Below are 60948 nucleotides of genomic sequence, written 5' to 3'. Positions count from 1 at the left end.
TATAATATGTGATAAAAGTGTAGACAAAAGTGATGCATAAATAAAATATGTGAAGTATAAAAAAAAAAAAAAAAAAATCTTGTACGACTATATTTTGCAATATATGGAAAAAATAATTTACATAAAAAAATCCTAGTAAAAAAAGCATCAATGTACATGAACTTAAATTAATTTTGCTGAAATTATTTTTGCTGAAATTATTTTTACTGAACTGAAATTATCTTTGCTGAACTGAAAATAATTTTTCTAAACTGAAATTATTTTTGCTGAACTGAAATTATTTTTACTAAACTGAAATTATTTTTACTGAACTTATTTTTACTGAATTTATTTTTACTGAACTTAAATTATTTTTACTGATTAAAACTGATTTTTACTGAAATGAAATTATTTTTACTTATTATTATTTTTTTAAGGTGAAGCGAACAGGACCTTACCGATTTTTGCTGAACTAAAATTAATTTTACTGAAGTGAAATTAATTTTATTGAACAAAACTTATTTTTGCTGAACTGAAATTAATTTTACTGGACTGAAATTATTTTCACCGAATATTATTTTTTTTTTAAGTTGAACTGAACAGGGCCTAATAAATTATTATTTTTTTGTAAGATAAAATTTATTGTTAGAAAAATAATAACTTTTTTTTAGTATAAAGGGTAACTTTAAGTACTTTGAAGATAACTTTAACCCGTCTTACAATACTTTAACGTACACTCGATTTTTTGGAGAATTTGTGTAATTGAAATTCGGAGAGCATGTTAAAATTAAGATAGGGTGTCCTTCCTCCTAACTTATACTAAGGTCGTCTTATTGTCTTATTACAATTTTTGTGGTAACTTTAACCATTTTAAGGGTAACTTTTAATTTACTTGTAATAAATTTAATGTGATCTTCTAATGAATACATGTTATAAAAATTAATATGATTAAACTAATTATCTAATACATTATAATTATTTTTTAAGAGTAAAATTTATGTTAATAAAATGGTAACTTTCATAGTGTATATAGGTAACTTTATATACTTTTAGTACCCGTTTTAAAGTAACTTAATTAATGAAAGTCCGCCTTAATAAAGAATTTATGACTTTATTATCACTTTCACATAATTACATTAAATAAAAACTCTAGACTACTTTTTTTTTTTTTTTTAGTTTTACAAGATATTTAATTATTCTTATTTATCCTTCAAAAGAAAAAATATTCTTATTTTAAAACAAAGATATTAATAGAAAGTGGGTCTCACTCTGAGTAGCAAAATGAGATCTCAAAAATATCAACGGTGAGGATATAGCCAATAAGGTGGGCTAAAATTCAAGCATATTATAAATTTCTATAAATACTCTGAATAAAAATGGACCCCCAATTTGCCTCTAGGTCCAATTTAGGGTTTATCAAAGCTCAAGCCCACTAACTTCTCCTTCCTCTCAAACCCCTTCTTCCCTCCTCTGCAACTTCTCCTTAAACCCTAATATAACTCGGAACAACCCTTCGATTTCACTGTAAGTTTCCCCTAAATTTCTTTTTTTTTTCTTTTTTTTTTTTTTTTTTTTTTTTTTTTCATGTTTGATTCTTGTACAATCTTATTATTATTTTCGTTTTTGTTATTAAGTGTATGATAATCTTTCTGGGGTTTTATAAATTTTGGATTTTTTTTAAATGGGGATTGCTTTTTCTGGGTTTTTGTGTTAGTGTTATGATAATTTTGTTGGTTTATTGTATATTTTAGTTGTTAATTTTCAACTGGGTACTGAATTTTCTATCGGCGTGGTTTTTGCCTTATTTTCATTGTTGAATTTGTTGATAAGTTAAGGTCTGAAAGTTGGAAAGTTTAGTGATAATGCTAGTTGAATTGGGTTGTGTTTTATATAGGGTTTCATTGTTTCGATGACAAAGTTAATATCTATTACGAAGTACAATTTATATTAATGCCCTCAATTTTTATATTTTAGTGTAATTCAGTTAAGTGTATGTTGTTTCATTGTATTATATGGGACGTGTTTGTTTTAAGGTTTATTTTGTTCCACTTCAACTTTGTACGGGTTGGACTTATAATCTTTATTATCGCGTCGTGTCTAGATTGTGAACGGTAAATAGTCTTGAGATGTAATGCTTTATTGATAATGAAGCATGATTGAAATTTTCCTGCAATTTTTGTTTAGTTTTTCATATTATCCTGGATTATTTGATAAATGGCTTCTTTTTATTGACACTTTGACAGCAGTGATTACTTGGTGTCTTTTTTTTTTATTTATTTTTATTATTAATATTGATTTATACGGTTCGCCACATATTTGTCTGTAGAATTTCGTACTTTTGGCCTTATATAGACTGAAAATCCTATGGCACCTCTTATTTCTGTGGGACTTTAAAGTTGATTCAATCGAGTGTTTGATGGGACAAGTTGCTTGAATGTGTGCAGACTGCAGATGAATGGTATGATTGAAAATGGATCCTTGAATGTCAATGGTAATGGCATTATGAATGGTGATGGCCTCGCTGCAACAAATGATAATGATGTAGTGACTCCTGAAGTGCAGCCAAATAAACGCAGGAGAAAGAAGTCTATAGTTTGGGAATACTTCACTACTGAAAATGTTAGCCCTGGTTGTACCAGGGCTTGTTGTAAACAGTGCAACAAGTCATTTGCTTACATTACTGGAAAAAAGCAAGCAGGCACCAGCCACCTCAAGCGACACATATCCTTAGGTATCTGTCCTGCAAACCGTTCTAAACAGGAAAAGAATCAACTTACTACCTACACACCTCGTTCCCAAAATGGCACTATCACTGCTCCTCCGAGAAAGCGCTGCAGAGCATCCCCTGGTTCAGTAACCATTGCATTAGACCAAGAACGCTGCATTAATGAGATAGCTAGAATGATCATACTTCATGATTACCCAACCAACATGGTAGAACATCCTGGTTTCGTTGACTTTGCTAAGATTCTTCAACCTCACTTTTCTATGGTAAGTTTTGACTCTGTTTACAGTGAGATTGTGGCTATTTATACGAGAGAGAAGAAGTCACTTGCTGATACTCTTGCCGAAATCCCTGGGCGTGTCAGCTTGACTATGGATCTTTGGACATCAGACCAAACTTTGGGTTATGCTATTCTGACAGGGCACTTCATTGATGCTGATTGGAGATTAAACTCTCGGGTCCTTAAATTTGTCCGTGTGCCATTTCCAGATTCACAGGTTGCTTTTAATCATGCTGTTGTTTCATGTCTGTCTGAGTGGGGTTTGGGAAGCAAGTTGTTTGCACTTGCTGTTGATCAGTCTTTTGCTAATGAAGCTGTTGTCGGTAACCTTAGGGGCCTGCTTTCTATAAAGAATTCTCACATGTTAAATGGTCAATATTTACTTGCGAATTGCTATGCCCGTGTCATGAGTCGTATGGCACTAGCAGCTATAGGGGCAACGAGAGAAGCTGTTGCCAAGGTTCGCGACAGTGTGAGGTATGTAAAAGTTTCAGAATCTCGTGAAGATATGTTCAATAAGCTCAGACAACAACTTCAAATTCCCTACACAGAGAGTTTAGTCATTGATAATCAACGGATGTGGAATTCAACTTACCATATGCTCTCAATAGCATGTGAGTTGAAGGAAGTTTTTTCTTGTCTAGATGCTTCTGATCCTAATTACGAGCTAGCTCCTTCAATGGATGATTGGAAGTGTATAGAAGTTCTTTGTGTCTATATGAAACTTTTCTTTGATGCCGCTGACATACTTACAACCAAATCCTATCCTACTGCCAGTGCATTTTTCCATGAAGTTTGTAAAATTCAGATGGAGCTGGCTCATGGGGCATTGAGTGAGGATAACTATGTCAGCAACTTTGTCAGACCTTTGTATGAAAAGTTTGACAGATATTGGAGGGATTGTTGTGTGGTCTTAGCTATGGCTGTAGCTATGGACCCTAGATATAAGTTGAAGCTTGTGGAGTTCAGCTTTGCCAAGGTTTTCGGGGAAGAAGGTGAATTGTGGTTTAGGGCTGTCGATGATGGTTTACATGAGTTGTACTTTGAATATGTTGCACAGACCTTACCCTTGCCATCAATTTTTGTAGACCAAAGGTATGAAGGATTCATTAAAGCAGAGGCCCATCAAGATGAAGATTCATTGCCTCTGCCTGACGGGCTATCAGATTTTGATGTGTATATATCAGAGATTTCAAGCAATCATCAGACAAAATCAGAACTAGATCAATATCTAGACGAGCCACTATTGCCAAGAGGGTCTCAAGAGTTTGACGTTCTTGAATGGTGGAAGTTGCACCGAATTAAATATCCAACTCTCTCCAAGATGGCTGCTGATATATTGTCAATACCCTTTGCTACAATATCTGGGGATTCTGTTTTTGATACTCTAAGCAAGAAGTTGGATAGTCACAGAAGTTCTCTAAAGCCAGTTACATTAGAGGCCCTTGTTTGTGCAAACAACTGGTTGCAGTTTGGAACACAGCAGAGTTTATCCATATTAGATGTATCCACAATGTGTATAAAGATGGAAACCAAATAAGTCATTCAATGGCGTTCTATATTTAGGGCTGTTTGCAACTTCAGAGGTGTTTTAAGAGCTTTTGGTTGCAACTAGGTGTGGGGCTTCGCCGCTGATCACTAATTTTACCCCAATTTTGAAGATAGTAGGAGTAATATAATACTTTTTAGAGCAAGTAATTCTGTGTATCTTGCATAATTCTTTCGTTTAATTAGCATTAGTACTTTTATGGATAATTTGTTTAGTTTTATGATGTAAAGCTCAATTTTTTAGAAATCCAGAGAATAAGAATTTCAGGCAATCTAGTGTCCCGTTGAACCATATTGTTATTTTTCTTTTTTTTTTTACTGCATTTTAGTTTGTGACAAATATGCCTAACAAGTTGGCCCATAAGGCACAAATAAGCAAAAGGGATTTCTACAGAAGATTAATGCAAAGAGAGGGCAGAGAATAGAGAAGAGGAAATGGGAAAAGTTGAGGGAAATTAGAAAGGGGAAAGAGAAAGGAAAATTTAGGGGGGTACATTTAAGGTCACGTGATTACGTGGCTGGTCAATGCCTTAATTTCAAGTCAATATCCGTTTTCAGGTTGCAGGTGTTAGTTATAAGTCTTATAACATTTATTTTTAAAGATGATTAATTACAACATTTCTTATAAGGTGATTTTTCACGGAACATAACTTTACTAAAAAGTAGGTAATTACAACATTTTTTTACATGGTTGCTAGTCACAAAAAATTATTCTTAAAAAGTGGTTTCTAATAAAATTTCCTTTTCTCAATTAATTTCTTGTTGTGCAATTGTATTATACTCTGTAAACACTATCTCAAAATGGATCTATGTTTGCTTTGTCTTCTATGAAATTAGATAAGGATTGGCTAAACACTTCAAAGTTTAGAGAAAAAATACCTAGAATAAAATTAAATATTTAATACTCTGTATATGACAAGTAATTTAATTTCCCTTTTCATTTTAGACCTTTTTCTTTTTACCAGCTAGTCTCACCACTCCGCCCTTTAAATTAATTAATAGTTGAGACCTTTCGGAGAAGGTTCATAATCGGGTCTGGTAGCCTCAATTTTTTCCAAAAAAAGAAAAAAATTGTTGACAGTTATGGTACCATTACAATATTTATGGTATTATTTGTAACTTTGCAAACGTCCCAATCAGCAACTTAGCAGACGAATATGTATTGAAGAACATTATGGTAAAGTATCAAATATTCTGTGCAATGTTACTGTAGAATTTACAACCTTCAGAGTAGAATTTTTCATTCATATCTAATACATTTTTTTTAAAAAAAAAAATACCCCAAGTGGATTGCAAATGCAACCTTGTAACAATCATGAGTTCTTTTACCTTCTTGCACAATTTGCAGATTCCTGTTTTCCAGAAAACGATCATCAACTATAAGTATATTGGCTAATTAGGCTATTAATGCTTGCAACCTTGCTTTAGATTTCATTCCTCAGCATTATCATTTTGTCCAATAACTTATGTCACTCTATATTCTCCTTAAACCTTAAACTCTTCAGCTTCATCGATATATCATCTCCAGTACATTCAGTACTGTTAAGGGGGGATACCATATCCATCTAGCAGAGCAGTAAACAGCAGTTAATGCAAGTTTGCCAGTTTAAAAAAAGTAGAAAAGCTATTGAAACAAACAGATTTGACCGAGATATTATTATAATTACCAGAACTGCAAGAATTTGTCTAGATTGTAAGCATAATGCAACAGTATGCTTTGATGTATCACAACATACAGGAGTTTCAGATAGGATAAACCATCATGATATGGTATTATGGTTATTGTAGTCAAATTACCATGTTCTGAACACTTGCAACTACTTTCTCAAATCTAAATACTATATAGGAGTATGAAGATAGGTCATTATAGACATACATGATACATCTGATTTCAGTCCTTAAATTTAAGATATGGAAGTAGTAAAAAAAAAAAAGCTAGTTGGAAGATCAAACCATCGAAAAAGTTCAAAAACCTTCACCTCAAAGATTAAGCATTAAAGCTTATCTTGCATTAACATGAAAAACTCAGATACTCACAGGATTGAAGATGAGGATGATGAATTGATAAGTAGAAGACCAAGATCTACTCCTGCTGTCAAAAAAATTAATAATCACATGAGAATTACCCCAAAATCATTTCAATTTATTCTGTGTTAAAGTTGAAAGGACATCAATCATTTCTAATCTTCCTAAATAGACATAAATACTAGTATATTACCATGTAAATAAGCATGATGTCAGGCAAAGTCATACCCTGACACATTTCCTGCAGATCTTTAGCTTGCTTCCTGCTGAAATGTAGAAAAGACGCATTTGCTTGGAACAAAGATCCACTGGAGGAAGAAAGAATATATTTCTGCACACAAATTTCCAAGCAGCACCAACAATTATCAACAAATTATTCTTTAGCTACAACATATGCTACTCTTGTTTCTCCTCTACATTATGGACTCTATTCAATGACTCCTCAAAGGCTTGTGAAGCACTACTGTAATGATCTAAAGAGATAACCCCTTCCTCTACAACTCGTAATGCACTTCTATATAACTGATTAAACCGTTGAATCCGATCATTGATATCTATAGTGTTGTTAGCATGATCTATGACATACAAGCGTTTATACTCCTTTTTCCATCTTGACAATATATATTTTGCTGGTATCTCCTCTACCCCATTAAAATTAAGGACACATAATGCATGTCGACAGAGGTAACCATTAAAGTTAAAGCAGCTGCAGATACATCGAACTTCTGCTGATCCTCTATTGTAATAAACTTCATAATCTCGAATCTCTCTCCTGTTGCCCTCACCAAGAAGACGTTCTTTCACCAAGAATATTATGTACGGTCCGTCAACATGGAGCTGTGTTGTGCTAAAACAGGAATACATCTCCTCCACCTCAAGCTGGAATTTTTGAAATATTTCTTTTGTATAGACCTTAGAAAGTTGCTGTTCGAAAGAGCATCTTGTTTTCAACAGAGAGCTTGAGCTTCTCGACTCAATGTCAGAAAGAGTTTCTTCCTTGTGCTTCTTATGTAACGCTAACTCATACTTGTCAAAAAATTCTTTAAGGGGTGTTTGTTTATGTACATACTTCTCAAAAAATGGATGCAGAATATCAGCAGGCCGTGCTGTTGACATACCAGCAAAGAAGGTATCTTTCAAGTAGACTGGTGCCCATCGGACACGATCTTCATACAAAGATCGCAGCCACTCATGATTAGCAATTCCATGTTGCTGAACCATAAGTCCCCAAGCAGCCTCAAATTCACCCACCTTCAATGTTTCATAGACTGCTTTAGCAAATGCTTTCCTTATTGCATCATAGTTACACAATCCTCCCAATTTTTCAGGTACTTTTCTCATTATTAGTGAAATGCCATAACGATGAAGCGATCTAGGGAACACCTCACTAATTGCACTCTGCAAAGTCTGAGATCTATCTGTAATTATGGTTTGCGGGGAGTGACCAGACATACATTTGAGCCATGTTTTTAGTAACCAGGTGTATGACTCTGTTGTCTCTCCAGCAAGCAGACCACAACCCAGTAACACAGTTTGGCCATGATGATTTACTCCAACAAACACCACCAAGGGAATTTCATATTTGTTTGCTAAGTAACAGTTATCCAAGAATATGACATCACCAAAGTAACCACATGCAGCCCTAGACCTAGCATCTATCCAGAAGACATGTTTGATACACCCTTCATCATTGAAATCCATCAGGTAAAAGAAGTTTGGATTAGTCAATTGCATACGACAGAGGTAATTATAAATGGCCTGTGCATCGCCTTTCTTGAGGTGCAGCTGATTATGATGATCAGAGAAACTCTGGGTTTCTTTCGCACTGGTCTTCAGATATCCAGTATCACTACTATCTATGACAACTGCCTTGTATAGCTTAATTGTTTGTCCCTCTGCATTAGAATTAAAGAGAGACTTCCTCTTCGAATCAGCCTCAACTGTCTTTATAGTCTTGTACATTCTTGGTCCCAATAAATGGTTGTGTTCAAGTGTGACTTCGAGAATCCTCCATCTTCTTGAGTCCACTAGTCTCATTCTGATCATTGCTGGACACCCAGTACGGGTCTCCTTCCTCAAACGGTTCACGTCTTTGATTCTTTTGAAACCTTGGCTACTGCAACAAAGTACAGCACCATATTTCTCCTTACTATTCCGTTTAAACCAGGAATTTTTCACTCTGACACGAAAGCCCACTTCCTTGGCATAACAGTTATAATAGTTGTATGCATCATCATATGACTCAAATTCCATTCCAACAGCAGGAGCAACAAATTCTTTCCTTCCATCAGCTACTATGTTTTGGAAATCTAGTTCAACCCTGTTACCCTCACTCTCCAGAGTTATACTGACATCAACATCTTGTACTAAACCAATAGTACCTGAATCTTCTTCCATCTTGTGTAAGAAAGGGAGTCAAAAGGGTAAGAGATCAAGGCCCTGGAGATCACACATGATAAGAACATTAGAAAACCAACACGAGTGAAAATTGAATATGAACAGCATAAACATATAATCTGAAGCAGTAAGCACAAAATCTGTTTGGTCATAGAGAAAGGAACTTAAAAGCCCAGTATTCCTTTTTACTTCTTGTGATATTGGAATGAGATCAAACATGTCAAAAATGTTGATACAGCTCGAGAGTTCCCTACTGGCTTGATATTTATATTTACTTGCACTTGTATGCAATGTTAGCATAAATAGTTCAAGCTGATTTGAGTAAATGTGACAGCAACAACTAAATGCCCAAATGCTTAAAAGGAAAATAAATGTCAAGCTCAAAGCTTTTCCTAATTACCTTCAAGAAGCTTGACATCCACAGTGGCATTCTTACCTAGAAAAAACTTTCTATGAAAGCAATATATCTCTATCAGAATCCCTTGTATAAAGTTTGATTTATCCTAAAGACCAAATTTATTTATGGGTTTAGCTGGAACAATAAACGCTCCCTCCTCAAAAAAAACTTCGACTTAATCAAACCCCATTAGTTCACTCTTTAGTCCGCACACCCCACACCCCCAAAAAAAAGGGAAATAAAAGAAAACCCAAAGATTTATACCTTGGTTGCTGGTCACGGGTCACCTTAGGCAATAGCTACCCAAACAAAGCTATAATAAACAATTCAAGTACAATGGGATTCAAACCCTTATGGCTAGTTGCTAACATTTGGATCGGTCAAGCTTCATTCAAAACCACACTCAATAGAATCCCAATATAGGCCAACTTGATTCTTTTACAGCTAAAATCTGAAAATCAGCTCGACCACACGAAAACTCACTTCCAATCCCACATTTAAGAACAACAAATCACACATTCGATCTCCGGGTTCCAAGAGCTGGGCATACATACTTCTATAAAGGGAGTTCAACCAACTGTGGCATTTGAAATAGCATCATATATAGATAAACAAAGAGGTCTTTACTAAAATGCTAACTACCTAAGCTAAAATCCCAGCAAAACCTTTGAACACTCTGCATAAATTGCACAAAAATGGTTGCATTTCAACAATGCGGGAATCATACAAATGCTAAAGTTATTAATAATTCATCAATAAAATTTAAAACAATAAGCACCCAATATACAGATTATCATCATTCAAAATTGTGAAATTTTAGGGCAAAATCAAAACTAACAATTGAATTCTTCAAATTCGTCAGATAATAGTATTGGCAATCAGTATGCAACTAGATGAACAATATCAGTACATCGCACTATAAAAATATTAAATAAAAACATTCAAAATTCCAGAATATAACAAATTGATTTCCATAAAATTTAAAGACAAGAAATCGAAGCATTGTAATTGAAGAATTAGATGAACTTACGAATTAACTGAGAAGCTGTGTGATCGTCAACACTAGTTGAAAGTGGGGGCCATAAATTCATTTGGGATTTTTATGAGTTCTTGTGTTATTTCTTCGGATTTAGGGTGTCCAAAGATTAAAACGGGGAATTTTTTTTTTTTTTTTTTTATATTAATTCATATATTATTACAGAGTACCTATTTTGTTTTACATTTTAATGTAATATAATTTTGTTATTCTCATATTTCATACTAAAAAGACGGACTAGAACTTATTAAAATCTAATTAGATCATCTTATTTCAAGTGAAGAGAACAAGTTTTAATTCAACAACATTTAATTGTTGATTATTAATCGACATATTTAAAACAATATAGTGTACAACAAATTTTAGAAAACATTGTCGTAGAGATGTGTTTCATATGTACTATGGACAAATTTTCCCACGATTAGTTAATGCACTAATCTTTTCTTAGGTAATTAGCTAACCATTAAGGGTTTGATAAAACTATTTGTCATGCTCCATAGTGGAGTACTTTCACTAGTTAAAAAAAAAAAAAAAAAAATACTAATTCCAACCTAGAAAAGTCACCCTTATTATAAGTTTTGTTAAAACAGTGTCTCAAATTCAAAACACTATTTTATCACACTTTTTTATTTCACCTTTAAATCTTAATTTTGTCAGCTTAAACATGAGCACATATAAAAATCTTAATTTTATTGGGTAAAAGTCATACGGAAAAACAACCCACCTAATCATATTAACAACTCATCATTCTTTTGAATTGTTCTTAAATTTTTTGGAGCTTATCCAAAAGTCTTGTTGCATTTTTTTATAAAAAATTAACTGAACTTATTCATTTTCCTTCCACTTTTCTTTAGCAGGGGAAAAGGCATCTAAGTCAGAGTAATCCAGCCTAGATTGCTGAAGCTTTAGCCTGCCTTGTTGCAATTAGGTGGTGTATCCAACATGATATTAGCTCTGTTAGAATTTTCTCAGACTCAGTCAAATTCAGTACTATCAAATTTTCAAGGGCCCTATGGCAATCATGAACACCCTCGCAGTCTTGCTCGAATTGAACACGAGGCCCAAGCCCTGGAAAGTGGAAACATGCACACTAAACAAGGTGCCAAGACAAGGACTAGCTGCTCATGGGAGGGCATTACTGTAGGAAATAATGGAAATACTGATGTCAAAAAACATACAACTGATAATTGATGTATTGCATATACAAGTATATTGTAAGCCAATACATTGATGTTTAAGCTGACAAGAAAATATGAAATGAGACAAGTGAAGAAGTAGAATGCAGTCAAACATTGCTCAATAATTTAATCAACGAAATTTTACATCATGAAAATTACACATCATACATTCTTTTCTTCTGTAAGGCGAACTTTGTTCAAGGACTCTAGAAAGGCTTGCCAAGCCACCATGTAATGATCTTGTGACACCATACCTGCTTCAACTACCTGCATTGCTCGTTTGTGCAAATGATCATACCATTGAGTTGGATTGCTAATATCAATGGCATTCGAAACAAGATCTGGCACATACAATTGCTTGCAGTCCTTCCTCCATCGTTGGAGAATATAAGAGAATGGTATTTCCTCCACACCATTGAGGTTAAGAACACTTAAGGCATGCCGGCAAAGATAACCATTAAGATAAAAGCCACCACACACACAACGAACTTCAAATGCTGCTTTATCATACATCACCTCAAAATTGCTCAACTCTTTAATGCCTCCATTCTCACATTCTTTAACCACATACGTAGTGACAGGCCCAGAAGTATGAACTTGATTGATGGTCACACAACAAGACATCATCTCGACTTCAACTTGGAATTTTTCAAATATCTGCTTAGTATAGAATTTGGATAGTTGTAGCTCATAATAGCATCTTGTTCTTAACAAGAGGTTGGATCCACCAGACTCAAGATCATCGAGTGCTTCTTTTAGTCGTTTCTTTTCAATGATAACATCATACAAATCAAAGAATTCTTTTACTGAGGTTCTTTCATGGATATGACCAGCAAAAAAAGGACTAGACTCACCTGCTTGAACAGCAAAAAGTCCTGCAAGAAATATGTCTTTCTGGTAAACGGGAACCCATTTTTCTCGATCATCATACCAGATCTGAAGCCACTCATGCTCCTTAATTCCAAATCGCTGTATCATGTTATCCCATGAAGTCTCAAATTCATCAATTTTCAGAGAATTATAGACTGTTCCATTTAAGAATGACTGAAATGCTTCAAATTCTTCCATCTGGCCCAAGTTGTGAAAAATACTTTGCATCACAAGTGGCAAGCAAAACCGATGATGGGCCCGAGGAAACACTTCAGAAATTGCACTTTGGATAGCTCTGGATCGGTCTGTGACAATAGTTTGAGGAGAGCGCCCTAACATACATGTAAGCCATGTTCTAAATAGCCATACATAGGTTTCCACAGTTTCTTCTGCAATGAAAGCACAACCAAGCAAGATGGACTGCCAATGGTGATTTATTCCAATGAAAGCAACAAGTGGTATTTCATATTTGTTTGACAAACATGTTGTGTCAACAGCCACAACATCTCCAAAGTAGATGTATGCAGCCCTTGCCTGGGAGTCTATCCAAAACACATTCCTCAATTGACCTTCGTCATTCAAATCCATGATGTAAAAGAAATTTGGACTTGTCAGTTGTTTCTGACAAAAATAATTGTGTATTGCTAGTGAATCTCCAGCTTTAAGCTTTAAGCAGCAGGACCGAATGTGGTTACCATTCTCAGTCTGCATGGTGGTTAAATTCCAGGAACTGGCTGCATCAATGGCAGATGTTCGGTACAACTTAATGGTTCGCACTTCTACATCAACAGTTGGCTCTAAGTCTCTTTTTAAACCTACTTCAATTTTCTTGTGTGACTTGGAGTTCTGCACCCTCTCAGGATCAAATAGATGGTTGTGTTCAAGTTTAACTTCATCAATTCTCCATCTATTTGATTCCACCAACCTCAACCTTATCATTGCTAGACAACCTGTCCTTGTTTCCTTCCTCCGGCAGGTTGCTTCTTTGAATGTTTTGAAACCCTCGCAATTGCAGCAGAGTACTGCACCACGCTTTTCCTTGCTGTTCCGTTTTGTCCATGACGATTTCACTCTAATAGCAAAGCCCAATTCCTTAGCATAGCAATTGTAGTAGTTATAAGCGTCATCATAGGACTCAAACTCCATGCCCACAACAGGTGGATGGTAATATTTTTCTTTAGATGAGCTATCATCTACACCCACTGTATTGTTTCCTAGGTTATTCTCCTCACCGTTACAATGAAGATTAAGCACTTGAAAGGTGTCATTTTCAGCATTATGATCCCTCACCTCAAGGAACTGCTGACCATCACTGCAGTGATCCTCACCTTCAAGCTCAATCCCTTGCTCACTCTCCTCATGTATACTGGCGTCAATAAAAAATTGTTCACCATCATTTTCATGATCATCACCCTCAATTCCAAACCCATGGTGGCCATCACTCTCATGGTCAAGTCCTTCATTTTCAAATATCTCATCACCATCATCTTCTTGGTCTTCCATTTCATCAATAAGATCCTCACTATTTGGTGAATTTTCATCCATATGGGAGGGTAAAAAAAACAACCTAATTCATCAAGGCAAAGTTAGTGAGAAATGGAACAGATGCATATATGATCTTTCTGTAGATTAAAGAAATGGGTAAATTGATTTTTTCACAACAGCAGCAAGAAAACCTAGGATCAGCCCATCAAAAGGAAGTTTGTGTCTGATAAAGAGTAAAAACAAACATGAAATGACATGAATAATTTACTGAAAACAAAAGGAAAGATGGAAAAAAAAATGAAACTCAGACTTTTAACTAAATAAAAAACCTAAAATACAACTTTGCTGGGCCCTAAACTTCAGAGGAACCAGTACAGACAATTTGTGAAATCCTCAGCCAAGTACATTTGGCCAGGTGATGAATTGGGCATGTGCCAACAAAAATATCGTGCCAACAGCAAATCATACCAATCCTACAATCCCACAATATAATACTGGATAGCTTTCATGCAGTAGCTGATCCAAAAATTTGATTAGTGGTGCAAATAAGATAAATTAAACCAATCACATAGACACATAGCACACACATAGCACAAAGTCCAATGCCAAAACTCATGAACTGCAAGCTATTTGAGGAGATGAGATTGCATGATATTCAGTATTATTAACATTAATACTTAATGAGGGTCCATACTTTGGATTTTGGAAGCAGTTTATTACATAATAAAAACTAACTTGCAAAGAGTATTTTTCAACAAATGTAACTAAACTATAATTCACTAGCCACCCATACAGTGTTGCAACTTGTTCTTCACATCACTTGTTGCAAAATATAATAAATCCAAACTAGCTGTTTACATCAGGAGGATCTATACTAATCTGAAGCTTTAGAACCAAATCGACTAGCTTATATTACTGTACTTCCTCCGTTTCAGTTTAGTTAACACGCTTCTTGATTTCAAACATCAGTATCTTCATTTACCAACAGACAAAAATTATAAGAAGTTGATATTTGGAAAATTTACATTGAGCGTCATCAACTTATGCAAGTAGTGCCAAAATCAAAACAAGCCAACTATTAGAAACAGAGGAAGTATCACTGTTTGAAATAGTGAGTACCAAATATGCAAAATGCACTTTTAAAAGGGAGTTAAGGGACATACTAGAAGTACCATACATTCTGCCAACTAATCAATTACTCCAAACCATTTTCCTGACCCCCAATAAGTCTTCATCAATATGAAATTTTTTTGTTTGTTTTGTTCATTTGCACTGTGAATTGAATGTTTGACTGCAAAGCAGATCAAAATACATTGCACACCAACTGTCAGTTAAAAAAGGACTCAAATCATTAGATTCATCCATATCCATTCACAAGAAATGGGTTACCTCTATAAAATTTATTCCTTGAAATTTGACTTGTTGGCAGTTGTTGCCATACAACAATTCAACATATGGGGGGGAAAAAATTTCCAAACACAAAAATTGTTGTATCATAACTTCACAGGCATATCAGAAAATTAGATGGAGAATGGTACATAACATAACAAAGAAAAGGCTCATATTTTTGGAATGAAAACAACACCATGAATTCCTAATACATTGACCTAATGAAATATTGCTTGACATTTTAAATCCTGGGGAAAAAAAAACTACTTACCCTGAAAAAAGAGGAAGATGAAGAATAATCTAGTTGTTGCCTGCTGGTTCAAACCCCAAGCCAGGTTGATTTCGGTGAGGAAAGGGATAACAGGAGGAGAAAATGTAGAAGTTACGTTCACTCTCTGTTTGTCAGTTTGTATCTGTTGAATACCTTCATTTAGCATGTCAAAAATTCAGGGCAAAAAAGTACTGTTCTATGGGGGTTCAGTTTATCAGCCATTGTTTACGTGAGTGCAGGACTTTTTATGTCAATTACTACAATGTGTATGTGAAAGCTTTTTAGTATGGAGTACAATATTTCCTATAGCATAACTCCTTCAATGTGGAGGATCTCCCATCGGCAAATAAAATATTTAGAGCATGCATGACCAGTTTACCACAACACTATATATACATTTTGAAAGCAATGGCTCTCTTCCTATTCATGAAAAACACAGGAGGGATATTTGCAGGTCTAATACCACATTTCCAAATCTCAAATGAATAATAATATAAAGTGAACAACTTACCGGCAAAATTTAGCACCCAACCAAAATCAAAAGCACCAGCGGCAATTCCCCTCCTCCACCCCCACCATTGCAACCACTGCAGCACTGTCAACGACAACTGCGGGCTATCATCGTCCATATTACAAATTACACTGAAAATAGCCGATGAAATCACTGGGGGTTGATATTTCTTCAATAAGCAGCCCAATTTTAGTAAATATACAAGAAATCAAAGACCGAAAACAATAAGCAGCCAGCAAGCACCAAAATTCCCCCTTTTTAATTTTTACTACAGTCATACATGCTCAACTACCATCATTTTGTGACCGTAACCCACCCGGAACCATCACCAGTTAGCAAATTGACAACGAAGGGGGTGGAGCATGAAGAGCAAACGGAAAAGGTTATCCTTTTGTGGCCTTTAGCAGCAAGTACGCTGGAATTTTGGCTCCCAACTTTGTTCTAAAACTGGGATTTCCTCAATTAGTGTTCAATTTCAATATATCATAAAACCCTCGAGAGCCCCGGCAGAATCAAACATCCAAGTTCAAAATTCAATCAATCAAAATTCCTAAAGAAAAAACCAAAATCAATCAAATTCCAAACTCAGTGAATCAAACCCTAAATACCAGTGGACTCTTAAACTTCAAACATTCTTCATATTTAATCAATTAAGTTCAAAGTGAAAGCAAGTTAGGTAGGTCATTTTTCCAAGATTTCAAAAAACACTTGAATACTGGCGAATTCTTTCCACAATGAAGTAATTAACATGAAAATTATAACGATGAGACATTGAATTGGAAAATTGAAAAGTACATGAACTTTGAGCCAACAACATGAGCATAGATATAAAATTCAAGGTACTGAAGAAGAGAGAAACCTGCGGAGGGCGAGGAAGAAGGGGAGAAGCTTTGCTGCTGCTGGTGTTGGTGTTGGTGTGGCCGCTTTCGAAGGAAAAAGACGGTGTTAGTGACGACTGAGTGGCCTGAGATTGGATGACTGAGAGAGTATGGGAAGCACAAATGAATTTGAGAAAGTTAGGAACATAAACAGTCTCTATTACAGATTAGAGACCCTGGGACCGCCCAATTCTTGCCGGTATGGTGCATGGATTACAAATTTGTTACTACGAGTCGTGACTCGTGAGTGGTGTTTACTGACTATAATTTTTTAGTAAAATTGTGAATTTAACGGATAGGTTCAACTTTAACTATCTCATATAGACATATTGGTGAAGTTTTTTAAGAAATTACACGCATAGATTTCAAGTTCTTGTACAACAACATAAAAATAGTATTGTGGTTATTTCACACATTTATCTAAATTTATATTACAGAATACAAAGTATTTGTTTAACTTTTTTCCATACTGGTTAAAGATGGCTCTGCGCCGTGCCTTGTACCGGGCCCACGTCCTTTGAGTTTAGTTAGGCCTGACTCATGGCTCGACCCACACGTTTCGTGCCATGCCGGGCTGAAGTTTTCAAAAGCCCGTGCACAACCCAAGCCCACGTGCCATTGTTCCGGGCCGTGTCGGGCTTGTGTGCCTAACCAAAATTACATTGATTTTAGTATTCCGTGTCGTGTTGGGTCCAAATGTGCCATACCTTATCGTGCTTCTCCCAAATAAAGGCGGCCCACGGCCCACAAGCACAGTAATGTGTTGTGCCGGGCCTACATCGTGCCCGTGCCGTGTCATTCTTTTTTCGTGCTGGGCAGGTCCGGCCCGACCCAGTACCATCTTTAGTACTGATTTTACTCCTGTGCATAGATATATAGTCCATACACGATGTTGGGTTAAGCCAAACTCCAAATACAACCCGATATACTTCCCCAATCTAACACATATGTCTATATTCTAGTCAAGTACTTTAATGGTAACAAATCAAAGGCCACAAAACATGAGAAATAACAACCACAATCCACACACACAAGTATCTTCATCTTACATGGCCCCAATATCCAAAATCTCAAGATTCTCATTCATACTCTACTCCACTAGTCCACTAACTAGTGGTCGTTAATTGTTGAAAAAACAGTTGATTAATCTCCCGCCATCTTTCTCTTTTTCTTTCTCTCTCCTCCAGTAAAGCTTCGCTTTAATGGCGACCACTGCTTGGTCTCTTCTCTCTCCTCCACTCAACCTTCAATTCTTTTCCACTTCGGCTTCTAGAAACATCCGCCATTGGAGCTCAGCACGAGGAACTACCACCGCTAAAATCTTCGCCAAAAGTAGCGACGATGATGATAAAACGCCGTCGTTTAATCCGTTTGGGTTCGTTACCGATAATCCCTCTAGCAAAAGCGCAATTCAACTCCCTGAGAGTCCTGCCGAGGACGGCAATGTCGGCCAAATGCTTAATGTCAGTAATTTTCTCTCTCTGATTATTTCGATTTCGATTTTTATTATTCGGGTTTTGATATATGCAGCCCTTAGGGCTGCAGATGGGTAACAATAGCGTTGATCGGTGTTATTAATGTTTAATGTATTGACTTTTAGCTTCTAATAGCTAGCGTTAGGGTTGCGTACATCATTTTCCTACATTTTGGTCACATCATTGTGTTAGTGTGATGTAAATACTTTAATATTTGAAAATTGTTATATGTCAATTAGTTTTAAGATGGTAATTTTTGTGCAGGAGTGAAATATTGGTTTTTTTAGTTTCTAATAGCTAGCGTTAGGGTTGCGTATATCATTTTCCTACGTTTCGATCACATCATTGTCTTAGTTTGATGTAAATACTTTGATATTTGAAAATTGTTAAATGTCAAATAGTGTTAAGATGGTAATTTTTGTATAGGAGTGAAATATTGGGTTTTAAAGTATTTCATATGGGTTTTCAAAATTGTGGTTTGTTTGCAGAGAATAGAGGACAAGGGAAAGGACTATGGGCGTTATATTAAATCCGGGGACTTAATTTGGTTTGTTAGAGAAACAGGTAATAGTAATCCTCACATTCTTCGTTTCGAGTTGTTGAGGTTGTGAATTGGGTTGCCCTTTTTCTTTCTAATCTTTTTCAAAGGCGTGTATAATGCATTTTGATGCTTGTAATAGATATGTTGCTCATGAATGATTGGGTAATTTGTTAAAGAGCAAATTGCATTTTTAACAATTGAATTTTCAAATTGTTTTTTGCGTGATTGTTGAGCATCAAGAAACAAGCAATAAATGGTTGATTGGTAGATTATTTTTGTTTTGGCATATAAACAATAATTGGAAAGTGTGACTTTAAGCTGTCTTTTGCCAAAGCTCAGGACTAATTGGGATGCTAGGGAGTATTGTTTGCCTGATGTATCACTTTCTGTAGGTTCGCCTGATAGTAGACGTGGAACCATCATCTTCCTTCATGGGGCTCCAACACAATCTTATAGCTATCGAGTCGTTATGTCACAGGTTTGTACCTAGCATTTGAAATTAATTGAGTCATCTATCATGTTGGCTTCCTGATATAATTTATTAAAGGGGCATAAATTTGTGTTGACAACATATGTGTGTGTCTTCACTATGCTGACACTTTCAATGATTATGCTACATTTTACTTTTGAATGTTCAACGTAATTGGCATGCTCTCTTGTGAATTTTAGAGGATACCTTGGCCCGTACGCTTCCATTGTACTTTGTATAGTTTTGGGGTTTCCCCCATTTTATTAGTATAAGCTGGTCAAGATTAAAATATGTGATACCATGATCTGAAATTAAAATATATTAATGCTTATGAAAGTATTAATATATGATATGGTATGGTTCAGTTTTTATTTATTTACAGCTTTGGTGCTCTGTGTTAGACTCGGGTATTTGCGTCAGCTTCAGGCTTGGGTAGGTGACCAGGTGTCAAACTTGGCTAATTAATGAAAATGATTTATGCTTTTGGTCCAAAATGAAGATTTGAAGTAACATCAGTGGTCTTGGTCAAATATACAATGGACCTCTCAACTCTCAGAAATTGTAATACCTTTGGATATTATAATTCCTATAGACCTATGATGACACTTCAAGATATTCTTCACTAATAGTTTAGTTGGGTCCTTTCCATTCCTAGGTTGTTTTGACTTGTCCATTACCATAACAAGTATTTGATTTTCTTTATGCAACTTATCTCAATCGTTTCCATAAAGTATTGTGGATCAATCCTCCAAGAAAATTTGTGTTCTATACATTGTATGATTGTAATAGTATATGCTCCATACAAATCATCCCCATGGATATAGTAATAGTGGGACTGATTACATTTGAAGTCTTCTGGTATGCTAGGTCAGAATGCCATTTTGTCCCAAATTCTCAATTATTTGTCACCTCATTGCTTCATTTTCATATGTAGTCAATAGAAATTTTGAACCTTCTCAAATTGTCTCAAGGATCATTCTCATGCTTTAGTTAATAGATGTATCTGGAATGTCATTTTTACCTTGACCAACAGTGTTCTATACCTTCCTTAAAATGTTCCATTTTGTTAACCTCTCTGTTTATGTTCTCAAATTTCTTGTGTTTTGATTTCCTTGAATATTTCTGTCCTCTATTGGCCAGAAAATTTCAATTGGAATCTTATAAGTGGGTGGAGCAGCTAGGAAAATACAGTGGTTCTCTCTTGAAAAGCTCTGTTCTGTACTTCTGTTTTCTGAACACTACTGTTGTTCTTGATAGATGTCTGATTCTGGATTCCACTGCTTGGCACCTGATTGGATAGGCTTTGGCTTCAGTGATAAGCCATACCCAAAATTCGGTTTTGACTATACAGGTTTGTCTTTTTTATCATGTTGCTCTCTTTTAGAATTAAAACTGAATATTCTTTTCATTAATTTAAAGTCTGATGCATAAATCCTGTTGTAACAGAAAAGGAGTTCCATGATGAGTTTGATAAATTACTTGAAGTGCTGGGAGTGAGATCTCCTTTTCTTCTGGTAGTACAGGTGTGAACGACATGCACCGTAGATAAAGTCCCTGATTCAACTGTGTATGACCCATCCTTGCACCATATAACTAACTCTTATTTCATTCATCAGGCCACCAACATTTTCTTCATTTTGTTTTTAATTTATAGCTTAATAAGTCTGATTATAGGATACTGCTTATTCAGAACCGTCACCTTAATTTTATGTACTTTCATTAATCATCTATCCTTGTAGGGCTTTTTAGTAGGTTCCTATGGATTGACCTGGGCATTGAAAAATCCCGGCAGGATATCTAAACTCGTGATACTGAACAGTCCACTAACAGCTTCATCTCCAGTCCCTGGATTGTTTCAACAACTAAGGTTTGATCTATAACTACATGTTCTTCATTTTTTTTGTAATCGATTATAAACAAGTACTGTACACATGATCACCTACCTGCTATACACTTTCTTGGCTTAAACTTCAAGCATGTAGGGTCTGATGGTTGAATTGATTTTAGATTTTAGCAGTATTGTTGTCAATTAATTAATTGTCATCATTAATGGTTCTGGAAATTAGGAAACTAACAGAAAACCTTCCCATGTCCATTATTGCCTTTTGCCATCAGTTTACATTAAAGTCTTCTTGTAATCTTAGCTTATGGGATGGCTTCTACATTCCAAAGGAACTTTTTGGGTTTGATTTCATATAGAGTATGGTTAATTGGCCAATGTGGGCCTCAAGCGATTTTGGGTATTGACTTGGAAAGCTTTAACTCAAATTTTCAGAGATATTCAACTTGTTATAACGGATGCGTGCATGGAACGATTTAGGAAATCACCCTCTAATACAAAATAAAATGAATAGCAAAATACGATAATAAAAGAGACAATGTTTATGAGGAAATTTAGATTTCCTCCCCTCAAACAAAATATTGTTTTATTAAGTTCCTACAAAATAAGACAATAACCCTGTTGATGATTTTCCTCCTCAACAAACCATCATTGTTTCACCCTCTTGATGATTTTCCTCCTGAATAAACCATCGTCTTTCATTGATAAACCATCTTAATTTTCTAGTAAGCCTAAACCCTCTTATATAGCCTAACCTAGAAACCTACATCAAATAGGATATTTTACTTGCTCCCCAAGCCTAAATAATCCTAGATTGATTATACATACCTAAAATCTATCTAGTTTCCTAATTACAATCCTCATCTAACCAGGAAAGCATAAAAGAAAGAAATAAATAAAATATATAATATATTTTTTCCCAAAACAAATCTCGTTGGTATTTGGTAAGTTTAGTTTATTTCCTAACACAACTGATATTTGAAGTGGTCTACTGTTCATGAATCTGTAGTAAGAATTGATGTTGTATATAGTCATGGCAATCAATATTAGAATTTTCCATAGTTTCTGATTTTCTTTAACCTTTAAAATAGGCTTCTTAGAAACAATTTTGGGTTAGATGTCATATATAATTAACATGTCCAGTGATGCTTAATGTCCAAACCCTTTCGATTTGGTGGTCATTGATCCGTCCAAAACCTCCGAGGGCCTGACCTTGACGTATTGGATTGATACTTACATTGCTTAGTCATATGGCAGATCCACTTTTCAGTAAACAAATCAACACTTTGGCTGGTGAACATACTTCAAGATTTCAAGGTAGTCTTCAAGCTATTAATTACACTAGCTAAGGAAATGACATTTGCCATCCTATTGTAATCAAGGTCAATGTGGTAGTTTTGTAGTTGGGGCCAGTAACTTCTGAGAAAGGGATATAAGACATTAAGGAAAACCTTTTAGGTGAAGAAGGTTGTTAAAAGACCAACTCAACCAAAAACTTAAGCTGATGGTTAAAGCCCAAGATCGGTTTATTTACTCTATCACGCCCCCTCACATGAGAGCCCATTGGGCTTGAAGTGTGGATGTAGCATGAGCCCTTCTCATACCCAACATTTAATATTCCACTTGAAAGTGAGGGTAGATGAGATTTGACCCCATGACATTTGTGTCACGTTGGCTCTGATACCATGTTAATTTGTTAAAGGATCAACTCAGCTAAAAACTTAAGCCGATGGTTGAAGCCCATGATCGGTTTATATACTCTATCAAAGGTTTTGCTTGAGCCATCAATCATCAAATATATCGTTTTGTAATATTTTGGTTATAAGCTCACCTACTCAATTGTGTTGAAATGATATTATCTGGACAAGCGCCCTCCGTTAAGTTTGAAAATCTTCTTGCCAACTAATCTGAGTTGGAAGTGTGAAGCTCTGACATCATAAGAAGTAGAGGTTGACAAAAAAAGGCCTAATATTCATTAGGGCCTGGCACTTTCTGTGGCAAATGGGTACACTTTTCATAGGGTGGAAATAAAAATTGTTGTGCAGTATTATTCGTCATCTAATTGTGTTTAGCAAGTTCCAAGTCTATCGCTACAAAAAAGAAAAATTTCTTCACGGACCTAGCTTTTTTGGACATTCTAACTTGAATATTGTAAGACAGTGTGAGGACCTTAAATAATGTATTAGTTGAGATTATTACTTGAAATTTTAACTTGCATAAGTTATGAAGTCCTAGGACAGAATCCTTGGCTAGACTCCTGTGGCTCGTTTCTTGTCCAACGTACCACACTTTATACCCCAAAACCAAGCCTCGAGCTCCTTCTCCTGTCCACCTTGTCTCTTGGAGGCATATGATGTTTATCCGTCTTCTCTTCATCACTTCTACCAATCCTGCTGATTTCCCCGTAAGAGACCTCACATTTCAAGAACCAATCCGCAAACTAGAGTCCTTCCTCACATGCCCCCACCTACCACGCTCCCTCATGCCCCCACCTACAAGTCCTTGACCATTTGACACCACACTTGGGCAATGTGGCGCGTCGCTTTCGGGCGACGACTTAGCAACCCTTGCATACTTATCACTGCACTTAGTAGGGAACACCCCAATGTCACGCCCTTGCACATTTGACACCACACACGGGCAAGGTAACGCGTCGTTTCCAGGCGACGACCTAGCAATCCTTGCATACTTATCACTACACCCGAGTCTAAGAAGTGCAGTGTGTCGAAGAAGATGAAGCCTAAGAAGGCGGTGGACCCTAATGGTATACCGATAGAGGTGTGGAGGTGTTTGGGTAAGATTGGTATTGATTGGTTAACAAACCTCTTTAACAAGATATGGAGAGCTACAAGGATCCCGCAAAATTAGAGAAAGAGCACTTTGGTACCAGTCTATAAAAGCAAAGGCGATGCTCAAGATTGTTCAAACTATCCAGGGATCAAGCTTATGAGTCACACTATGAAGTTGTGCGAAAGAGTGATTGAACATAGGTTGAGGGCATGCACAAGCATTTCGGATAACCTATTTGGTTTTATGCCAGGGAGATCTACTATGGAAGCAATCCATTTGATAAGACAAATGATGGAGTTTTATAGGGTAAAGAAGAAGGATCTTCATATGGTCTTTATTGATTTAGAGAAGGCATATGACAAGGTGTTAAGAGAGGTACTTTGGTGGGCAATGTTGAAGAAAGGTATCCCACAAAGGTACGTGGACCTGGTTAAGGATATGTATCGGGATGTGTCAACCAATGTGAGGACATGTAGAGGGTTGATAAAAGATTTTCCTATTACAATTGGATTGCATCAAGGGTCTGCATTAAGCCCTTTCCTTTTTGCAACGGTCCTAGATAAAGTAACTAGACCAATTCAAGATAAAGTCTCATGGTGTATGTTGTTTGCGGATGATATCGTTTTGGTGGATGAAACTAAAGATGGAGTTAATGCCAAGTTGGAGCAATGGAGGCAAAGGTTGGAATTTAGAGGGTTTAAGATGAGTCGGAGTAAGACTGAATATTTGGTATGTCGCTTTGGTACTCGGATGGGGTCAAGCAATGAGGTGGTGAGTTTGGATGGAAAGGACTTGACCATGAGCGAATGTTTTAAATATCTTGGGTCGATCATCCAGAAAAATGGTGGCATTGATCAAGACGTGGCCCATAGGATTAAGTCGGGGTGGCTTAAGTGGAGAGCGGCCACGGGAGTGTTGTGCGACTGAAACATTCCCTTACAGTTGAAGGGGAAATTTTACAGGACTGCCATAAGACCAGTGTTGTTCTATGGTACAGAATGTTGGGTTTCTAAGAAGGAGCACATTAAAAAGATGGAGGTTACAGAGATGCGAATGTTAAGGTGGATGTGTGGGAACACTCTAAGAGATAGAATCAGAAATGAGGTTATTTGCAAGAAGGCAGGTGTGGCAGGCATTGTAGACAAACTAAGGGAAAACTGTCTGCATTGGTTTGGGCATGTAAGACGGAGACCCGAAGGTGCACCGGTACGAAGAGTGGAAGAGTGGGACCATGGAGGGGTTAAACGAGTGAGAGGGAGACCGAAAATGACTTGGTTGGAAGGAGTTTGGAAGGATATGAAGTATATGAATGTACATGAGGATGAGGTTTGGATCGTAAGGGATGGAGGAGGAGGAACTTTGTTGATGATTACACGGGATAATCAAATTTGGTTCATGTAGCCGACCCCACTTATGGGATTAAGGCTTTGATTGATTGATTGATTGATTGATTGATTGACCTGCAAATGATGATGCAATCAGATTTCTGTTTATAGTCATTAGGACCCCTCCCTAAAAAAAGAAAAGAAAAATGTAACAAGAGATTTGTGATAACTGATAACTAGAAGACTCCAAGCAAGATTATTTAATTATTCTTAAAGTTGATGCTGTAGATCTATATAGGAGCCACCTGACTTGAGGAATATGATCAGAAATGTCTTTTGTTATTCTTCCCCCCTTAACCCAGATTTCTGAGGAACTTGTATGTGTTTTATTTTGCAGATTTCCTCTTTTAGGTGAATTCACAAGCCAGAATGCTATTATTGCCGAACGATTTATTGAAGCAGGTAGCCCGTATGTATCCAGTTCATCACTTCATAGATATCTCTGCAGTAACTGTCTTTATAATCCTTGATTAGTTGCATATACATCTTTTTTTTTTTATTCTGGTAACAAGATGATTGAATATTCAAGTTACTGATCAGGGAGTATCTTTTCTGGCAAAAATCCGGCCATATAGGGATCCTAGCTGTTTTACTATCTTTTTATCATTTTTGTTTGTGCAAGTTCTGAGTAGTAATTAATTGAATACTCCCATACAAAGAAGCAATTGATTTTGTTGGTAAAAGGAACATCCTTGTGACACTAAAGACAATTTTAGTGTTGCTGATTTGGCCGGAACTTTTATGCTTTATTTGTAGACATGTGATGCTAAAACTGAGATGTATTGTGTTCAATTTAAAGGAGCAATGGTAAATAAGGTGTTACAAATCAGGAGATTTGAGAGGCTGCAATTACAAATCTACTGTCTTTTGTGCCAAGTTCTTATCTAAAGTCCTTTCTGACTGCATTTATTGTTGCTACAGTTATGTTCTGAAGCTGGAAAAGGCTGATGTATACCGGCTACCGTATCTGTCAAGCAGTGGTCCAGGATTTGGTTCGGCTTCTAATTCATTTCTTTTTGGTCATAACTTTAATAATGCTGGAGATGGGGTTTGCCCAAAAAATTTAGTGGGGTTATTCTCCAACTGTTTTGAGTGTAGTTGACTTCATTAATCTTCTGGACCTGCAGTGGAATCTTCTTGGTGAACAAATACTTTTTGTTGCCCAGCTAACTAGAGCACTTATTTACTCTCACTCAGTAGACGTCTCATGGAAACTTGAAATTTGTATTCTTTTTGTTCTTTATCCTCCATTATCAAGCTGGCAGCTCCAACATTGATTATTCACTCTCCTAATGGTCAATATGGGGAAAAATAAGTTACAAAAGGACCTTGTTTAATTGGTACCTTTTAAAATTAAATGTGTGAGAGATACTGGCCTGTATATAATATTTCCTTACCTTTCATATGGATAATCTTAATTCGATCTGTATTTGTGGGATTACTTGCATACAAGAATCTGAGAATTACAGCTATCTGGTGTTGCATAAGGAGTGATGATGAAGTTATTCATTATGCTTGCTGAAGTTAGTCTTATGATTTTCTGCTCTAGCCTTGCTTGAAGCTGCAAGAAGAACAAACTTCAGAGAGGTAGCAACTCAGATAGCTACAGGGTTTGCATCTGGAAGGTACTGTTTCAAATTAACTAGCTTTTATGCCAACTGTAATAGCTAGTATATTGGACTCATGAAAGTGCAGTTATAAGATTGCTAGTACGCATAAACTCAAACATTGTTTTCCAGCTGGGATAAACCTATACTGTTAGCATGGGGTATATCGGACAAATATCTTCCCCAATCAATTGCAGAAGAATTTCAAAAGGGTAATCCTTCAGTCGTGAAGCTTAAATTAATAGAAGGAGCTGGTCATATGCCACAGGAAGACTGGTAAGTGTTCCCCTGTTCAAATTTGCGATATAGCTAGAAGTAGTGTTCCTAGCTTGAAGATTGCCTTTGTTTAAAGCTGATAGATGTAATGTGTACAGGCCAGAAAAAGTTGTTGATGCTTTGAGAATGTTCTTATGATGTCAACGAAGAGAAACATATAGCCGGAGAATCTTTGAATGGGCTGATCAATGGATAGTAGCTATGGCGCCACGGGCATGTGTAACAGTAAGAAAGGAACCGATGTGGCAGACAAAATACATGCTTCGATATGGACTTTTCTTTCGCAATTATTTGAACTGGGCTGTTTTCGTGTCGATTAAAAGAAATTAAACAATGTCATCACCCAGTGCTACAGGCTCCGACTGATTCCTTCGGTAGAATTAAAGGAGTCAGATGTATAAAATATAAATCATCATTATAATGTGTTACAACATCTGTTCAAGTGTGTAACCAAAAGAACTGTTATTAAGCTGTTTACCTAAATAGAGCTTAGTTCCTGTTACATTACCTACATAACGGCTATTGTGAAACATAATACGGTTTGCACATTTCAGATCACCAATATTCGTGCATATGTTTTGGCTTAGTTACCTTAAATTTCAGTCACCTCAAATTACATAAGAGTATGGACGATTTTTAAGTTATTTGAGCAACACTATGAAAATTTAGGCTTAATGGTTACTTCTTAGAATTAGGCCCAAAACATGTTTTGGTTCGGGAGGTGGCACTATTGGTGGCTGCTTTAAGTTTGGCCGTTTTTTTTGGTTTGAAAGATCATTGATGAATTGCACTTTCCTGATTTAAATTTACCAAGGGGCCAAAAAACTTTGTTAAATGGCTTTAGTAATTGTAACTTTGTAAGCTGTAGTTAATTTCTTTTATAATGGAAAAATATAGTTTAAGCAAATGGAGAGTAGCAATAATTAATGCTGGAGGTTTTAATTAAAAACGAGTAAAGTGGCAATCTTTGAAGGTATAACTCATATAAGGTGCATTAGTGTCTTCCTTAATAAATTTTAGGTGAGACAGACTTACAATAATTTATAAGAAAATATATAAAGAACGAAATAAATGTATAAACATGTATGTTGTTACTCCAAGTATAAAGGTCTATAGGCACTTTTGAGCCCTCAAACGGTGATCAATATTTGCTCGAGATCATCAAGCATTTTTGCACCCTCAAACAGTAATCAGAATTATCTTGGCAAATTGATTGATTCATGATATAATCATAGATTACTTTTGCCATTATGTTCTAGAATTGTGACTTAAAATATTTTAAAACCTTCATTTTATACTTCAAACTTTAATTAATTCATTTTATATCGTAAATTCTAATTCCATAAAAAAAAAACCAAGTTTTTCATGAAAATTGTATAGATCAGAAATTAATGGTAAGGGCAAAATTATGACGCCACTAATTAATTTTTTCTCAAGTGAAGTTTGCAAGCAACATGCAGTCACCATCTTCCCTAATCTCATTGCACATTTGCACCAAACAACTGGCTTCCATCACTCAAATACAAAAACTAAACGTGCATATCATGCTAGATTGACAGGCTTCGGTACCCATCAATTCCTGGTATCCACTTCTAAAAGAAGTGAGGAAAGTAAGGTTTGAAATTGATTTTTACTACTGTCTAGAACAAATACAGTTAGACAAAAGGGCAATTCAGAACACGGTGTCCCACTGCACTACAGCGACAAATTATAGGCCCTCCAATAGCCTGGAACGCCAGCAATATCTAAATCTGCATAATGTTTGAACATATACAGGAGAGCATCAAACATACTAACAGCACGTGCACCGACTAACTGCTACGGAGTGCTAACTAGACATAAAATTACCACACTACTAACTAAATATTACGCGAAGCACTGTTATCAAAATTGGTGCTCGTTGAAGCTTGGCAGGAATAATGTACAAAATCCATTTACCTCTTGTGCCGTCCAAAAGCTTATCTATTTTGCTTTCCTTTTGGTCTACTTCTGGGGCTTTTTGGCTCCAGCTTTTGTTGGTTTCTTATCATTATCATCATGGACATCATCATCACTAACATCAGAATCAATGCTTTCCCTAGACTTCGACTCAGCTGTAGCCTTCTTTCCCCCACCCCTGGATTTCTTGTTCTTGTTAACATCTTGACTTTCATTAATTCCTTGTGGTTTCCTCTTTGCAGCAGCCCTGTCATCATGAGTTCCTTTTGTCTTATCATCACTCTCATCATCATCATCATCATCATCACCATCATCATCACCACCACCATCATCATCATCATCATTTTTAGCGGATTTCTTCCTTCTAGGTGGCTGCTTTCCACTTTTGCTATTCTTCATTTGCTTAGATTTCATATTCTCCATTTCCTCTTCCCTACCATCCCCATTAACATCATTTGCATCATCATCATCATCGTCGTCCTTGTTCTTTTTAGAGCCTCGCTTACGTGGTTTAGCAGAAGCTTCTGTGGCTTGCACTCCAGTTAGCTTTTGAAGTTCCGGAACATAAGCTGAAGTCTGACGATAGAATGCAAAAAGTTAATTCATTGCTGCATTACAATTGTGCAAAAGACATATCTTTTTAAAAATAAGACATACCCTTCCGCGTACAGTGATGAAGTCAATTTTCTTTCCTGCATGATGCCAGGAGGATAGTATTATTAGAATCCATGCACCAAATTTTTGCTAAAAGTTGTAGTCTAAAGCTAATAAGCAACAGCTACATCCAATGCATAAAATTACAGTAGGTGATATGGACAATAGAGGATGATTGTGTTAGAGTCAGAATATTTGGTTAGTATGCTTCCCAAGTCCAACATTTTGCAGATTTTGTTATGCGACTAGAGTATTTCACAAGGGGTGGACACAACTCAAGGAGATTAAGATTAAGCAGTGCTTAACAGTTCCAGGAAATGTTGAGTCAACCAAAAAAAATTCGATGCCAAGTACAAAAGACAAAGAAGTCAATGAAATATCACTTTTATGGCCGAGTTTGAGCATCCTCATACAGGTTAACCTGCCAGTCTCTTATTAGCTCTACTGACGCAGCTTGACATCCACATAAAATCCATTTTCCAGCAAGCGCATAAACTTGTGTAGTGTTCTACTATTTGACGGTGGGCGTTCAATGAAACAGAGGATTTGAGCCACAAATAATTCATAATGTCACAATGAAGCAAATCTTAATTGCTTACCATCATCCAAAATGCCAACATGCAATCATTTTCAACTAAGTTGATTCATTTCATCTACCGTCAATAGCAACTGAGAGTGCTCATTATGAACCGGCAATTCAGAAGTGTTAAAAAAAGAATACAATTCACCCAACACAAGGTATGTACACACTTTTAAAAGGAAAAATAAGATTCTCTGAGTGAGAAGTCAAACCATCGACAAAAGCCTTTCCAGGCTTCTTTTCCCGTGAATGAAAAATCCAATCACTTGGATATTGGCTACTATCAGCCCCAACCTCAACAGCCTTCTCAAGTACCTAAACGGGAAATGGTAATTTATTAGAAATCTTACCATCAACTTTTCCAGGTTTTTTACCCCAACGAAAATGAAATAACCAATCAGAAGGAAAGTGTTCGGAATCAGCATCAACTTCAACTGCATGCTGGATAACCTACAAGTGTTGGGTCTAAGCATCCTTTTAATCTGTTTAAACTTCCTTTCAATTGAACATGTTAAACTAAATTACAGTTTAAACTTTTAAGAAATGATCTGTGTATTCAAAGACAACCCACCTCCTTTATGCTCTTCAGCAGTCTGATACCCTCCTCTTTTGATAGGGAAGAGGCATTTTGTGAAGGATGAATTCTTGCCTGTGGAGAAGAAAACAAAACCATAGATATTCATGAACAGCTGATTAAAATTTCAGTCTTTTCAATTTCAACAAAATGCAAAATACATTTTGTTCTATACTTCGTGCAATTCTTTTAGAGGAACTTTACTAAGGTAACTTGAGGTATAACTTCATAATTAGTGATACCCTCAATTAGACTGAACAATACATGCACAGAGTATTATTTAGCCTAAAGAGTACATATATGATATATGGAAGGTGTTTTACAATTTAAATACTGTTATCAATTTAACTTGGTAGCTGGTAGCTCTTATCTGAACTTAGAAACTTGTTTTCTTAGGCCGAATATGTAAGGCATTAAGGCCTTACCCCCACCCTCCTCTTCTTCTCGATAGGAAAAAGTATTTCAAGGCATTTTCTTGCTTATCAGGACTTGTTGTTCATCCAACAAAAGTTATTAACTAGTTTGGCTTTCCAAAGATCAATGTTAGAATAGTGAACAATAAATTTGAATATGCGGAAGACAAATTCCTCTAATAATAAAAAGTCAAATTGAAAACTCACTTGATATAGAACTTCATCTGCAACCCAATTCCCGATGCCAGAAATAAAACTCTGCAAAGTAAAACAAGACTCGGCATCAATGTGAAGAAATGAAGGTATATTGACAGTTAAAAATGTTAGAATTAAGGCACAATCACTTGACACCAAAAACTAAATTGCTCCTAGTTCAAAGAATAATTGAGTTGGACACAGATTCCATGCAGTTAGTCCCAGTGTCACGCAGCCAGGGAAAGAAGCTAAAAAAGTATAAACTTGAAAAGAAAATCAAAGTATTATCTTTCATGTCAGGGACTTTGGAGATTAATATGTAGAGTACATTCTCCTGTATACTACTGTAATATACAAAGTATTTCATGCAAAAAAAAAAAAAAAAACAGATTGAAGTTCCAAGATGGATACTGTTAAAGTGTGTGGAGCATTGTCAAATCTACTGCATACATGTATACGATAGTCTTTTTTAGGCAGCTTTAGGAAAACCCTGCGGATATCGTATGTAAGCAATTTCGATAAAAGGTCCGGCTATAATATACCACAATATTTTCCTCCACAGCAAATGACAACGATGAGGAATAGTCAAATAGCCTCAGCAACCAATAAATAACATGATTTTAAACTCCAAAGTTGTGAAACTTAATGCCATTTTGCAAGTATTTCAAATTTCTGACCTGATCGAGCAATAAAGGCTTAATAGCAATCTTCTTTTTGCTCAAGGATTGAATGAACTCCCCTTCAGTCATGGGTTCCAACAAAGCATCTGGACCGAGCGCAGATATTGGTGGAACTGAAGCTGGCTGCACCAAGAAATAAGCAATAACTGACGAGTACATTTAAGATCAAAGAAATGTGGAAAGTGGTATGCTTGGAAATTCTCATATACATTATCCAGCAAGCGAACTGTAGCAAATCTCCTCTTGTCTGTGAAAGACATCTCCAGACCATCATTTAACTGTAAATAAAGAATAAATTAATTTGAAGCTCAGCAACAGCACCAAGCAATATCAAAAACAATGTTGGGTGCTGAAATTTTGCTTCAACAGCACTAAGAAATATCAAAAACAATGTTGGGTGCTGAAATTTTGAAGCAGGAGCGATTACATAAGGGGATATTAGTACCTACAGAATTAAAATCAAATCAACTTAAAATTTTGAACTAGGAGCTAAGGTAAGTAATTACCTAAAAAATTTCAAAGCGAGTTGTTGCTACTCATGCCCATCAACAAATTAAGTTAATAAATTATGACCAATCAGATAGGACATAATCAATAAAAATTTATTTCATGACCCTGTGCAGAACACTGATGACAGTCTTTCTATAATGAATCCTAGATATTGTTGCTGAGATTAAGAATGCTTACTTCTACGAAGAACTTGGAATATTTTGAGGGCCATTCATCAGCATCACTTACAGAAGATCTGCAGTCATTTGAAATACACGAAAATTTAATACAGTTTGTCCCATATCTATACTTAGTATTTAAAAACACAAACCAAAGTTGCCATATGCCCTCCTTCTCTTTCACCTTTCTTAATAATCATTCTCTTTCCTTAACCCCTTTTCTTATGTTTTCAAAGAAATTCTCTTCATCTCCCCCTTTGTTACTCTCTTTATATTTTGTAATCTCTATTTTAATTCAACAAATTAAATTTCCTTAACCTTCCCCTCTTCTCCCTCCATCTTTCAATTCAATCTATTCACATTCATCATTCAATTCATTAACCCCTTATCTTTCCTCTCTTCTAATATAAATACAAATTTTCAATAAAAGCTTTTTTCACATCACTTAAGTTCCAAAAAAATAAAAAAATAAAAATAGAGAAATATCTCTCAAAATTCTATGTAAAATTTCTACAACAATGAAGATGATGATTGAAAAGGAAAATATTGAGGCGGCAAAGAGAAAAGACTTGAATTTGACAAGAAATATGAAGAATTTCGTGCAAGAATACTATGGAAATTCCGAAATTCCGTAAGATGACATTGCTTGCATGTCATAGGGTCTTTTTTTTCAAGATATTAAGCGCACTATAAGCGAAATAAATTGGCAAAGAAGAATTTCATAACTTAATATTTGATGTAAAATTATAAAAGTCTTTGGTATTTAGTTTTTTTTATACAAATTTTTGATTAACTATCATGCAAATAGAGATTTGATTTTACAATTTTAAACCATTTTTTCTACAATTATTACTACTAATTCATAAAATGTTATAAACTATCAAAAGACGATGAAATGAATTCATTCAAGTAATTTGTAAAGTTTTAAATAACACTAATAACTTAACCACAAGTCCACAACCCGTGCGTAGAACGGGTTCAAAAGCTAGTTAAAATTTGACACAGCAAATGACATGCTTATTAGAAACATCAAAAAGTCTCAATAATCACATAGCATATGACCATATGTAATTAAGACCTCATCAAATGAAGAGATATGAGGCAAAAGGAAAACGACCATAAAAATCTAAGAAACTCGAGTAATAACAAATTACACAGAATGGTTGCTGATAACTTGTTATTTGGTATGATTTTAGGGTATTTTTGAACCTTGTTTTCGTTATTACTCGGCATCAAAGTTCATTATTTATCCTATTTGTATGCAAATTTTGTACCATTCATGCTTCGCGGGTTGTTTGTGTTTTTGATGTAATGTAGTTATTTTTAGCACTATGGATGTGATCAAGCATGAGTGAGCAAGGATAAGGGCAATCTTAGTTGATAGAGTCATGGAGGAAGAAGGAGGAGTGCCTTAAAGAGAAATGAAAAGCTTTTGGAGAGCCTTAAAGGGTTGTTTGTGTAAGCGTCAACTTCAACTGACCATAACTTTTGATCTACTTAACCTTTTAAAGTGATTCAAGTTGGAGATTAAAGTTCGTCTCAAGAGCTTTCCAACGACTGGTCGCAAGCCTATTTCTGACAAGAAACGAAGAAGTTACAGCCTCTCGAAGTTAAGTTGTCTAGGCCGGGAATTCTGCATGGACGTGCAACAAAATGGCACGTCCATGCAAGGCTACACGTCCGTGCCAAAATCTGCACTTCCGTGCAGACCTACTCGATTCTTGGCAGTAGCTACTGCCCACTTTTTCACCCTTCTGCACGTTCGTGCCAAGCTCGACACGTCTGTGGAAGCCTGTTTTCGGGCTCTTTCCTCGTTTTCACCGTCCTTTTTGTTTTGAGGGTGATATATATACCCCCTTGGCTCCCCTTGTACGGCATAAATGTTTGGAGAGCTTTTCTCTTAGTTTGTAATCTTAGAACATCAAAACTCTCAAATCATTAGTTAGATTTTAATTATTAGCTTGGAAAACTCAATTTCAACCATAGTAGAAGACAAGATTCCACCATTGTTGTTGAAGTTTGAAGCTTCTAGTAACATTCTCTTTCCTTGCTCTTCTATCTTCTCTCATCTTAGTTGTTAATTACTTGTTTAATTCTTGCATGCTTAGATTGTTAATTAATTTTATTCTTAGTTTGCATTTGTTCATGAATTGCTTTAACCCTTTGATTGGTTTATTTTGCATGGATTGTGAGTAGTCTATTTTATAGGGTTTGGGTAAAGCCCTCAATGTAGTCACAAAGAATTTGTTGCATGTGCTATTTTGGTAATTATTGGGTGTTAATTAGTTGATCTTAAATGGTTTCATTGTTTAGTTCTTGTATATGGCCATTGCTAGAACTATTCATCCAAGCTTTCTCAACGAAGAATCAAGAGATGAACTTGAGTTAGCTCCCTTATGCTTAATTGACTTGAAATGCCATGAGAATAGGAATTTTCAGTCAAGGGAATGTTTATGTCATTGTGATTATGCTTTAACACTTGTTTTATGCTTTGTAACCACGAGAGTAGGTTGTATTCATGATTCAAGTAATCCCCTTAATTCACCTTGATTGTTGCATGCTAATTGTGATTTGTAATAAAGTTGAGTGATATAATCTGAGCCCTAGATTCCTCTTAATTTTGTTAGTCTCCCCTTAGCTTTTAGTTGTTTTGAACTAGTAGAAGTTACTTAAAACCAAACCAATATCGACTTCATTTAGCTTATTTAAACGGTAGTATCTCGGTGGTTGATTCAACATCTCTCTTGAGTTCGACCCTTCCTTACCCTTGCTATTAGTCAGTGAGACCAAGATAGGATTTAATTTTGGTAGGCTCGACGACGGCCTATCAGTTGCATTGAATCTCTCTTCTTTATCGGGATGGACGCATTGAATCTCAAATTTCAATACAAATGTTCAAGAGGAAAATCAAAGATTAGGTCAATACAAGTCTAAAAAAGGTCAACCTACTTCTTGAAGTTATAATTTATTGATAGAGCTTACTGCATGTGGTTAGATAAGATATTCAATCGAAAAAATGTGGTTTGTATTGTGAAGCATTATCCATGGGGCGGTTATGAAGGGCAAGGAAAAGATGTTTTGACAGATGGACCATTACCTTAAGCATATCAGAATTTGATATTTTTTATAACATATACGACAATAGTATCCAGCGACACCAAACTAAATCCAAATCTCCGGGGTACAGATATGTTGGAAGTACATATAGGTTTGTAGAAGCTTCATCTTATTTCCTTCAAAAGCCACTTTGTTGGCAGAGAATACAGAGTAGCTTGTAAACATGTATCTAAAACTCTAATTGTTTTCAAGTGAAAATTACATAAGAGTGTGCAGTGTAAGCTTTAAAAATGTCATGCTTTTTTTTAAACTCTTAGAGGGTGAATCATTTGGACTATTTGTTGACTAAAATGTTTGCTTATGAAGGATTAAAAATCTTAATACCGGATATATTACTCTCAGAAAGCAATCTCAGCCTTCAACCTCTAGCACATCAATAGGAAAAAGTTCACATCAGAATAATGGGTACTGGGTACCACAGATCCTATAAAAGTAGATAATAATAGCCTAATAGATGAATTCCACTTTATAAGTTAACAAAAAAATAAACTAGGTTTAACATGCTGCAGCACAGCAGCAGTGCAGCACATTTCATAAGCAAATCAGCTACCATTTCAAGCAGATTTTCCTTTTTTTGACATCTAACCTACTTAGCAATATATTGTCTCTTTAATGCCTAAATCCTAACCTCAAGTTTTAGTCAAAGACCCTAGAGTAGGTCAAAGGCCACATGAGGATTGATCTACAGTGTTATGCACACAAACCATTTAAACAAGCAAATACTGTAATAGGAATGAATTCAATCACAATGATACGCAAAAAATTAAAAGCCTGAAATAATTCATAAAAAGATAAGGTAAAACTTGATGCACATCAGCACTTGATTGATTAACAATTATCAATCATACCTTTTATATTTGGTAATTGCCACGCCCTTAATATATACAGCACCTGCCATCCCTGTGACATATTACACATCATAGTTACACAGTCAATCTTACGCGAAGATATACATATATATAAGTTGGAAAATGAAGTATACACCCCTCTTGTTACAAATAGACATATCATTGTTCCTTACACAAGGCCCTATTTAACACTGCCTCAATCCCATTGTACGTTGATGCCTCCCTTTTTCAGTCTTAATTCACACCTTTTCCATTAATAGTTTTGATTACATACTAATAAAATGTAGTATTTAAAGTTGAAATATTTACTAACCCATTGAAACAATCCTATCAAGATCCCACGTTACATTTTTTTTCCCCCTTTTTACATAGTTTTACAAAAATTTGATGAACTTTGACTGCAAATTAAAAGAAGATGTTAACTCTAAAATGAGATGGAATGATGGATTAGAAATCAGCAAATTGCAGAATTCTCACATTTTATATTCATATTATAGAATGCCATCTCATAAACAACATTTCAAATTCTAGACAAATTCAATAGAGAACACCCCAAACTCTTATTACGTACTAAATAAAGCACAATTTCACCATCTCAAAAACCCTAAAATTTTCCAACATTTTCTATAAACCCTAAAATCAAAACAAATTAGGGAAACGAAAATTCAGAATCGAGAAATAGTAAACCTAGGGTTTTGGAAGAATTACCAAATTGGAATGAAGGAAAAGGAGGGGAATCAAGCTGAAGCCACATGTTCTTGCCCTTACGATGAGCAGCAACAATGGTTTTGTTAAGAATAGCAGCTTCGAAATCGGAATGCGAGACTCCATTAATTACCTTGGAATCATCTGCTATGATTGATTTCACTATTTTCTTACCGATGCAGTTCTCAGCAACGGCGGACCTCGCTGCTTCAACCTCGGGAAGCTCGGGCATGGCGGAGGAGAGAGAAAATGGCGGGTGAGTTTGTTTAGGAGAGAGAATAATTCGCGCGCTTTTTTTAGGTCTGGTTTTGGTATATGATGTGACGGAGAAAGGGAAGGAAACTAAATTAATTTATGGCATTAGGAAAGAAAATTAGGGAATTTTTTTGAAAATTAGGGAATTTGAATATAGTTTTTTGTTTTTTTTTTTTTTTTGAAATTCTTGATATAGCACGCACAGCTACTAGGGCTGAGTAAAATTATCTGATAATCCGAAATTCCGATCCGTATTCGATCCGAAAATATTTTCGAATCGGATTTCGGATATCGGATCGGGTATCCGATCCGAAATCCGAAAAAACACTTTTTTACCATTTTAAAATATTTTCATAGTACTAGAATATTAGATGCCCTAATGCCCTAAAGACAAAAATCTGCCTTTTTCGGTCTTTCTCCTCTATTTTCTCCCTCCTCTCTCATCTCTTCTCAAAATCTTAGATCTGAGATTTCCCTCTTCTCACTTCTCAGAATCTCAGATCTCCCTCTTCTCACTTCTCAGATCTCCCTGTAACTCTCTTATATCGCTCCACAGCCTCACTCCTCCACCAGCCGTGACTTCCCTCACTCCTCCACCTGCGGGCTGCGACGGCAACCTGAGCAATAACCCCAGATAAACCTCCAACAAGAGCTTTGGAGGAGAGAGAAAGAGACCCAGAAACAGCATCAGAATGCTGATTCTGAGCAACACGAGCAACATTTCTCAAATGTTCATAACCCACAATAATAGGAGTATAGAAGAGGTGGCGAATAATAGCAGGGAATAAACCTTGGTATAAACCTAGAAAACCCTCGTTGAAGGCGTTTGTTGCGACGGAGGAGGCAGTGGATGAGGCGTGGAGTTGGAGTTTGGTCTTGTTTATGTCAATTGGAAAGGTGGTTGACTTTGCTTCAATTGATTTGCTTGAAGTTTTCAATTGGAGTTTTCGGGGCTGGGGGTGGGAATCGAAGGGTGATTCGAGGAGGAGGGGTTGATTTCGTTGAGTATGTGGTGGGGAAGGGGGGATTCCAGTGGTGGGGGATGAGGAGAAGGGCTGTCGGAGTGTCGAAGGGTGGGGGATGGGAAGGGGACTGTCGGAAAATAGGGAAAGGTGGTGGTGATGGGGTTGTCGTGGGTGGGGATGGGATGGACTGGCTAGTTGTTTTTATTTTATTTTTTTTAAAAAAATTGTTAGATGGGTCGGATATTGGATATCCGAACTATCCAATTTGAAAATTTCGAATATCCAAATATCCGAATATTCGAAAATTCGGATCGAATACGAATATCAAATATCTGATTTTTCGGATCGGATATCCGATCCGTGCTCACCCCTAGCAGCTACTTTATTTGATGAAATTGCATTGACTCTATCATGAAGTAACAACGAAGTGTTAGATTTTTTTGAATACACACTATGTTGGCAAACATTTTTTTTAATTTTTTTTTACCCATTTTAGTTTGTAACACTTTGTTATTTGATAAGAACAACTGATGGTAGTCGTTAGGGGTCGTAATCCCTACTATTAGCTTGACAATAAGAGCTAGAATATGCAATTAGCTTGAAAAAAACTTACCAAAAATAAAATGTTAAAAGTAAATGCTCCCTTCGTCCCTTATTTACATGCCTATTTTCTTTTTTAGGGGTTTTCAAAATTACATGCCTGTTTCTATTTTAAGAATGTACTTTTTGAAAATATTCCCTCTTTTTGATGAGTTGTCATTAATTTTTTTTATTTTTATTTTTGTACTTTTGACATCATTTTCCAACACTTTCTCTCTCCATCTCTTCAATAATTACCAACAACCTTTTTTTCTCTCTATCTCTCTCTAACCCCACATGTATATTTGTACTTTCCAATCATGACTTTTAAGTTCCTTAATTCCCGTGTAAAATGGAAAGTAGACGTGTAAATAAGGGACGAAGGGAGTAGTAATTAAGATGAAAATAATTAATTAATAATTTATATACTAAGCTAATAGCTAGCCATTGGGGCTCAAACTAGCTAGAAAGATAATTAACTTAAAAGCTTATGTGGCATAACAAGCTAATTTGACAATTAGCTTACCGTTGGAGTTGCTCTAAGGATCCAATATTATTTTATTATTTTTCTCCCTTATCAATCTCACTCACACTATTTTTTTTAATATTTTATTATTTTTCTCTCCAACTAACAACTAGACCTTTTGGTTATAAGGTAGAATAGCTCAATGATAATAGGGTCAGACTCAAGCTTTAAGACACATAATAGACAAGAGCTCTTATTGGGTAGTGTCAATATAGGCCAAAATGTTTGTTCAGTTTAATATATAAAGAAACTAAATTATGTAAAAAAAATAAAAATTACATAGATAGTTTCGTATTCAATATATATTTAATTATTGCTTTGTTCAATATTTATTTTAATTAATGGTTTGTTGCCCTCTTTGAGCCAAACAACACTTCCTTTGATCCCACTTATAAAAAATATACATCTTCCGTTTTTTTATAGTTACAATAATTTAACTTTTACACTATTCATGTGTTCCACCTTGACTAGCTTTGATGATTTATAGCTATACAAAAATATAGTTATTTAGAATCTTGTTAAATTCGTCTTGATTTATACTATTTTAATATTAAATGTTTATAATTTTTACATATTGATAACTAATATTAACGATTAATTATATGTTGTTTTACGTAATTTATTAATTTATAAATAAATTTAATATAATTTGCTTTATGTTAATTTGAATCTAATTATAAAAAAATGTTAAACTCGTCATTGATTATTATGAAACGGATGGAGTAATAACAGTAATTAGACTACTGACTTATTAAGTTGTTATGAAGTAGTTACATATGGAGTATTTTGACTAGTTTTTGGTTTATGAAGAAGTGATTGGTATCCTATCTGCTTGTATCATGGCAAAGTCTTACCAACCATACGACATTGTTTATACAACTTTGAAGACCAATCAAAGTGTAGAGTAATTGATTGACTTACCTAGATTTCTTAAAATTTTCAGAAGTTAATGTTAAGTGATAACTTCAAAAAGGTATTCCACTATAGGCAAGTTTTATTTTATGATTATTTTACGTTGTGTATTTGTTCACGCTTTTAGCATATGAGAAATCGTTGATGTGAATCTTAGTAGAGGAAATATTAAAAACATATTTTTTTTTGCTAAATTACAGAATGATGTGCTGAAGCTTGTAACTTTGTAATCAATCAACGGAAAGGTTGTTATTTTCTTGAAAATATGCAAAAAGTCAAATGATTAGTAATAATCAATCACAGCACAACTAAACCTATGTTTTAATTATATATGTATATATATGAAGTATTTAATATTGTCTTGTTTTCTACTCTATCAATTTAATTTGTAAAGTATCTAGACGGTAAAATTATAAAGTATGAGATGAAAAATGTGAAAAACAACATCAATATGTATTTTTTAATAAAAAACCTAAAAAGTTTGAGATATTGAGACGTCAATTATAATTTAAAACAATAGTTTCCTAAAAAAAAATCCATAACTACCTATTTTTTTCAAAATTTAAAATAATCTCCTATTTATGTTAACAATCACTAATTTTCAAATTAATAATACACTTCGTATATTTCATCATTAACTTTTTCTTACTCGTCACCTAATTACATTTATTTGCTATGTCACCATTCCACGTAATACTCATACAATTTCTCACCCAATCGTATTTACCCACTACATCACCATCTATTCATCCACATTATATACATACTCATACAATTTAAATTAGATACATACTTAAACGATTTCATTTACAGTCATCACTTGCGACTATTAGCATTTTCGCCCATAAATTACAGCACTATAAGTTGAACCTCAACTACGAGTAATAGCTAAATAGCCCACATCACATGCATCTCGCATAGAGACTAGAGAGTGGGGAAGAAGAGAGAGGAAAAGGAAAAAAAATAAAAAAAAAAGGAAAAAGACAATTATAAGTTAAGCAATAAGGAGAGGTCAGGATTTCTCTAAAATCTCCAATACTGGTAAAACCCCAAAACCCCCCCTTATCTTCCTATCTTCTTTATTTCCCCTCTTTTTCTTCATTCTCTGCAACTCTGTTTTTGCCACCCATTAATTCTTTCTTCTCAAACCCAAAAATAAAATAAAAAGGAAGAAAGAAAAATGGCCCCAAAATCAGGTCGCAGTAAAGGGCACAAACCAAAATCTGAGAAGAAGAAGAAAGAGGAAAAAGGTTGATTAATTATCTACTATTTTTTCATCATTTCTTAATGTTTTTGTTATGTTCGTCTTATTATATTGATTGGGTTTTATTTTTTGATGGTGGTATTGCAGTTGTTCCTAGTGTTATTGACATTATTGTCATTACCCCATATGACTCCCAAGTTACTCTCAAGGTATATATCAAGTTCGGAAATAATTGTCACGTTGATAGCGTAATTTCAACTAGTAATTGGATTTAATGTTTTTAAAATGGGATTGTTTTTGTCTACCTACAAAATTTTTGATATGTCTATTTTTTTTTGGAATGTGTATGAAGGGGATATCTACTGATAAGATATTAGATGTGAGAAGGTTATTAGCTTCAAATGTAGAGACATGCCATATTACCAACTACTCTTTGTCACATGAGGTGAGTGTAAATTACCATTTTTATTGCTTACTCCGTAATATTTTTGTATTTTTTCATATAAAGGAAATCAACCATTAATGCCAAATTTGTGATTATTTTGTAATTTTTAGGATTTAAATGTTGATTATGGTTTTCAGGTAAGAGGGCAAAAATTGAATGACAAAGTTGAAATTACATCTCTGAAACCATGTGTATTGAAGATGGTTGAAGGTATGGTTGGACTGTGTAATTGTTTCAAATTCAATCGAAGTTGTTGCTGCTAAATTGATTATATCGTGTTGCACGTGGGATTCTTAATTTTTTTTAAATGAGATGAACCATGACCAATGAATTTTTAAATAATTTACTAAAAAATGGTTGATAACAATTATTCATTTATACTCACTCTCATAGGTAACCTAGATATGAATATTACAAAGTTTAGGAAGTTGTCAAATTTTCCTTGAATTTTGGTTATTTTTAACTTCAAAAAACCATGAAAAAGTACTATATAAAAATGTACGAAGTAATAATTTATGTAGTAACCTGTAGATGATAGTGTATGATATGGAGTATGCTATTACACGATAAATATTTAATGCGGACAACTTTAATATAAAGTATAAATTAATCACATGTTTAATTTGTATTTTGTTTTGATGAATTATACTCTGTAATACTTTGTAGGCTCTCCTCCTACTTCTATATAAAATTAGTCATTGTTAGACACTCAAAAAAATAAAAAAAAAAACCGCCAAGGAAATAATTCACCTCAAAATAGCAAAGTAAACAATAAGAGCTAAGGGGCAATGCCGCAATGCATGTAAAAAAATTTAAAATTTGAAGGGAAGAAATTATTTAATTATTTTAATGAAAATCTGTACAAAAGTGATAAGACAATCTAAATTTGTGTGGTTAGGATAAATGATAAGATGTTGAAAATAATACTCCGTATTGTTTTGTTGTTCAGTCAAAAGTTAAACAATAAATTTCAATTCATTGATCACTATAATATAAAATCAAACCTGTGTATTTTATGGTATCTAAGGGAATGTAAGATACATTGTATAAAAATATATGATTAAAGGAAAATTAAATTTTATAATATCAACAATTGACCTACCAAAGTACCATGTAACCGTGCAGGCAATAACCATGATGCTTGCCATTTATGTGTCATGCACATTTTTGATACTTATTAAATCCACCAATAAAAGGTGCAACTTCATGCACTTATTAGTGACTACAGTAGTGTATATTCTTGTTTTTTACTTGTAGTTAGGTACTTGGGTACAATTATGCAATCATGGGGAATCTAATGGTACATGAAATGTGCCGCATATGCGTATATCAGTTACTCTAACTAATTCAATTGGTAATGTATTATTTTAAATTGGAGATTGAATTATGTTTATATTAGTACCTTTGTGACTTTAAAATATTACAAAGTTGTACTTTGTAATATAAATTTTGACTATTGCAAGATTAATCAACACTTCTATGGTGAGTGCATAATATCAAACAACTTCGATGATGAAATTATGAATGTGACTAAAATATATACACCGTACCATACTACCATCCACCTTTCAAGAATTAAACCAATTAATTTACTTGGCGTGCACACTGCTAAGCTACGTGGCTATATTAAATTCGGAGTATCATTCTTATTGATATTGTTGTTGTTGTTGTTGTACGTAATATAACATTCATTTGATTGATACTTTCACCTCTCGTAGACTCGTACAACTACATTGTAGCTAGTTACTACAGACCTACAGTAACAATTTGGCTAAATTTATGCAATTTTTATTTACAGATGAATATAATAACAAGGCCCAAGCAATGGCCCACGTGAGGAGGCTACTAGACATTGTGGCATGTACAAGTTGGTTCAACAAGCCCAAAGGACAAAGGCCCACATCATCCGACCACAAATCGAAAAAGAGTAAGGCCCACAGTCCAATACATGTGGGACCACCACCATCAAATGAAGGGCCCAGAATTCAAAATGGACCGTCCATTTCTGTTATCTCAGAAGAAAATGACATGGCTGCTCTTCATCCAACACCTAAACTCTCCGAATTTTTTGAGTTTTTCTCTTTCTCTCACCTCTCTCCTCCTCTTCTTGGTGGGTCCTACTCTTTCTTTCTCACTTGACTTTTTTTTTTTTAATTTTTTTTATTTTTAAAACAAATTATTTTTTAAATTTTATTTTTAATTATAATATGAATCTAACTATCTAAGGCATGAATCATAATTGGCCAAAAGGCCCAAAATGCATGGTTGGAACTTTTGTGATTTTGTCATAGTGTGGTTGGTGTTGTATTCTAGTGTGATCAATTTTGAGTCACATATTTTTTTTGTTGTTTTCAAAATTAGGTGGCTTGGAATTCACCATAAAATATTGACTTATTGTTTTAATCAAAGAATTACTTGTATAAGCTTAATTGTTGAAGTTAAGGAGACCTTGTATTATGCATTTGGACAAAAGTATATTTTGCTCTTTCGAAAACTTTTGAAACAAATGAAAATGATTAATGCACATAAATAATATAGGGAGTATTATTGAATACACTTAATTTTAGATACACTCAGGTGCATGTAAGAATTTTAAACTTTGTAAGTTGACATGGTATTGAACTGTAGAATACTGACACTACATACTCTACATGTGGTTTGTTTGCGTTCTTTTGATGTAATGTTAAGTTTTCGCAATTAAATTGTTGTTAGATATTCTTAAATTTGGTTTATATTCTAATATGATATTTTTTTTCCATGTTATTTTCATATACTAATGAGATGGTTGATTTACAGGTATCAAGAGGTGTGAAAGAAGGTTGGAAGATAAACGTGATGGGGACTTTTTTGAATTACAGGTATATATCTGTTCTTCTGTATAGTCAATTTTACGTTGATAGTACTTTCCTTTTCATGTGTTGGTGTGTTACACATTATAACATGGACATATAGTTAATCAGTTATGTACAGTGCACATATTGAATAGATATTGGATTGGATTTTCTAGTGCATGATTATGACCTATTTATTTTGACACTATGTGTATTGTCTTATTGATGGGGTCAGGTAACACATTTACTTTGGTTTTCTAATGGAAAAATGATGTGTCTAGTTTTATAGATGAATTATATGACACTATTGAGTGACCCAAAATTAACTGAATCAATAGTGTCCCAAAATTAACTGAATCAAACATTAATGACCCAATCGAGTTAGAAAATATGTAGTAGTTCCTCCGGTTTTTTTAATATTATACCACTTTTCTTTTAAGGAAGTATCACAAATATTGCACCATTTAAATTTTAGAAAAAGAAATATTTGTGTTTACACTACAAATACCAAATATACCCTTACTTTTCAACAGTTGATTGTTTTAGTTAATGTAAACCATCACATGGGCAATCTTGTATTTTTACCTTTCTCTCTCATCCTTTTTCCACTACCAAAAAACTTGTGCCCAACCCCTATGGTGTAATAAAATAAGAACAGAGGAAGTATTTGTTATCAAATATATTTCTGAAATCTCTAAGGTAAGTGAAGCAAATGGATCCTTAGTCTCTCTACCTATTAAAGTGTATGATCGTGCTATTGGACCTTTACAGATTTTGAAGGATCCAGAAAAACTTACTGGGTAATGTTTGATAAGTGAAAATTTCTTTCTAATTAAGAATAAGGTGGATGGTCAAATTTAGATTAATGTTGTCCAAAATTAGAAAGAATGGAGTTGTAGATGTATGTTTTCAAAGAATGTCTGAATTTACATATTGGAATTGAACATTATAATCTTGACTATAAACTATAGTGGTTTCAGCTTACAAGTAATTCTAGATTTCGAGTTGAAGATTAATGGTTTAAAATGCAAAGATTTGTTATTGTAATGGTTGTTATAGTGGTTCTAGTTGTGAGTAGTTTACTAATGCAGTTAAATATAGATCAAGATTTGCAATGGAAAGATAATACAAGTCGTTGCTTCCAAAAAAGGCTTCTACACTTTGGGCAAGCAGTTAGTACAATCTCACTCCTTAGTGGATCTCCTGCATCAGCACAGCCAAGCATTTGCTAATGTGAGTATACTTGAGGATTAAGTTATCTAAAAAATTATATAGTTGTATGTATTTAATTCTAACTTAAGCGAAAAATTGTGTTCTTGTTTAAAATCATAGGCATATGATGCACTTATCAAAGCTTTTGTGGAACACAATAAGGTAATGCTTGCAGAATGTTTCTGTCTTGAACACTTGTACTTCGTACATGTTTTATTGTACAGACCTTTGTTGTGTCTTATAAGATCAAAAGAGATCAAACTTATGAAACTGTGTGGAATTCCAGTTTGGCAATCTTCCTTATGGATTCCGTGCAAATTGTTGGCTTACCCCACCTTCGCTTGCTGAATCTCCATCAAACTTCCTACCCCTGCCAACCGAGGATGAGAATTGGGGTGGAAATGGTGGAGGTCAAGGAAGAAATGGCGAGCATGATCTTCGACCTTGGGCGACAGAGTTTGCTACGTTGGCTAGCTTGCCCTGCAAAACTGAAGAGGAGAGAGTGATACGTGATCGAAAGGCTTTCTTGCTCCACAGTTTATTTGTCGACGTGTCAATCTTTAAAGCTGTAGATACTATACGCCATTTGATAGAATCAGACTCCTATGGAAGAGATTCTCATGAAAGCCGTGTGGGTGACCTGTGCATTGTGGTTAAACGTGACTTAGCTGATGCTAACTTGAAGCCTGATGACAAGTCTCTCTTCTGTGAGGAGTCTGAAACTTCTGCTAGAGGGGTTGTTCAGAGAAATTTGATCAAAGGGTTGACTGCCGATGAAAATGTGACTGTTCATGTGAGTTTTACTTGTAAACAATTTGTAGCTTCATTTGATGTAGTTGTGAAGGTTTGTTAATGAAGTAGTGAACATCTTTTTTTCAGGATATTTCTTCACTTGGAACTGTCACTTTAAGGTATTGTGGGTACACTGCGACTGTTAAAGTTCTTGGAAATGTCAAGAAGAATTTTGAACACCATGATGTTGAAGTTGAAGATCAGCCTGATGGAGGAGCTAATGCCCTCAATGTTTACAGGTTAGTATAAGCTTTAATTACGTTGAGTTCCTTCATTATTCCCTCAAATTAATTTTAATTATTTAGCTGATTGTGAAGAATTAGCTTTAATTAGCTAGTGCAGTGTACTCCCTCCATCCGGATTAATAATAGTCACTTTTCTCTAAGGCTCTAAGCCTCTAGCCCCTCCAAGATCCTCCCTTTATAATAGTTGAATTTTACTTACGCTCCAAATTATTCAATTCTAATAAAAGGTATTCATCACATATCATTGTTGTTTTAGAAAGTATGACATTTTTTTCCAGAAATCCTAATATTGTATTTCTAACACTGCTTTTTCGTAAGAATGGAGTATGTCTACTGGTGTACGTACTTATATGCCCCATATCTCTGCATTTTATATATGTTTGCAGCTTAAGGATGCCCTTACACAAGCCAATTAACGCTGAACTCTCTGGAGAAAGCACATCTCCCGTGGCACAATCTGATGAACTAGAAGATCCTAGATCTCAAGTCATAAAGATACTTAATGATAGCTTAGCCAACTTGGAAGGGGAGGAAAAACCTGCGGAGGCTGAAGTCGGCATTAGATGGGAACTTGGTTCATGTTGGGTACAGCATTTGCAGAAGCAGGAAAGTGAAAAAAATCCCAAGGAAGCTGGCAATGAGAAAAATAGTGAATCTACTGTTAAAGGTTTGGGAAAAGAATTCAAGTCGCTAAAGAAAAGAGAGAAAAAGCCTAACAGTGTGGACTCTTCAGATGGACGAGAGGAGAAAGAATCTCAAGTTTCTGGCCCTGAAACCAATGGATTTAGCAAAGATACTGAAGTTTCTGAGCTGGAAAAGCTACTCTCTGAAGAAGCTTTCTTACGCTTGAAAGAATCTGGAACTGGCCTTCATCTTAAGGTTTCTGAACTTTCCTATTTAGAGATATCCCTTTGAATTGATGGAATTTCTTTAGCTGATTATATCATCTATGTTTTCTGTCACAGACTATAGATGAACTTATCACTATGATTTACAACTATTATGATGAAATCGCTTTACCAAAGCTGGTAATTAACTGCCATTCATTTAGCCCTATTTGATTTTCTCCTCTAATGCACTGTTGTCTAACACAACATTTTTTTATGAGCTCAGGTGACAGATTTTGCATCTCTTGAACTATCTCCTGTTGATGGACGCACACTTACAGATTTTATGCATCTCAGGGGACTGAAGATGAGTTCTTTGGGTCGTGTGGTAAGGAAACTGTTCAAATCATTTTATTCAAAACTAGTCAAAAATGGCAAATTACTAGAAGTGTCTTAATAGCTTCTTTTTCCTTCACTTGTGTTGTTCATATTATTAACTGTCTTTAGTTGCTCATTCCTGTTTTTCGGGGCTATGAGGTGATCTTTTTCCATGATTTGATTTGATTAATATAGATGTATTTTTCGTATGTGATTCAGGTCGAGTTAGCTGAGAAACTTCCTCACATACAATCCCTATGTGTCCATGAAATGGTCACCCGGGCTTTCAAGTATGTTGTGAAAGCTTCTGTTGCTTCTGTTGATGATGTATCGCAAATACCAGCAGCAATTGCAACATCTTTGAATGTCCTCTTTGGGTCCACTTCTACTAATAATAGTGAAAACACCGAATTTCAAGAGTATGAGCTTAAAGTTAGGTGGTTAAGGGCTTTCCTCTTAAGCCGATTTGGGTGGAAGCTCAATGATGAATTTCCTCACTTAAGGAAGTTGTCGATTCTTCGAGGCCTCTGCCACAAGGTTCTTTTTTCTTTGTTTGTGATTTTGTGCTCCTTGGACCTTTATTTTCCTATTCATAGCACTGGGATTAATCCTACTATCCTTTCCAGGTTGGTTTTGAGTTGGTTCCAAGAGACTATGATGTCGATGCTCCAAATCCTTTTAGGAAAGAAGATATTATCAGCATGGTTCCTGTGTGCAAGGTAAATATATATTTTCTTAATTTCCCCTTTATTTTTTGTTTTCATCAGTCTTTTTTTCCCTGGTGGTCTAATTCTTCTTATTATCCTCTGCAGCATGTGATATGCTCCTCTGCAGATGGCCGAACTCTGTTGGAATCTTCCAAGGTAGCTCTAGACAAGGGGAAGCTAGAAGATGCTGTTACTTATGGAACAAAGGTATGAGTTTAGAGTTGACGTGCTACAATCTGTTTAGTGTTAATGTGTTATGCCTAATTGTTTGTGCTGTCCTTAAATTATAAAAAATATTCTAAATTTCCTTTATTGTGTTAAATTCGAAGGCTCTAGCAAAGATCATTGCTGTATGCGGTCCCTATCATCGAACAACTGCAGGTGCTTATAGTCTTCTTGCTGTAGTCTTATACCACACAGGAGATTTCAATCAGGTAATGTATTGTTACAATAGCTGATTTGTGAAGATTCATATAATTAATACTTTCTTATATATTTCGCTAATGTGACTACTGATCAATTCTGTTGAAGTATCTTGTCAACATAAATGTTTTGTTGATGGATTAATCAATGAACAATGTTTGCCTACCATTGAAGTTGGATTCTTGTATGCTAACTTCAGATGTTTTTAGCTTGAATATTGTTGTAACATAGTTAATAGGGCTGAATTGATTTTTTTTCTATTTTCAGGCTACCATTTATCAGCAAAAGGCATTAGATATCAATGAAAGGGAACTTGGGCCTGATCATCCTGATACTATGAAGAGTTATGGGGATCTATCAGTATTTTATTATCGTCTCCAACACATCGAATTAGCACTCAAGTATGTTTAACTTATTCACTAACTTGCTTTATTCACTAATCTGCATGCTTTGCTAGATATTCACCCCTCTATTGTCTTCCACAGTTCCACTCTTCTTACATTAAATTTGACATCCTATTGCCAGGTATGTCAACCGTGCTTTATTTTTGCTCCACTTTACGTGTGGACTATCGCACCCAAATAGTGCTGCAACTTATATAAACGTAGCCATGATGGAAGAGGGGATGGGGAATGTCAACTTTGCTCTCCGCTATCTTCATGAAGCCTTGAAATGCAACAAGAGGCTCTTAGGAGCTGATCATATCCAGGTTTTTTTTTTCACACTATCCTATCTTTTTGCTTTTGCTGTTGGACTCTGGCTTGTTCAATACTTAATTTGTCACGAATTGAACTTTGTTATCCCATGTGTAAACTTTTTTTCCTTGACAGTGATACCATTGGATTTTGTATCAAGTAATTTTTTGCTTCTTTGATTGTTGCTCACAGACTGCTGCCAGTTATCATGCCATAGCGATTGCACTTTCACTAATGGAGGCCTTCTCACTCAGTGTTCAGCATGAGCAAACTACGCTCAAAATTCTTCAAGCCAAGCTTGGAGCAGAAGACCTTCGTACTCAGGTAATCGGTGGTCTCATAGTTGACATTTCGTCAATTTGTATGTTTGTTGAGTTTGATCAATACAAGGTCTCAAGACTCATCCTATGCAGTTTATTGATTTTATAGGATGCAGCAGCGTGGCTGGAATATTTTGAATCTAAGGTAATAGAACAGCAGGAACTGGCAAGGACAGGAACACCAAAACCGGATGCATCCATTGCTAGCAAAGGGCATCTTAGGTACTAAAAATGTTTGCCTGAGTTGTTGTAGTTGGAAGTAATGCAAATGGTAATTGTAAGGTAATCATGATGCTAACTGCAGTAAACCTAACTTAATGCAGTGATATGATAATTATGACAATGATACAGGATGGAACATAAACCTCTTTTGCTTGTCAGTAAAGAAAACAGTATAGTCTAAGAAAGAATACTTCCTGCTCCACTCCACAACCCCCCCCCCCCCCCCCCCCCCCCCCCCCCCCTAAAAAACACAAATTCTTGATTTAGGCGTATTTTCATTAAGTTATTATAGGGCGGGTTAAAGTTACCCTAAAAGTATTTAAAGTTACCATTATATACTTCAAAAGTATGTAAGGCTGCCTTTTACAACACTTATTGCCTAAAAAAATGTTAAGGATTAAATGATAAGAAAACAAAAATAAAAAGGAAACATGGGGAAACTGTTGTAAAAATCTTCAATCAAGCAAATTGAATAGGGTTTCTATGCAATTTAGATGTCTTACAGGATTACAAACGTATCAGTGATTGATTTAGCTGCTCTCTTTGACAGTGTATCGGATCTCCTTGATTTTATTAGTCCTGATCATGACCCTAAGGGTGGAGATGCTCTGAAGAAACATAGGCGTTCAAAGGTATATATACCATATAGACCATTGTTATAACTATGTGCATTTAGATATCTGTTACTAATTTACTTGGGCAAGTTTGTATAACATGTTTATATGGTTTTATCAGATAATGCAGGTTGCTGAAAACATCCAGGGTCAGGAACAGGGTCAAGTGTCAAATGGCTCAGCACATGAAGATCATGACATAATAAATGATACTGTTGTTGTGGAAGAAAGAACTGTTATTAAAGAAGAAGCAGAAGAACAAATTCCTGAAGAATCAAATGATAGCGATGTTACTATTGGTGAGCAGGTTGTCTTTGGAGAGGCTGTTGATACAAGTTCAGATGAGGGGTGGCAAGAAGCCAGCACGAAAGTGCGTTCTGCCAATGCCAACGAGAACAAGTTCCGTAAAAGACGGCCTAATCATCTGAAAGTAAAAGTCAATCATTCTGCTTCTTCAAAGGCTAAAGAAAATGGCCATGTATCTGGAGTCATGCCAAGAGAGCAGAGAGTGATGAATCATACCATGAGCTTGAAGGAGTCTTCTCCACCCAAGAAATCAAGAACTCAAGTACAATCGAAGAAAACTGTTACTGCTTTGGCTTCAAAGGCAATTTCCTACAAAGAAGTTGCCATGTCACCCCCAGGAACTATATTCAAGCCTGTGCCGCAGAAGGAAGAAATTACTAATGCAGAAGAAAATCAGAAAGTTCCTGAAATTTCTGAAGAAGGTAGAAAAGGCGATGATGCAGATGATGTGAATCTTGTTCATGAAGAAGAAAGTGAAGTTTCTGATGACATTACAAATCCTTCTCCACAAGGTGAAACGATGGTAGTTCCTGATAATGATGAAATGCCGTGTTTAAATAGTCAGGACAAGGCAGCCTTGGAAACTAAAGGGTCAAAACTCTCTGCTTCGGCTCCACCCTTTAATCCAACAACCCTTGGAGCTACTAACTTCTATGAGTTCCCTCCTATTTCTGCTAGAGTTGCATGTGGTCCAAGGTCACCTTTGTATTACAGGACAAACCATTTCGTGCCAGCTAAACAAGGTGGTGCGACAGTCATGAATCCTGATGCTCCTGAATTTGTACCTCAGAAATTGACAGCTGATGCAAATTCATCTCCTGATGTGGTAAAGGATGCAGGAGAAACTGATGGGAAAGAAGTGTCGAAAGATGATCGATCAAAGAAGAGTACTTCTGAGGCTGAAAAGGCAGAGTTAGCAAGGCAAATTCTACTCAGCTTCATTGTAAAGTCAGTGCAGAAGAGTTCATCAGATCGTTCAAACGAGTCTTCTAGGACTGTTAAGAAGTCAGGAAACTGGCAGAACTCTTCAGAAGCTATAGCAAATGATAGTGCAATTATCAAGATTTTCCAAGGAAGTGAAGAGAAGGCAGATGGGGTTGTAAGATCGAATGATCCCGAGAAGATCAATGCTAAGTTTGCAAACAAAGTTGGGGATGGAGAAGGGTTTGTTGTAGTCTCAAAACGAAGGAGAAATCGACAACATATTGCTGCTAATGCTGTTGGGAATAACATAGTATACAATCAACAACAATCAATTTGCACTTGAAACTATTCTTTTGCAGTATTGCAGCATCATTTTTGGGGATGTTGCTGAGTAAAAGTACATATATGATGGGAAGAATCATCGTTGTGGAACCGATGAAGCGATGATTAAACTTCAATGGATTGTCAGTTATGACAATGGGAAGACCTGTTTCTCTTTTGTAGTTTTTGGCTGATAATATAACAGCAGCAAATAAATTACTTCTTTTCTTTGCTTTTGTATCAAATAGTTTCAATTAATGTGTACTGAGGAGTGGGAATACTTGTTCATTTATGTAATATCATGCTTGCTTCATAAAGTAAAACTTATACACAAATTGGTTCAAAAATCAGATGATAATTGAAATTGTTTTCCATTTTACCTATATTTTTGTGAATAGAAGCCTTACAGTTAATAAATTTGTTTTTACTTTTTTTTTCTTAAAGGAAATGTAATTAATTAGGGTTCGTTTGACATCATTATGGTTTTCTGTTTTTTGATTTTTTGTTTTTCAAAATTATATGATAAATGTCATATAATGAATTGAAACATAGTCAATTTTGTTTCCTGTTTTTGGTTTTTTGTTTTAAAAAATAAAAAACAAAAAATAAAAAACTGAAAACAAAAAACGATGCCAAACAAAATCTCATTAGGGTTTTATTTTTTATTTTTTATTTTTTTAAATACAGAGTTAATCACATTAGTTAGAAGAGGTCTCTCAAAAAAAAAAAAACATTAGTTAGAAGATTACTATTGGAAATTAAGCATCTTTAATTCTTTATAGATAAAATAAAAAATAAAAAATTACACATTTTGCTCCCAAACAAAAGTTTAGTTTGTCTTTTTTTACATATTAATTAGGAAGTTGAATAATAAGGTAAGAGAGTAGAATTTAGTTGATTAAAATTTAAATGAATGTAATAAACAAGATTAGTTTGATTAATTATTTAAAAATAAATAAATAAAAGATAGTAGAACATAGTTGATTACAAAATACTTCTAGATAAAGGTGATACACTACCACCGTTAACGGTTATCTGCAACATTTGTCATTTTGGGGAGCTACCTATTATGTGCAACAAATTTTTTTCTTTCCACTTTTAGTAACTTTTTGTCAACAAAATGACCATATTACCCTTACTTAAACAACTTAGACATCTAATTAAATCATTGACTTTATTTCACTCTTTACCTAATGAATCTGATTATTGTAATCATTTTCACCAAAAATTATTCACCTTCATCAAAATCATTCATCTCCCTAACCCTTCTTTAATTGAAATCTCCAAAATTTAAACCTTAACCTTACATTTTGGTTCATCTTCCCTCTTCTCTCTCCTTTTGCGATTTGGGTTTGGGTTCGTCTGGTTCGTGGGTTTGGTTTCGTGGGGGTGGCGTGGGTGGTTTCGTGGTGGTGGCTGGGTTTGTCTGGTTCGTGGGTTTGGGTTCATTTGTTCCTGGGTTTGGGTTTGTTTGTTCGTCTGGTTCGTGGGGTGGTTGTAGGGGTTTCAGATCTGATTCGTGGGGGTGGCGTGAGTGTCGTGGAGATGGGTCTTCGTGGTGGGTGGGTCTGGTTCCATGGGTAGTCGTGGGTTTGGTTTCGTGGGGGTTGCGTGGGTATGGTTCGTGGTGGTGGCTGGGTAGGTCTGGTTTGGGTTTGGTTTCGTGGGGGTGGCGTGGGTAGTTTCGTGGTGGTGGCTGGGTTCGTCTGGTTCGTGGGTTTGGGTTCGTTTGTTCGTCTGGTTCCAAAGGTAGTTGTGGGTTTGGTTTCTTGGGGGTGGTGTGGGTCTGGTTCGTTGTGGTGGCTGGGTGGGTCTGGTTTGGGTTTGGTTTCGTGGGGGTGTCGTGGGTGGGTTCGTGGTGGTGGCTGGGTTCGTTTTGTTCGTGGGTTTGGGTTTGTATGTTCGTCTAATTCGTGGGGTGGTTGTAGGGGTTCAGATATGTTTCGTGGGGGTGGCGTCAGTTTTGTGGTGGTGGTTTACGTGGGTTCGGTGGTGGTGGTGGTGGTGGTTTACGATGGGTTCGGTGGTGGTGGTGATTCTGGGTTCTAGGTTTTAGTGGTTCTGATTAATTGTGGGTTTGTTTTTTTTAATTGGATTAGTGCTTAAGTACATGCCATTATATTTCAATAATCATGTTTAAAAACTTTTGCCTAGGCCTCCGTGAACGGTACGTTTGTTGCAAATAATCATTAACGGAGGAAGTATTTTTTTTAGAGGCATTATGTGACTGTACATAAGTACATCACACAGGGGCGAAGCTAGTGGGGGACATGTGGGGACACTTGTCCCCCCAAATTTAAAAAAAAATTAAAAAAAAAGAAAAAGAAAAGAAAGAGTAACGGACAGAATCACAGAAAGAAGGAAGAAAAGAAAAACTGAAGTTTGAAAAGTGAAACCCTAACTTTCTCTCTCTAAAAATCGCAAAACCCTAACTCGTCGGCTCCACTCTGGCACTTCGTCCCACCGTCCTTCGAGTCGCAATAGTCCCTGACCCAATACTCCAGTAGACCGTCGGCTTTCCGTTCTTCGTTGCCTCAGTCCTCACCAGCCACAAGCCTCGTCGCTGACTCGTCCGTCTTCGCTGCATCAAATCCATCAATGGTATGTCTTAAATCTGAAATCTCTTAATTTCTTATACTCTTATTACCTTATATACATTGATTTAATTAATTAATTTAGTATGTCTTGTTATTTGTTAACTCTAATTGGAAATCCCTAATTTGAAATACCCAATTTGAAATCCCCAATTGTTAACCCTAATTTCGGATTTTAATGTTTCAATTGTAATATATAATAAACATTGTGAATTTAGTTGATTTTTCTTAATTTTAAATACAATTTTTGTTGAATTAGAATCTTAGGTTTTATTATTATGTAAATCTCATCCACTCATTCAGTCATTCCTTAATTGACAACTCGACCGTTGGCTGGCTTCGTTGCCTCAGTCCTCACCGTCGGCCGTCGCTGGCTTCGTTGCCTGCCTTAGTGCCTCCAGGGTTAGCATTCTAGGGTTCTTCATTTTAATCTCCGTTTTTTCTCATCAGGTTCGTCCTCATTTTCTCTCTTTTCTTCGTTCTTGACTCTGCTTCAGATCTATGCGATTTTCTTATTTGATTCTTAATTTCCTGGAAAATGTGGATTTTGATTGTCTGATTATTTGTTTTTGGTTGATCGTGCATGTTAATCTTATTTTAGTGTGAATTATCGGTCCTTTTGATTTATTTTTGTAAAAGTTTGAGCATTCTAGTGTGTGATTTTGTTTGATTTTCGCTATTTTTTAAATAATACTTTGTTTGATTTATCGGAGTATGGATTTCTTAGTATTAATCTCTTTTTAGTCTGATTTTTCGTTGCTTTGATTGATTTTTGTCAAATTATATTATATTCATAATCCGTCCCCTCAAGTTGCAAATCCTGGCTCCGCCACTGACATTACAAGGTAATAATAATGATTCACGATTAATTAATGTATATTAAAAGAAGAAGAATACAGTATAAAGAGAGAGAGAGCACATATAAATGGAGCCAAGATATAAGGGATATATAAAACCCTCTTTTTACTTGATTTAATTTCACCTCAAGTAATTTTTTATTTTGAGAGCACGCCTTAATTAAGTTTATTACTCTTATATTATAATTGATTTGTCTCAAAAAAAAATAAATATTATAATTGATTTTTATTATGAGTAACTTATTTGAATTTTTTTATTTCTCACAAATAATACCCCTTTGTTGTAATTAATCTATGAAATGGACGTAGTAACTTATTTAGTATTGACAAGAAAACTGATTTATTCTTAATTTTAATTTTTTAATTTTTATTCTTTTTTTAATTTTAATTTTTTTTTGTGTATCATGTCCTACATTTGGCGATGCATTTCAATATTTAATTTCCGATGATATTAATAATGTCATATTGTTTTTGAGAAGAGAAAACAATAAGATAGAAGGGAATCAATGGTTTATTCTACTTCACCCATACTTGTAAATAATTATCAAGAGACTATGTTGACAATATGTGTGATTATTTTAGAATTGAAGTATATAGAAGTATATAGTGTGTTAGTTTAGTTGGTTAAAGGCTTAAAAGTTGATACTCAAGACCTAGGATCAAATTCCGTCTACATAATTTGTCCAGCCTTGTGGTCTTATTACTCTCTCTACACTAAAAAATACAATTATATAGCAATAAGTACTAAATAATGTGAGGTAGCTAATTAAATGCTTTTGGAGGCTAGACAATATGATAGTGGATATGCTGGAAACAAAGATGAGGGGATGTGAGATGGATTATTGTGAACTAAAATTGTCCAAAAATTGAAATTCTAAACATAAAGATATAATTATTCAATTCGTTCTTCTTTCCTATGTATAAACTGCAAATGTTACAATCAATTTGTTCCAAAAAGCATCACTTCTTTCGTTGATGATGAGTTAAGCATGTCATAAGAAGTAAACAATCTAGCTTCGGCTTTAGCATTATTGGCGACAAAACTAAAAAAAAAAAAGGTTAAGTACAACCGTTGCGCAATTTAAGATTACTTAGATACTTTCAAATCATGTTTGATGTGTGTCGTTTCACATGAAGGTTACCATGAAGGTAGTTGCATACTAGAATCAAAAGCATTTAGCAAGCGACAAATAAATAAGACTTTTATGAGCGTAAATGATAGGTGTTTGTCGCCTGTTAATTTTTTTTCAGTTGTGTGTTATGCGTGTGTTTGTAGTTGAATTGCTTCCTCTTCACACTTTTCAATGTTTATCTATTAAGTGCTGGATAAAAACAGAATACAAGGAAAAAAAAAAAAACTTAACTATTGAGGGATTATATAACACTTAAGGCACTTAATTCAATTTTCGATTATATGATACATGGTAAATTAAACAATACTTCAAGTCTCCAACCCTTGATCGATTGGAATGGAGAATCCTTAATTGGCCTCAAGTGGAGCCAAGCAATTGTCATGGAATGTGCATTTAGGACCGATAACAATCCTCACAAACCAGTATAAGTTCTTTTTAGCGTATTTTCTCCTTACTTAAGCGCATCCAGAAAACTTTCCAAAAGATCGTCTATTATTCTAACTTTACTCTCAACCCATCACACTTATCATTGGTGTACATATCTTAGAATATGATAAACTCACTAAAAAAATGTATCTTGTTGGTATGAGTAGAATATCAAATCCTTTCAAAGCAATTATAGTCAGTGGATGGACTCCTTGCCAACTTGTCATTGCGAGCTTATTGAGAATTTCAAGATTCATCCATTATTGCAGTGAAGACTTAATTAGCGGATATCTGCAAGATGTGACGGATATTATCTCATGAATCAATAAGTTATATATTTTTATTATGAAAGTTTAAGAAATTGAAAAAAAAATTGGGTGAGTCAGACTCAGCTCATGGCCAGTCCAATATATCTAACATTAATAATTTAATATCTGATATTAGATTATTAATGTTAGATATATTAGACTCACGGTGAGTCCGGTCTCACGCAAAAGTTTCTCTTGAGAAATTTACAAATTTCTTGTAGCATAAAAGATATGAAACCATATAAAATATTATGAAAGTTTAAACAATTTATAGATTTCTTGCAGCAAAAAAAGGTGTGAAAAGTTTTGTTGTCCATGGGTTCCTAAGAAAAAGAAAGATAAAAAAATCCTCCTTAATGTAAACATAGACTATCATTATAAAATAAGTGTGATTTCTTTCCTTTTTAGCTATTAAGATTTTGAATGTTAGCTACATTGATAATGTTTAATCTTATTCAATCCTACACTAAAGAAAATCAACTATTGGAAATTTTGCATTTAGCGCACAAAACAACTAATTTAATTAGTATAAATTAGTGTATACAAAGTATTAAATTTTTTATACGTCAAGAACAAGTTTTACAACTAACCATTAATTAGATATACCCCATAACATCTTGTTGATGCATGCTTTTTGAGACTTTCAATATCATTCATTATTATTGAGACACAAATGTTTGTCTTATCAAAATTTCAAAACATCCTTATCACCTTATCTCGTTTATAATATATAGTCTGTACACCTTTTTATAATCTACTTTTGATGAAATGTGAAACGTAACTATTGATTAAAAAAAAAAAAAACATTAGAAGCATCATGCGGTAACAATCCACATTGTATAAATCAACCATGCCAATTCTCTTTTTGCTATATGATAAATAAAAAATATGATACAATAATGCAACCACTAATTAGAAAACTAATGGACTTAAAAAATTATTAATTCTTCTATTTCCCCAACTAATAATACTTCTAATTTATAGTAGAAGTAAACAAAATCATAGAAATTAAATTAATTATTTTAACCTTGACCATTATCTCTAGGAGAATGAAGAGGGAACAAAGGCAAGAGTCGAGGCTCAAAATCTCTACTACCACCACTTAAAGGACTAACCGGATGCAAATAAAACCCTTTCTCAGCAATGACCACCCTTTCTTCTTCCTCACTCATACTACTACCACTCCTAGGGTTAGTCCTCGGGCTTCTAATCCCGAGGCTTAACCCATCCAATGTCGAAACGGGCGAAACCATAGCCACATCATGCCCTCCTCTAACCCTAACATGCCCATTTAAGGGCCCATGATGATTATTATAATTATGAGCGGCATTACTATTATTACTATTACTATTACTATTATTATTAAGCTCGATCATCTCCAACTTCCTAATAGCACCTTGTTGCTGCCTCCTCTCATGAAGCTTAAACCCGGCCCCATCTGAACCATCCCTTCGGACGGAGCCACCTTGAGACGAGGAGGCGGTCATATGGGATCCGGTAAGCTGTTGGACGATGGCACGGAAGTTGGAAGGGTCAGCTTGAACAAAAGTTGTGTTGTTGGTGGTTGAAGAAGATTCATAGGTTGAATAATGCATGGAATGTTGTTGTTTGTTGTTGTTGTTGTTGGTAGTGTTAGAACCCATGACAATACTATTTATAAGGTTTAGAAAGAAAGCAATAATATATGAATATATATTATATATGAGGATTTATATATAAATACATGTATATTTCTTAAGGTATATATATAAAAAAACATTTAGAGGGAATTTTCTTGTATTTATGAAAAAAAAAAAAGAAAAAAAACAGCTAGCTAGCACTTGGTTATAAGGTGTACCGCGTGGGTTAGAAGGGGGAGGAAGTTTGTCATGCCATAAAGACGGTTTTCAGTGATCATAAAAATGGTATAGATGTGGATGGATATGCATGGGCTAGCTAGCTAGTTTAATTTTTATTTTATGTTTTATTAATAATTTAAATTAATTTAAATGTTTGTTGGTAACATTTGAAGTTTAAATTTTGCATTGATTCTTTGTAGAGTTTGTTCCTTTCATATGTAAATAAACCCCTATAAAAAGGGCTTTTTTTGTTATAAGGGTTGTGACTAGATTTTACCAAAACAGATTTCTTTTTGGATATGAGCTTTTAATGAGGTGTGTATGTGCTACTGGAGTAATTTTGATTCTAAAAAGAATGTATATTT

The 60948-nt window shown here is 35.1% G+C and overlaps 7 protein-coding genes across 18 annotated transcripts; 3 read left to right on the top strand and 4 right to left on the bottom strand.

Annotated features, from left to right (window-relative positions):
• The first annotated feature begins 1292 nt into the window (after positions 1-1292).
• On the top strand, positions 1293-4824 carry LOC110698636 (zinc finger BED domain-containing protein DAYSLEEPER-like). Of its 2 annotated transcripts, none has more exons than XM_021876114.1 (2): positions 1293-1503; positions 2431-4824. In XM_021876114.1, exon 2 carries the CDS (start codon positions 2431-2433, stop codon positions 4522-4524), a length of 2094 nt encoding a protein of 697 aa, XP_021731806.1. In that variant the 5' UTR covers positions 1293-1503; the 3' UTR covers positions 4525-4824. The 2 variants fall into 2 exon arrangements, with proteins under 2 accessions (XP_021731806.1, XP_021731805.1); XM_021876113.1 differs by having other exon boundaries at positions 1294-1503; positions 2424-4824.
• An 886-nt stretch (positions 4825-5710) lies between these two features.
• Positions 5711-11101, bottom strand: LOC110698635 (protein FAR1-RELATED SEQUENCE 6-like). 3 transcript variants are annotated; one of them, XM_021876110.1, is made up of 4 exons: positions 10382-11101; positions 6751-8996; positions 6570-6624; positions 5711-6097 (listed from the first exon to the last, which is right to left on the bottom strand). In XM_021876110.1, exon 2 carries the CDS (start codon positions 8952-8954, stop codon positions 6954-6956), a length of 2001 nt encoding a protein of 666 aa, XP_021731802.1. In that variant the 5' UTR covers positions 8955-8996; positions 10382-11101; the 3' UTR covers positions 5711-6097; positions 6570-6624; positions 6751-6953. The 3 variants fall into 3 exon arrangements, with proteins under 3 accessions (XP_021731802.1, XP_021731803.1, XP_021731804.1); XM_021876111.1 differs by having other exon boundaries at positions 6570-6621; XM_021876112.1 differs by having other exon boundaries at positions 6570-6621; positions 6786-8996.
• Positions 11102-11535: 434 nt separating this feature from the next.
• Positions 11536-17208, bottom strand: LOC110698632 (protein FAR1-RELATED SEQUENCE 8-like). Of its 5 annotated transcripts, none has more exons than XM_021876104.1 (4): positions 16951-17208; positions 16092-16641; positions 15581-15722; positions 11536-14002 (listed from the first exon to the last, which is right to left on the bottom strand). In XM_021876104.1, exon 4 carries the CDS (start codon positions 13978-13980, stop codon positions 11728-11730), a length of 2253 nt encoding a protein of 750 aa, XP_021731796.1. In that variant the 5' UTR covers positions 13981-14002; positions 15581-15722; positions 16092-16641; positions 16951-17208; the 3' UTR covers positions 11536-11727. The 5 variants fall into 5 exon arrangements, with proteins under 5 accessions (XP_021731796.1, XP_021731798.1, XP_021731797.1 ...); XM_021876106.1 differs by having other exon boundaries at positions 16092-16260; XM_021876105.1 differs by having other exon boundaries at positions 16092-16222.
• A 757-nt stretch (positions 17209-17965) lies between these two features.
• Positions 17966-27898, top strand: LOC110698634 (haloalkane dehalogenase-like). The gene is made up of 11 exons (XM_021876109.1): positions 17966-18432; positions 18933-19008; positions 19378-19463; positions 20712-20805; positions 20901-20977; positions 21194-21321; positions 25807-25878; positions 26391-26461; positions 27019-27094; positions 27209-27352; positions 27451-27898. Exons 1-11 carry the CDS (start codon positions 18172-18174, stop codon positions 27488-27490), a joined length of 1125 nt encoding a protein of 374 aa, XP_021731801.1. The 5' UTR covers positions 17966-18171; the 3' UTR covers positions 27491-27898.
• A 1039-nt stretch (positions 27899-28937) lies between these two features.
• Positions 28938-38120, bottom strand: LOC110698630 (formamidopyrimidine-DNA glycosylase-like). 5 transcript variants are annotated; one of them, XM_021876103.1, is made up of 11 exons: positions 37728-38116; positions 37020-37071; positions 33074-33131; positions 32596-32664; positions 32384-32509; positions 31719-31769; positions 31096-31173; positions 30882-30974; positions 30737-30830; positions 29948-29982; positions 28938-29866 (listed from the first exon to the last, which is right to left on the bottom strand). In XM_021876103.1, exons 1-11 carry the CDS (start codon positions 37954-37956, stop codon positions 29336-29338), a joined length of 1416 nt encoding a protein of 471 aa, XP_021731795.1. In that variant the 5' UTR covers positions 37957-38116; the 3' UTR covers positions 28938-29335. The 5 variants fall into 5 exon arrangements, with proteins under 5 accessions (XP_021731795.1, XP_021731792.1, XP_021731791.1 ...); XM_021876100.1 differs by lacking the exon at positions 30737-30830 and having other exon boundaries at positions 30875-30974; XM_021876099.1 differs by lacking the exon at positions 30882-30974 and having other exon boundaries at positions 30737-30839; positions 37728-38115.
• Positions 38121-41757: 3637 nt separating this feature from the next.
• On the top strand, positions 41758-53810 carry LOC110698629 (protein TSS-like). Its single transcript, XM_021876098.1, has 23 exons — positions 41758-42211; positions 42313-42374; positions 42518-42610; positions 42748-42820; positions 44409-44720; positions 45407-45468; positions 46543-46674; positions 46774-46815; positions 46940-47446; positions 47533-47684; positions 48077-48569; positions 48656-48718; positions 48804-48905; positions 49115-49432; positions 49522-49614; positions 49708-49809; positions 49932-50036; positions 50293-50426; positions 50551-50734; positions 50913-51044; positions 51150-51262; positions 51813-51894; positions 51998-53810. Exons 1-23 carry the CDS (start codon positions 42142-42144, stop codon positions 53447-53449), a joined length of 4878 nt encoding a protein of 1625 aa, XP_021731790.1. The 5' UTR covers positions 41758-42141; the 3' UTR covers positions 53450-53810.
• A 5125-nt stretch (positions 53811-58935) lies between these two features.
• Positions 58936-60413, bottom strand: LOC110698886 (VQ motif-containing protein 11-like). Its single transcript, XM_021876393.1, has one exon. It carries the CDS (start codon positions 60386-60388, stop codon positions 59768-59770), a length of 621 nt encoding a protein of 206 aa, XP_021732085.1. The 5' UTR covers positions 60389-60413; the 3' UTR covers positions 58936-59767.
• Between the last annotated feature and the right edge of the window lie 535 nt (positions 60414-60948).

Source organism: Chenopodium quinoa, unplaced genomic scaffold (assembly GCF_001683475.1).
Source record: "Chenopodium quinoa cultivar QQ74 unplaced genomic scaffold, ASM168347v1, whole genome shotgun sequence".
In the NCBI taxonomy this organism is placed as follows: Eukaryota; Viridiplantae; Streptophyta; class Magnoliopsida; order Caryophyllales; family Amaranthaceae; genus Chenopodium; species Chenopodium quinoa.
The sequence above is the reverse complement of the archived record's forward strand: the minus strand, read 5'-3'. Positions and strand labels throughout refer to the sequence as shown.

Bases quoted from the DNA above. Each gene is read 5' to 3' on its own strand.
- LOC110698636 (XM_021876114.1), top strand. From the start codon at position 2,431: ATGAATGGTATGATTGAAAATGGATCCTTGAATGTCAATGGTAATGGC.
- LOC110698635 (XM_021876110.1), bottom strand. From the start codon at position 8,954: ATGGAAGAAGATTCAGGTACTATTGGTTTAGTACAAGATGTTGATGTC.
- LOC110698629 (XM_021876098.1), top strand. From the start codon at position 42,142: ATGGCCCCAAAATCAGGTCGCAGTAAAGGGCACAAACCAAAATCTGAG. The intron at 45,469-46,542 runs GTATATATCTGT...AGTTAAATATAG, and splicing joins GGGACTTTTTTGAATTACAG to ATCAAGATTTGCAATGGAAA. The intron at 51,045-51,149 runs GTAATCGGTGGT...TTGATTTTATAG, and splicing joins CAGAAGACCTTCGTACTCAG to GATGCAGCAGCGTGGCTGGA.
- LOC110698634 (XM_021876109.1), top strand. From the start codon at position 18,172: ATGGCGACCACTGCTTGGTCTCTTCTCTCTCCTCCACTCAACCTTCAA. The intron at 20,978-21,193 runs GTGTGAACGACA...CTATCCTTGTAG, and splicing joins CTTTTCTTCTGGTAGTACAG to GGCTTTTTAGTAGGTTCCTA. The intron at 21,322-25,806 runs GTTTGATCTATA...TTTATTTTGCAG, and splicing joins GGATTGTTTCAACAACTAAG to ATTTCCTCTTTTAGGTGAAT.
- LOC110698630 (XM_021876103.1), bottom strand. From the start codon at position 37,956: ATGCCCGAGCTTCCCGAGGTTGAAGCAGCGAGGTCCGCCGTTGCTGAG. The intron at 37,072-37,727 runs GTAATTCTTCCA...AATATGTCACAG, and splicing joins TTTTCCTTCATTCCAATTTG to GGATGGCAGGTGCTGTATAT. The intron at 32,665-33,073 runs GTAAGCATTCTT...CTTTATTTACAG, and splicing joins ATTCCAAGTTCTTCGTAGAA to TTAAATGATGGTCTGGAGAT.
- LOC110698632 (XM_021876104.1), bottom strand. From the start codon at position 13,980: ATGGATGAAAATTCACCAAATAGTGAGGATCTTATTGATGAAATGGAA.
- LOC110698886 (XM_021876393.1), bottom strand. From the start codon at position 60,388: ATGGGTTCTAACACTACCAACAACAACAACAACAAACAACAACATTCC.